Here is a 60,948-nt window from a genome sequence, read left to right as displayed (position 1 = left end):
TAATTTTACTTTTCGTTACATTTCCCAGCTTCATTGAAATTTTTATTTTTTTAATTGCAGATCAGCCTAAAATATCTTTAAAACATCAGAAATATCATGATTTGATCGAAAATGAAAAAAAAAATTTTCACCAAATTTTTCAGGGTGGCCGTTGTGCCCCATCCTCCCTTACAGTGGAGTGTGAAATAAACAAAAGCGCTGATTTTATTCTACATGATTATCATGCATTTTGGACCGCTGGTTCTCGCTGCTGGAAGCAGGGAAAATCGTCTGCCAAGGTGAATTATATGTTTTTACAAAAAAAAAAAAAAAAAAAGAAACTAAGAGCTTGGTAATAAAAATTTGAAATAAATCAACGAATCTATTAATTTAATTAATTATAATTTTTTATTTTTATAGTAATTGAAAGAATTGTCTGCTGCTCTGGATATTTCTTAGCGTGGTAAGTGATTTTTTGCATGGGTATTTTTTGTTTGTAAATCAAATATTATTACTGTTATTGATTTTGCCTTCTGACTCAAGTCAAAAAAATGAGCTCACGTTTATCATTGACTATTTGCTTTTCCAATGAGTAGAACCATAGTGTCATTAAAAAATGGCTTCTCGGAGTATTAAATTACTACTTTATAAAATTTAATTTTTTCGTACTTTTATCTTTATCAGCAAATAATTATTTAGTGCCTTATTAAGTCCGAATCACCCCCATAGGCTATATTTCTTTCATAAAATACTTCGCTCTGAAAACATACAAAAATCACAGAAAACTAATTTCTGTTTTTATTCAAAAAGGGGGACTATCATGCTTCCTTTTTTAGTTTCAAAGTTGTTGTGAATTTTTACTATGGCCATAGTAATTTTTCCATGCGGTTATTTCGATTTCCGTCAGGTGGCCACCATTGGCCGGCTCTACAGACATTATAGTATTTAAAACCAGAATTATTTCTCCGTGCTTTGAACTAAAAAAGTTCAATAATATTGAAAAGTTCGAGCTTTAGGTCACTGGCTCACAGAACGTATATATACATATACATGTATATGTATGCCATACAAACAATTATATGGTATTTTTTACATAAAAAATTTGTAGATCACTATAGTACTCTCTAAAAACGAATTAGTGAAAATTATTTAACAATCACGATTTTGACAGTGAATAGTCACTTATTGTTAGTGAAAAGTATCACTATTTGAATTAGTGACATACTTTTCACTAACGAACAGTGAATAGTCACTATTTTCACTATTTCAAATTTAAAAGAGTTGTACAGAAGTTACAAGTGCATTGATTATACGAAATTATAATATTTTGAAAAATTTATGAAATGAATTCTAACTTATGAGTAGTAGAATGAACGGAAAAGCCGAATATTTCCGAACAAACTCGAATTTAAAAGATTTTTCATAAAATCACCATAGCGTAGTATAAATTATGAAAAAAATATAATTTTCAAATTTGAATTGAGCAATGTCTAGATCTAAGGTACCGGCGGGTAATAAGGCCTAGCTAAGGGAGATTTTGAATAGAATCGAAAACTTTGCATTTAATTATCGAAATGTATCATTAATCTTTATTTCAATTAGCCATGAAATGTAATGAAGTAATGGTAATTTTTACCTTAAACAAATAAAAAATTATACTTTTACAAAAACCATACGAATAGGCCTTATTTTATTACGGAAGGGTAATAAGGCCTACGAGTTAAACAAACTGGAATAGTTTAACTATACTTAATAAAATTGGTATTAGAGATGAATCATCACTTAAATTCAGCAACAATACTTTTTAAGAGTCAGAAGACTAGATTGTTTTTTATAATTTCTTCTGCGCTACGACAGCATATGAAGGATGACGAAATATAGATGACAGGGAACGTGGTATCGGGACTCTATTAATTTGTCGTAACATCTCTATGCAAGACCCTTCTACTAGAGTAGCCTTTAGCGGAGGCGGTTATTTTAAATATCATTTCTGTCACTTATAGGCCTTTTTCTTAAGAATATTAAGATGTCCCTCCGTTGTCTAAAATTTTAGGTAATTTTGACTCATGTGAAATTCTCACCATGTGTATAAAGTTTTTTATTTCTTTAGCCATATACTCATGATGAGGCCGTAGTTTACAAGAATACAATCTAATTATTTGTATTTCATAGATTTTCTGACTGGCCATCATTAATTAATTGCTGTTTAATTTTACCAAATGAGTTATTAATTATATTGTATATATTTTTGCTTTTTTAATGTATAACTTATAGAACGTAGACTAAGTAGGTTGAAAAGTGGTAGTGAGGTTGCGATACGCATCCTTTCTGGGGCACTACAAGCCGAGAGTTTCTCGCGGGCATACGAGGGGTATGCAGACAAGTGCGACTACATCAGCGAGGTGGTTGATTTCTAGAGAGACGATGTGAGTGAGAGCTTGAAAGGATAAGTGTAGGAAAGAGAATGAGAGAGACGAGCAATTCGTTTGGACGCCGACGCGCGCCTAGGCTGAGTGAGTTGCAGTGTCGCGACGCATCTCTCATTGATTACGTGAGAAAGAGAGAAAATTCCGAGTTTGAAAGCGCGTAACATAGAAAGATGGCGTAGGCGTGGCAACGTGTCGTTGTGGAGATGCCTTATTCGTTGAAAACTTTGCGCAAAATCCCGCCCTCGTTGCTGACGGTCTTTCTCTCTCTCTCTTTAAATGTGTTCTTCGCTCCCTGCGGGCTTCTACGACAACGTAACAAGCACACGGGTCTATACCAGCCTCATGTATCACCGGACGTGTGTGCGTTATCCAGAAAGGGCTGCATTACGTGTATGAGCTCATTCGTCCGTACTTGTACACTAATACATTTGGGGAAATCAAACCTCGAGGTGGTAGCCCGAGAAAGAGTTGAGAGTGTGTGCACGAGGATCCGCCATTATTCCCGTTGGAAAATTTTTTTACCAGTGTCACCTCTATTCCCAAGAGATTTCTATGAGGGCGAATAACCCTTCGCCGTCAGTTTCCCGAGAAGGGTTTGGTGAAGACAGAGGGTCGGATACGATCTTTACATATACAGGGGAAACCTAAGCAAAATGGGGACGTTAACAAAAATTAAATGTAGACTTTAAATATATATCTACATCTTATTACCAACATAAAAAATCATTGATTTGCCTGAAAATTAAGAGAAATTGGAAATTTTCGGGACAATAGTAAATTGATAATTTTTCAAGTCAACTTATCTGGTTGTATCTAATGTTGGCTTTTCCTCTCTTTAGTATTCTGCTCGTACATGAAAAAGTAGGTTTAGGTAAGGTAGACTCTTGATTCAAATTATCCAGTATTTTTTTCCATACCAGAGCCGAATTAGAATTTCTTTTGCGTTCCCAAGACTGAAATTTATAAGAGTACAAAATTGATGATTTTTATTATAATACATCTGAAAAGGTATTTGACAAATTGACTATAGAGTATATACTGATACCTTGTAATATAGGATACAGCATACAGCACATACGGGGTGAAAGTGGTGGCCCTCTCTACGTATGTGCTTCTCGGCCATCCCCAATACCTCCAGCCATCGATATCTCGATGCTTGAACACTTTATCGCAACAGGTGTCAATGTCAATATCCGATTCAAGGTCCATGCCGTCCTGACCTGGTTTCCCGGCATTCCATTCGCCCCTTGAAGGTCACCTATGCTATGTGACTATTATTGGATTCATGAAATAGTAACCTACTCACGTGTTCAATTAATTACCTAAATTCGATTAGTTTTTCTCTATCTATTGTCCAATGGCGGTAAATTTGAAATTTAAAATAGCGCGTTAAATTTGAAATTCAAAATGATTTTCAGCAAAGGAGTATAAGCGTACGAGTAGGCTGAGCATTCTCGAGGGGGTGTGTATGTGAACGAAATAAGAGCGGCTTGGGGTGACAAGAGTGAGCCAAAGGGGCTGGATATACGAGGCGGAAAAGCGTGCTGCGTAAATACAGCACATTGCTATGGGCTCCCAAGCACTCGCTAGTGCTTTTTACAAAGGGTGATTCCGAAAAGTATGGCCGGGAGGGGGTGGTGTGTGTTGCTCTCATGTAAAAAGGACTGGAATGAATAAATTAGTCTCTAGGCAAGGGAGAGTCTCTATAGAAAAAAAAAAAGGGTTACACGAGCCAGTCCAAGGGTGAGATAGCCATCGGGCGGCGAGGGTGCTTAAGGATGCAAGGGGATTGGTCGGTTTGCCATTTTGGTGAACCTTATATGCTCTGTCATGCTTAACTCCGACGAAAGCGACAGCCAGAAGAAATTTAATTCGTTGAAATATGTTTTTCAAAGAGGTAATTGGAATTTTAAGAGAAAATGAAGAGTACACAGTCACAGAGAACGCTGATTAGCCTAGGGAGAGTTTATTTATTTATCATTTAATGTTAAAGCTAAATAAAAATAATAATTACAGTCAAAAGGATGAAAAGCTAGCTTTGTGATTATGGGAAATTTAATTAGTACGAGTAGTCAAAACATATGTTACCGTCAACGTTTGTCAAAAAAATTTTATTGGTGACTTTCTTTTTATGTGAAAAACATTTCGACGTTTTTTTAAATTTAAATTCGTATCTTTAAAATGAAATTTTTGTTTACAAGTAAATATTAGATGAAAATTTTGTCAAATTAATTGGAATTATTGTTTAGATTTATTTCTTTCAGACAAATTACTATTTCAGAGGATCTTCTATCACGATTTACAGAAAATTTTGTTGAGAAATGCCGAAAAATACCTACAGTCCAAAGTTTATGTATGTATGTTACATAACGTGCCTTGTCCGAGTGATTATGGTTGCAATTCTTATCGATTTATTATGAAATTTGATAGGCTCTTTGGCCACTTGTTTTGATCAAGTTCGAGTATGAACAAAATCGGTCGATTAGTTTGCAAGTTGTGATGTTTGAAATTTTTTTTGGTTTTCATAAAAATGACCTTTTATTGCTTTATCCTTGAAAAAATTTTGAACCGAAAGTTCTAACACACTTTTGTACAATGGTTTTCAAAATTCGTGCAATTAGCAATATTTTCCGCTATATAACTTATTATTTCAACGATTTCTTCTGACCGTTCGATGGTTTTGAAAATTTGAAAAAAATCCTAGAAATTTACTTTCGCAGCTTTAACATCGAATTACTTCTGAATAATAAGACATAATTAAATTTAGTTAAATTCATGTTATAGATTATGAAATAGACATTAATTAACACTATTATAACTTTATTTTTAATTGATTAGTTTATTTTTCATGGCGTTTCAAAGGTCTAAAATCGATTTCGTAAGATTGCAATTAAGTCTATGATTTTTTCTAAAAATTTTTAAAGATAAAAATGTAATTTTACACAAGAATTTTCCCAGTTGAAGTGGCTTCACATAATAAAAAATATTTAAAAAAATGAACACTAATTAATTATTATTTTCATGATATTGCAAAATCAATTTGAAATTAAATTTCTGTATTAGAGTAAGGATCAAATATGTAGATTTTTTTATGAAGTTTTCTAAAAAATTAAATTTTTAAATTAATCGAAATAAGAAATATAACTTTCTACTCCGGGTATGGTTGGATGACACTTTTTCCTTCTAAATCTATATACAATGACATTATCCAATAACAATTTTTCATCGTCTTATTGATATCGATTTCAAAGTTATAACCATTCATGATTTAATAATTCTTATTCATTGGTAAATATTCAACAGTAGTCTACTCTTTTGTTTACAGTTCGATTGAATTTTAAATTAAACCTTTTTTCTTTTAATCCAAGCACAAATTTAAATCATAATATTCGATTTATACTGCGATTCATGATTATCGAATATTAGCACATTGATAGGGTCAAAGAATAAATTTTGTTTGAAAAGTAATTCATAAAATGTTACAGGTAGTAATTTAAATGATATTGTAAAATTGATTTATTTCATCGGTTTTAATTTCTGTATTTTTTTTTCTTAAAAAAATAGTTTTTATTATTTTTTTTTTTCTGTTGCGCGCTTTTAATCCATAAACATTCAATACTGTTTTACGATTAACACAATATGTGTGAAACACGTTTAATTTTACATTTGTTTTTTTTGGTCCAATTAATTATTCAGTTTAAACTCCGAATCATCAAAAAAGTGCTGAATAATAAAATATAATATTCGATAATGCGAAGAATTACTAGCCCTTTAATTAAAAATCCTAATGATGCTCAAGAACATTCGTAATCGATTGATATCACGAATTCCTTTTGGCTCTTCCTATTAATCCTCAAAAAATAAACAATTCTATTGTTTTCTCTATTTTGAGTGTTATTTTTTATGTAGTGGCTTCCACTTGAATTCTTGGATTTTTATTTTTTTAACTCACACTCCAGCCGTTCGCCCTCCAGCGTTTGCCCTCAAACAAATTTGCGGGCATTTTTTTAGCCGCGAGTATTTGCCGTTGCTTGTTCCCGTATAACCCGGTGTCTAGAGACCGGGTACATAAAAGAGGATAGTAGTATAGTTTTGTAGATTCCCTCATTTATACTCATCGGCGTACTGGTGTGTGGGCGTGACACAATATAGAGGGTCTGCTGGAGTTTTTCGTTGGTACGAGACCAGTACGCTTGGTCATTTTTATTCCTCGAATTTAGCAAGGGAAATGATCTACGATATATTTCTAAGGGTTTTTTGCCGCGAGGACGAGTTTTCAGTCCACCGTAGCTACTATGGAGACGGTATTATCCGGTTGGGACTATACGACATCCGCCCCACAAACTCCATTTACATTTCTCGACCATTAATCAGACCTTTCTACCTAGTTCGTTTTTATCTTCATAAGGATTTAAGCAGCAACGAATTTCACAGTCATCACGTCAAGAATATTATTAATTGCTGGAATTAAATTAACGTCACATAAAATTAATTCACTTTAATTTTTTAAAAATTCATTCAGTTCTATAATATAGATTATTATCATATTTTATATCATTTTCGAGATAATCATAGAAAAAACTTTTCATCTCATTAAAAAGTATAAACTCTTCGAGCTTTCATATAAACTCACTCTTTCATCTACCCGCATTATAAGACTATATATATAGATCCGTGAGTGAAACGTGAAAGGATGAGGAACAAAAAAGAGAATAATTTAGTGTAGATCGGGGCAAAATGAAATAACCGAAATTTTCGGCTAGAATAAAAATTACGTCTAATTTTTTATTTTTTAAATTTTCATGAATTGAAAGTCATAAATTGCTGGCTAAAAACTAAAAACACACCTAATAAAATATTTTAGTAACTCACGAAATCATAATTTTATATAATGCATAGTAAAAGCATTTAATAATTCAATAGTTTTTATGGGAGTACTTTACATTTCGGTATAATATAAAATGTTATTTTGTGGTACGGTTGACGTAAGTGATATGACAGTTTGCGACTCAGTGAAATTATATTAATGACGGAAAATAAAAAATATAGAACAAGTGGCGCCACGCTCACTGAATCAGTGACGAAGAATTAATTTTCAAACAGTTGCCAGTCAGTTTTCATGATTTAATTCAAGTAGAAAAAAATAGTCATTTCGCATCACTAGTCCAAATGTAAAGTTGAATGATTTTTTATAAATGCAGGAGAAAAGCAAAATGGGTGTTGTCACGTGGCCTGATTAATCTTCCAGCAGTATAGTCAAAAAGTTATTACGTCACTTTATACACGGAAACAAAATCACAACGAAAGTAGTAAATTGGGTGGCGCCCACTTAGTGTTTGATATAACTTTATCGAGCAATAGAATTGTTGATTGTTAACACTTCAAATTTGAATGAGGACCACCGAGTTTGTTGAAGGTACTGCGTCAAAGCTTAGAATGATTCGGAGATAAAGAAACCCGATACCTTAAGCAATTCTGATAGAACATTGTTTTATAGTCTATCTATTGGTTAAGAACTGCTGCAGTTTCTACAGATTTTCGTAAGTCTAACAAAAATCTTAAGCCGACTTGATGAAATCTTTGGCAAGCATATGAAATACATCTTTTTCAAATTTTGTTCGAATCTTCCATAATGAATTTGTTGAAGGACATTCGTCCTTGCTCAAAACAATGTTATTAGAGATAGGTTATCAATCGTGTTTCACTGATCTTTCTTTGTGATACTTCAATATTGATTTAATTATACTACTTATTACGTCAGCATAAATATGTACGGAATCTCGTTCGCATTCATGATGTTGAAGGAGAAGTGAGAGAACTAACTGAATGCTGAAAATGTGGTGTATTGTACATATTACGAATATCGACAATCGAATAATGTAAATGATTACGAACTATCGTCTTGATAACAACAAAAACTTAATAATACTTCTTATTAATATATTTGTAGACATCAAAAGTGAAATAAAAAAAAAATATCAAAACGAAGTAACTTTTAGCTTTGTTATTATTGTGGGTTATTGGGTCGACCCAATTCGATCGAATGGTCACATTATGGTTTTTGAAATGTTTTCGCGTTACGGGTATAACCGAAATAGCGATTTCCTGAAAATATGATAGCAATTTGTAACCTCAGAATTCATGCAAAATGACTAAAAAAAATTATTTTTAGTTCAGAGGCAATCAATGAGAAATCTATTATTTTAGATGCAATATAGCCCTTTTACTATTAAAATTTTTTAACGAACATTGGCTTTAACAAATCTTTTAAAAATACGCTGTATAATCATAAAACTATCAGCTGATTTGATCTAATCTAGTCTGGTTGATATATGATGTCTGTGTGACGATCATCACACTCTAACTATACAATAGTATATTATTTCTTACTCCTAAATATGCAATCGATTTGCAACTTGTTGCTCGCGAATCTCAATACTTGGAAAAAAAAGGAACAAAAGTGAGTTTATTGATTCCAATCTGATTTAAAAAAGTATTTTTAACAAGCGTATACGGCTTTTGAAGTAACTTTATTCCGAGCTAATATGGTATTAACATCAAAGTTACAACCTGTTACATTTTGTGAATTACTTTTCAAACAAAATTTATTCTTTGACCCTATCAATGTGCTAATATTCGATAATCATGAATCGCAGTATAAATCGAATATTATGATTTAAATTTGTGCTTGGATTAAAAGAAAAAAGGTTTAATTTAAAATTCAATCGAACAGTAAACAAAGGAGTAGACTACTGTTAAATATTTACCAATGAATAAGAATTATTAAATCATGAATGGTTATAACTTTGAAATCGATATCAATAAGACGATGAAAAATTGTTTTTGGATAATGTCATTGTATATAGATTTAGAAGGAAAAAGTGTCATCCAGCCATACCCGGAGTAGAAAGTTATATTTCTTATTTCGATTAATTTAAAAATTTAATTTTTTAGAAAACTTCATAAAAAAATCTACATATTTGATTCTTACTCTAATATAGAAATTTAATTTCAAATTGATTTTGCAATATCATGAAAATAATAATTAATTAGTGTTCATATTGTTAAATATTTTTTATTATGTGAAGCCACTTCAACTGGGAAAATTCTTGTGTGAAATTACATTTTTATCTCTCAAAATTTTTAGAAAAAACCATAGACTTAATTGCAATCTTACAAAATCGATTTTAGACCTTTGAAACGCCATGAAAAATAAACTAATCAATTAAAAATAAAGTTATAATAGTGTTAATTAATGTCTATTTCATAATCTATAACATGAATTTAACTAAATTTAGTTATGTCTTATTATTCAGAAGTAATTCGATGTTAAAGCTGCGAAAGTAAATTTCTAGGATTTTTTTCAAATTTTCAAAACCATCGAACGGTCAAAAGAAATCGTTGAAATAATAAGTTCTATAGCGGAAAATATTGTTAATCGCACGAATTTTTGAATCCATTGTACAAAAGTGTGTTAGAACTTTCGGTTCAAAAGTTTTTCAAGGATAAAGCAATAAAAGGTCATTTTTACGAAAATCAAAAAAAATTTCAAACATCACAACTTGCAAACTAATCGACCGATTTTGCTCATACTCGAACTTGATCAAAACAAGTGGCCAAAGAGCCTATCAAATTTCATAATAATCCGGAAAGAATTGTAACCACAATCACTCGGATATAGTGCGTTTCGTCACATATAAGTATATATATATATCTATAAACTTTTGAACATCGTAGTTTTCAGCATTCCTTAATGCAATAAAATATTCCAACACAATTTTTCGAATTTCGCGACATGGAGGTTATCTTTAAAAGCTATATTTTCAAAGAAACTATACCTAAAAAGTAGAAAAAAACGACAAATCGGGAAAAACTCAAAAATCCCGACTGTCGTGAATATTCAAAAACTAATGAATAACTTTTTGCTCAACAATAATTTAAGGTGAACATATTAAACATATTCAACTCGGAGGATCTGGTAAAATCAAACTTTGACATTATCAAAATTGGATAAGTATATTAATGACGTCCCACGACTTGACAGATACATTTTCCGTGTTCATTTTAAAATATCGTAGAACAAAAATATTTTACTTTTCAAGTATTCTTAGCAGTCAAGGATTTCAAATAATGTATTTTTCCCATCATCAACTTTTTTCTTTTTTCCGATTTATGAAGTCTTCTATTTCATTAAAACTCATTTTTAAAATAATGCGAAATGAGCAATTATAAAAGTTTCTGCAAAGTAAAAAAATGAAACTATTTGATTTTAAAGTTGTCAAAATATAATTACGAAATATATGTTTATTTTGTGCATTAAAGTAGATTAAAAAAATTCCTAGTAAATCCACTTTGAGAATTTTAACAACCATACATATACATATATATTTAACTGTTAATAACTGCCTTGGTACTATTTTGCCATTAGCGCATTCTTTAATCCCACTACAACTCCATGGCATTACTCGCGCATATAAATATATAGATTTTTTTTCACCTTCTTTAGGATCCCCATTTTACCCCCACCCCTTTCCTATATACATATACATATATTTGCAAAACAACAGTATATTTATATGTTAACAATTTTAATTTCACAAACTATACAACTTGTTTTTGGTTTTGAAACATTTGTATCTGTAAACTTTATATATATATGTATATTAACAACATTTATAAACTTGTTCTTTTTGAATTACTTGTGAACGACTATGTGGTCGATAGGAATGAAAAGTGAGGCAAAAGGAAGAATGTGATCCAGGTGAATGCTCGTATATAAACGAAAAAGGTAATTTTCTCGTAAAAGGATACGAAACGTAAATCTGGCTTGCCACATTGAGAATTCCCTCCAGAGTGAACATTGTGAGAGTATAGAAAACTTTAAAGTATAAAAAAAAAAAAAAAAAAAAAAAAAAAAATAAACAAAATAAAACGTGAATGCCAGAGAAAGAGATATATTGGCGTGCGAAGGGAGATGCACTGGTAAGTTACACTTATATTCGTGGTACCTCGGACGAGAGTCCTGCGGGAGGAAACTCGTAGTCTCATTTGTTATCCTTAATGTCCTTTAGCTTTATTCCCTCCATGATACCTTCTGATGGTCGTGCTGCACTAGATCTTACTCAGAATATACATTATGGTGCTCATCAGAAATATCTTTTTTAAATTATTAAATTTATTCTATCAAAAGCGCAGCAGCTGTTTGCACACTCGCGTTTCATCGTGTCATGTTTCTAAAGTAATTATGGAAAATAAATTGCCGCGTTCTCATACGGGAACAGTCAGCCAACCATCGATTTTATCGTAGGTTATATATATACACACAGAATTTTACGTAGAAAAATTACTATAGGAACAGTATATAGTAGCATGATAATATATTATGGTAAAAATTACCGATGATGTAGAAATTTTTCAAATACGAGTAAAATTTACTGTGCGCATGGTAATTTTTACAAGGCAACAGGTTAAATTTTATTTTAGAAATTTTTACCACCCAGTAATTGACTATGCGACATTAGAGTATTTAGTATATTCGTAAAAAATATAATAAAAGTAATAATTAAAAAAAATTACGACTAAAAGAAAGTTGGAAAAATGGGTTGGATTGCATCCATTAGCTTACCATACATGCAATCACAACAACAAAATATAAGTATGGTAATTTCCTAGAATAAACTATAATTTATTTTTTCAAAAAAATCTCCAATAATAAAAATAGTCTATTTACTAAATTTATTCAAAATTTCATAAGTATTCTAATCTATGTCTAATTATAATACAAAAGAACATTTACAAGATTTTTTCCATACAAATGTTCGCTTACGCCTTAATACGTCACGTATTAAATTCTAACCTATCAGTACTAGAAAGAGTACAAAGAGCCGAACATTACCGAGCGAACACAAATTTCTAAAAATTTTTGGAAAACCATGCTGCAGTACGATTTTGTAAAAAAATGCAATTTTGAAATTTTAATTGATGGTTTTTATTGGACCCAGTTTTTTAGTTATTTTTTATCTTCGAGAATACAATAATAGATTTTTTGATGTCAGAAATTTTATCATGCGGTTTAGTAAAAATTTACGGAGAAATTATTTTTGTTTGAAATGCTATGGTGTCATGGTGGTCGGACAATGTCGGCTACCTCACGGAGATTGAAATAAACATGGAAAAATTACTTTGGCCATACAATTGACACTATATCACAAATTACGGCAACCAATAAAATTTTCCATGTGTTTATTTCGATTCCCGTCAGGTGGCTGACATGGTCCGGCTTTACATTGCGACCATAGCATTTCAAACAAGAATAATTTCTCCATGTAGTCATTGTTTAGGGTTTATTTCAATGAAATTTTCCTAAAAATTACTGAAACAGTATATTTTGCAAAAACATGGAGTTGTCTTTTCGTAACCTAAAATTTTCCCATAATTTTTGCTACTCTGCATGGAACTAAGAAATGAATTATAGCCTGATCCGAATTCATTCTGAATCAGATTTATATAAATTGCTAAAACTTTTAGATGCAAAAATATTGGATAAGTTAACAAAAAAATAAGAGACTAACAAGAGGTGGGGAAAAATATAGAGAAAGAAAAAGAGTGGGTGGAAATATGGTGGTTAATAAAATGAATGTCCTGTCAGTAGCAGCGGCTTCTTGCCAAGAACGTACCGCTTACTAATATGCCTGGTTGAAGGGAATATTTACGAGACCGGAAGAGGGTGAAAACATTTATGTGTATATAGTAACTTCGCGTGAGGGAGAAAACTCGTGTGGAACTCTATCGTTCGAGGTTGCAATTGATTTTCATCTTTCTCCGGTCCTTCCAATTTTAATTGGCTTTACTCTCGTTATTGTACTGAGCCTTCGACAAAGCTTCATTATCAAATCCTCCAATTCCTTTCTTGGAAGAGAAGGAACAATTAATCTCAAGAACCCTCGTCATTATAGAAAATTTGTCAATATAAAATTCTTTTAATCGTGGGCCAATGTCTATTGTGAGCTAACAAAAGCTCATATAAAAAATACTTAAATTCAATTAATTTTGTGACAGACATTTTTTAAAAACATAGAAAATTGAACTACTCGCGAAGAATTTCATAGTAAAAATTACTGAAAAATTTTTGGCGCCAACCCATCGATATTTTTGAAAATTGTACTATTTGTTTCAGTAATTTTTAATAAAATTTTATTGAAATATATTCGAAATTATGACTATTTTTACTATACCACAGCAAAATTTCTGACCGATCAAAAAATCTGTTACTTTATTTGAATATTTGCAATAAAACATAACTAAGAAACTGGCATGTGTAGAAAAATTTTTTCCAAAAAATTTCAAAAAAAGTTTGACATGTGAAACTCCGAATTTAACTTTAGTAATTTTAACTGTAAAAAAATGTTTTTCTAGAATTTTATATAACAGAATTTCGTGTAGAGAAAGGACATTTTTAAAAGATATCGAAACGTATTTTGCTTACATTTTACCCTCGATTCGAAAAAAAGTTCGTATTAGAAACCAATAGCCATAGGAATCGATAAATATTCAAAAAAAATTCCAAATTTGAGATTTTTTAACTTTTTTGAAACCAGAGTAAAATGCAGTAAAAATACGTTTGAAAATGACATTTTTAATAGGTTCTTTCATTTACTCAAATTTCGCTTATAAAATCCCAAATAAACTTATTTCTTTACTATCAAAATTACCAAAGTTCTAATCCGTCTCGTTTAGAAGTTCCACATGTTGAACTTTTTTGGAATCTTGGAACGAATTTTTTACACGGGGTCCAATAAAAAACTTATAATTTTAAATTTCAGCGTTCCATTTTTTGCAAATTTGTACTACGACATGGAAATTTGATGAAAAATCTTCTATCTTCGGGTTCTTTCGGAAATATTCGGCTTTTTTCGTTAATCTAGTACTGCCAGGTTAGAATTTCTTACGGGATGTACTGAGGCATCAGCGAGCGTCTGAGTAAAACATCTTTTAAATTTCCATTTGTTTTGTAAATTTTTGGATTTGAATGCCTATGAAATTTTGGATAAATTTAGCAGATGACTGTTTTTTTGGTGATTAATTTGAATAAATAGCTTATAGTTTATTCTGCAAAATTACCATGCTTGATGTTATTGAGTGAATGCATGTATATGTGAGCTGTTGAATGCATCCAAATCATTTCTTCAGCAGTAATTGTTATTTTTTTTTAATTATTGCTTTTTTTTATTTTTCACGAAAATTTTACCCAACGTTATAATTTCGCACGATCAATTACTGGCTGGTAAAAATTTCTAAAATAAAATTTAAACTGTTGCCTTGTGAAAATTACAATAGAAGAAAATTTTGTTCGATGAACTTGAAAAATTTCTGTTATCGATCATTTTTATCATAATTCCATACTGTCTTCATGCTACCATAACCCTAGTAATTTTTTAAAAAATTTTTTATGCAGAGTGTAATTACTATCATCAACTTACACTTTAAAAAATTATTTTTAATGATCTGATAAAAAATATTAACATATTTTTTATTGAATAGAATTAATATGAATCAAAATCAATTGAATAAAATTACATCATTTTTTTACTCTCACACTATCTGCGTTCGTTAAATTGACCTTGATCTCGGTTATCGGCAATTTTTTATGTCAGAATAAAATATAAGTTCGGGAAATTCAGTATGTTTATTCAGTATAGTGCGGTACCGTATTGAAAGATAGCTTGGCCTCTTGTTTCTCTTACTTTTTCTCTTTGGGTTGTTTTTTTTTTTTTGTGTAAGGGCGGTGGCAAAGCGTCGCGTTTGCGTCCGCCATTTTGCGCGCTTCGAAGGGTTGTCCACGCTCTCAGCCCAGGCAACCCCTGAATTCACTCTAATTACTTTTCCCCAGCATTGCGCGTCGAGAAAATGTTATTGGTAGCAACAAAGAGAACGAAATATAAAATTTCAAAGTATGTATGCTGTTTAAAAACTATCTATTTTAAAAAAACTTTAGATAATTACTCCTCTAAATGAGACTATTAATAATTTTATTAAATTTTTAATTGAAAATTTTCATCTTTCAATAAATTGTTTATTTTTTAATTGAAAATTTTTTTAGTCTGCTTTGATGGTTTTCAGAATCTTTAGCTCATGAAATCAATTTTAAAAAGGCTGGAGTCCGAAATGAAAGTAGACTTCTTGGTGTTTATTTTCAAGTCTTGAGATATGATCGAATGAAAAAGAATTTTTTTCAACACTTTTGATATATTTTGAGGTAAAAAACTTTCAAAGATATGATAAATGATATGAAATTAGTTATAACGTCTTGAATTGAGCTGTTGAGATTTAAAAAGTGTTACACGGCAATAGAATTAATTAAGCAGTTCCACAAATTTAGGAAAAATCAGGAAAATAAATGCAGCAGCTAAATTTCAATAGATAGGTTATTTTTTTCAAGAAAAAGCTATTCTAGTGAAAATTAAAGCTCGTTTGATAAGCTACAATATACAATCAACGAGATTCGACTATTATGTATTACTCGAAAGTCATTAAACGCTAAAGCGAAAAAAAATTTTCTGTTTTCGAAAAATTTTGAAATTCATCGAAATATTAGAAATAGTTATAAAAAAAATAAGTAATAAAGTAGAAATTAAAGTTAATTGAATGAACTATAAAATGCCATCTTCCGAAAAAGATTATCTTTTTAGGCTCAGAAGTTATTTGACGATAAATCAACAAAAGTCGATTCTTTCAAAAAATCAAAAAATTTCAAACGACCATAACTTGAAGACTTTCTGTCCGATTTGACTCATCTTCGATCTGAACCGAGCTTTTTATCTGAAGAATAATTGCACGGTTTCATCAAAATCGGTGTAGAGTTGTGGTCGCTACTGTGCAAAAATGGCGCGTTATATCGTTTATTCATAACCTTTTGAACCAATGGCATTTTTGGAACCTACTCGTCTAGCTGAGATAGAGAATGGTAAAATTTAGAATAGTCACGTCATCGGGACAAGCAATAGTTAGATTTCTATGAATTCTACTAAAAATGACAAAAGTCACCCGAAATTTTAATATTTCTTCTTTCAAATTTTTTTTTTTGATTAAAAATAATTTGTAATTTAATATGACAAATAAGTAAAGTTAGACATACATATCCATATATATTGATATACATATTACAAAAATAATCTACCATTCTTTTGTATTCAACGTCCCATATTGATAATTTCTATTTCCAAAATCGGCTATTAGTCATTTTTTTTTTTTTTTTTTTTTTTTTTTTTTGTACTAAAATAATAATATGAAATTTAAAATATACTTAGCAGATTCTATATTCATATATTTATATCGAAGGTTAAGTAAAAATATTAATAAAAATACGAAAGTAGAAAAATCGACGCTTCGTCTGCCGTCGGGCGCCATGACGAATTCATAATAATATAAATAGATTTTATATTTATACCGTCTATTTTAGGTAAATATCTTCCGTTTCAGTGTAAAAAGTGAATGATACCACAATTCAGCAACATTAAAAATTTAACATCGTATCCTTCTGGTTCATCAATAACACGAATATTAATGATCCACTTGTAGGCATCGTAAATTTTAAATGCAGGATTTCTGCTGCATTGTGGCATTAAAGATAAATTTTTTCATTCAATAATTAGTTGGTATCTATTTTAATGTGTCGGTGCATATTAACTGTCATAATATAGTACGCGATAAAATTTTGTGACTAATAAGTGAGACTTCCTGAGACATAGAAAAAAAGCAGGAAAAATTTATTGGTTATTTTTTTTTTTTTTTTATACGGAAATGGAAAAAAACTTGATCCGTTTTCTGCCTGAATCAGTTTTAAATCTCGAAAGCTCCGCTTCGTTGCCACCAGATCACACAAAATCAATGAATTAGAGTCTTCTATACACACACAGAATTGGAATTTTATTGGTTGGCGCCCAATTTAAAAAATAAGAAAGTAATTTAGACCTCCGTCCTATATGAGGGCAAGGAGGTTGAAAGTATCATTTCAAATTATCATTTAAAAATGAATCATTTTATTAAGGAAAAGAAAACATAGAATTTACTGTGATAAATCTTGCATAAATATTATGGATTCGCGAAATCCCAGTAGGGATTTTCATCAGAAGAACTTGTGTGAATACAGAAAATGTTTCTCTGTTTACATAGAAGGTTGTCCCATTTGGTCAGGACTCAATACCATTTCTGAGGGAGAAAAAGAAAAGCCAGATGCCAACAGAGACGTGGTTTTGTACGCGGGTGGGCAAATGTTAAAATGCTAAATGATCTGGGTTCGTTAGTGCTACAGCGACTGTTGATAGGTTGGCGCTTTAGAAGCCTTCGCAGAAAGATGGCGGGCCTCCCAGTTCAAGCCCTTTCCATTGTTCTTTGTCGACGTTGGGCACTTTGAAATATTATACGACCTATGGTATCGTTGAAGCTATGTCCAGCAAACAATGAGATATCATGCTGACTGCCTTTGTTGACGCTGAATTTTTCGGATAATTTTTAATTAATTCGTTTTCCCGGGTTTGCCAAGTAACGCGCTGCTGCCGCCTTTCCTTCCCTGCAGCCCCTTTATCAGAGTTAATGTTACCGCTCCTACTTTCGAGTATGTATGGGTAGATACGGCTTGCTCGAGTACGGTCTCCAATGGAATTTTGTAATTTTCATTAAATCTTTTTCCTGTTTCCGTAAGAGACATTTCCCAAAATTATTAATTGAAGGAAGGGGGGGGGCGTGGTTCTCAAGGGAGTAGTAAGTTTTCGGGAACCCGTTAAATTTTCAACTGCGGTTGAAAAAATAATTTTCTTTTTTTGCGGGCAAAATCGGGACTCGAAGGGTGAAAAAACAATTATACAATTTTGATTGAAATAAATTTTTTTATAAGTAATTTGCATAAAGAAAAATTGAATTTCACGGAAATCTCAACAAGAAAAAAGACTTTCATTAGTTTTTTTTGTAAAACAAGCCATTAAAATTTTTCAACTGACACTAGATTTTTGAATAAGTTCAACTACGCGGAAAGAAAATTATAAGAATGGTTCCTATAATTTTGTAAAATTTCATCCTATACCAGTATAGTAATGACGACCATAAATTATTGGAGCAGTTCCTATAATTATAGGAATGTTACCCATAATTATAGGAATAGTTTCTATAATTATGGAAATGATACCCATACCATTATGGGAATGGTTCCTATAATTTTATGGGAATGGTTCCCATACTATCATAGAAATATTAATTCAAAGAAAAGTGTGAAAATTACTTCTATACGGAAAGAAAATTATAGGAAGTATTTCTATGTTTTATGGGAATGGTTCCCATAATACATAGGAATACTTCCTATAATTTTTCTTTCGTGTACTGCTTTAAGTTTTTAATTATTATTTATTATTAACTTCAAAGCTAACGATTTAAGTTAAGTTTCGTAGTCTTAGAAAATCATTATTTTAGGACTGAATTTAAATTTCATGAAATTTAATGGAACTTTATAACGTTTGATAGAATTCTATAAATTTTATGGCGTAAAATTCTACAAGATTATAAAGACTATTACAGAATTTTAAACAATTTCCGCAAACTTCATAGAACGTTCTAAAATTTTCAAAAAAGATTGTTTTTTGGGTACTTCTATTGTTGCCGAATATTCAATCGAATTTAGGATAGTTGAATTCCACTAATAGTAAGAAAATTGAATTTCAGGAATACAATTTTCTTCACATCTCTAAATTTCAAAATTTTCGTTACAGAGACGAATTATAATTAATTAATTTTCTTAATCAATTAATAGCATTAGAATATGAAAGAACATTAGTTAAAATTACATAATTGAAAAATGTTTACTAATATATAAATTATATTTATGAGTGTTAAAATGAAGTGATATATTCAGTGCATCTCGCTTTAAAATCAATGCTAATATCGAAATTTAATTAAATTTCTGAAAAAATATCTACTGAATAAACTGGTCCACAAATTGAAGAATGAAGTCCAATCATAAAAAAAATCGATAAACTAATTCAAACAGAAATTTTATTGAGTCAAACTGTGATAGCGAGATGATCAGCCGACGGCAAGTACATTTTACAATTTCTCTGTATACTTTTTTACTCTTTTTTTTTTTTTTTTTTTGTTAAATTCACAAGCAGAAATTATATTGTATCAGATTGATATCAATTGAGGGGTAAAAAAAGACTTTTTAAAAATAGTTCACTTTTGCTAATTGGCAATAATCATTTATTAAGTACTTCATACTTTGAGATTTTTACTAAAGATGCTAAAAGTAAAAACAAAAGGAAATTTTATAATTTTGGTTCACTTTTCACGTGACAAATATCCATATTTAGGTTTGATCAAAAGTATTTTTGACTATTTTCGAGAAACGACGATTTCACTGTACTATAACTCGCAAATTAATCGATTGGTATTAATAATTCTGGCAGTATTCGAAGAAAGTTATTTCTTATGACAGCTAATTTTATCGCAAAAAAGATTGTTACTAAATTTTCAATCTAATGAAGAATCAAAATTTAATAAACTTTTTCATGTTCTTTTCCCGATATATAAAAAAAATATATATGCAGGCAAATCGCATATGTACTTTTTTTATACGGGTTATTTAAATTACTCTCGAATTTCGGTATCAATTATTTTCTAGATGTGATCGAAATAAAATTTTGATCATACCCTTAGATTTCTGAAGACAATATCTAACTATATTAATTTTTTTAGGATCATGTAAAAATTCTTCTTGAAGACCAGTTATTTTCTACTTGTTTTTATTTCCTCAAATTTTAACTTCGAAGAACAAGATCTTCCCACGAAGGAAAAGGCCAGAAAAGGCTAAATTTTGCCAAAATCATCCCGAAACCCTAGAATTTTATTAAAAGAGGCTTAAATTCGGTTGAAATCTCACTGAAGCCATAGAATTTTATTGGAAGAAGTCGAAAGTCAGCCAATAGCATGTTAAATTTTATTTTTCTCAATAAACAGGTCTAAACTTAACCGATAGATTGAATCAGAAAATTTTCGATTTTTTTTTCTAGCCTATCGGCCATTTTTCCGCGTAGTTAGTTTTCAACCTGGTGTTCACTAACTAGAATTTTTTTTGGCTAAGAAAAAATTTCATTTTTATTTTGGGTTAAAATTTTTTTTACCCGGGTTGCTATTTACGATTTTAGTTCTTATAAATTTTTACTAGAATATTATTAACCTCATTTGTAGTAAAATGTTTTGAATAAATTTTGCATTCATTCATGATCAAAATACATGTCTAATAATTATAATTACAGTTAATTAATCAAAATCAAAAATTTGAAACTAATAAAAAATTATAAATTTTTACATTATGGTTATTTTCGACAAAATGATGATTTTTGAACTCGATTGAAAGGAAAAAAACTATGAATACTAAATTTTTGAAACGGGATCATATTTTAAAAAAAAATGATCAGTAAAGTAATTACTGGATTAAAAATATGATTCGATTAAATTAAGTCATCTATTTTATAAATAATTAATCTGAGGGAATATTAAAATATCTGATGCATATGTTATACGATATAATTGGATGAATTATAATTTATAATGATAATTATTGATGGTGATATACGCAAATGAGAATGAGAGTGAATTACACTTTCGGTTTTCCATAGTATGCAGAAAAATGTATGGAGAGTCGGTATTGTTTTTTGGCAATAACGCGGGAGCACGAAACGATCACATTGTTGAGCACTATCACATGGATATTCCGGTATAATGAAAGTTTGCATTCAACCCGTTCGAAATTGAAAGTATGGATTTTAATGAAATCACGGTAAATGAACTGGCAAAAAATTAACTAATGATGATTTACTGATAGCCGTTTACTTTTGGAATACAAACACGAGAAATTATCGGCAATTTAATTTTTTAATGTAATTTTGATGCACTTTTAAGCCCAATTTCGTGGTTGATAACACTGTTAAAAAATTATATAGCACAGCTTGATAGCTTGTCAGGTATTTTATTTTTTGAGAATCATCACTTCTAAATAAATTTATATTTTTGAACTATGAATCGGTGTTAACACTTTAACGTCTAAGAATCGAATGCTCTGAGAGAACGAGTGCACTGCAAAATATGACATTCGGGTCAATCAGGGGGTCGTCGAGCAGGTTGAGAGGTCGAATCGTGGGACCCGAAGGGTACGACATACGAGACTGTGGGCCCATCCCTTTCGAGACCTCCTAGTATGGGAACCTGTTCATTTCTGCATACTAATGGGAAAGGATTCGTCAAAGGTGCGATCAGTATTTTAAATTCTAGATATCTAGTGTTTAGTTCAAACTTGAATACTAATTATTGTGTAAAAAGTTTATTTGGAATTCATACAACTGAAAAATAAATTAAGATCATGCAAAAAAAAACGGTGCAAGCCCATGCTACCCCGGCGTTAAGGTTATCGGTGTTAAATTTACCTCGAAAATGGTGTTAAAATCACACCGGTAGCGGTGTTAAAATTTTTCTCGGTGTTAAAAAGAGTAGTTTTATTTTCCAAGTATCAAAAGTTGAACTGTATTTCACATACAAAAAAAATTTTGTTGTTTCAAAAATTAATGATACGACAAATTTACCAATTTATAAAGAAATTCAAAAGGTTTTTGTCCATGATTAATTTATCATTTCAAATCAGTTATCACTTCATGAAAACCATCAGATTTATAATAAAAATAATAGTAATACTGTTCTTAAATATTTAATTTGATAAGTAAACAGAAATTTACGGAACTCGTTCAGTTTAATAAAAGTGACATTGCTTATTTTCTAGGCGATAAAATTGTTTTTTATCTCAATCGACGATAATTTCGTAACTTTAACAGAACATTTTTATCATTATTTTCTGTTATGTAGATTTTAAAACACTATACACCAAAAAAAAATGGATTTCTTGGCGCCAAAAATTTTTTCTAGTTCTGAGAAAGTTTTTGTGTTCAATTTATGATGCAAAATATTTCTTGAGCCAAAAAATCCTTTTTTTCTGTACGAATGCGAAATACAAAAAAAAAAATAGATCCTTTAATTTTGCATATTTAGGGGAAGGGCGAAAAATGGGCGCCAAAATTTAAGGGGCCTATTTCGCCCCAAAATCATTCGAGGCACTTAAATTTGAAGTGCCCCCCCCCCCTTTCCTTATTCGAGAAGAGTGGGGAAAAATGGACCCCAGGAGGCAAAATGGGCTGACATTTATATTGCATATAAGCCCTCATTTTTTAAGGGACCTATTTTGCCTCACCTCCCCCTACATAAATTATAAAACTGAATGATAATTATGAAAAAATTAAAATTTATAAAAACAGACAAATTTTGACAGTTATTTAATTATATCTTTCTGTGATAATCAACAACAAAATCCCAAAATGTTAAATCGTCGCACACGACAAGATTTCATCATTAATTTTTTCTGCATGGGCAATAATCCGAAAAGAAACAATAAAAATAAAAACATAAAGTAATTGTTACCTCTGTGATTCACATATGAAGCCCAGGGTAGAAATACTCATTCAGGTTGACCGGCTTCCCTATATCGGTGTCAATCCAATCAATGGTTTATTAACGGGCGTGTGAACGAGAGTCGGAGGCTCCCTTGATTGAATAGAGATGGCCGCAGAGTATCGCAGGATCTCTCGGTCTCGCTTCTACTGGAGGTAAATATCAGCACGAGTATGAAAAGAAAAAAGAAGTGAAAAAAGAAAATTTAAAATGAACAAGAGGGACAGGATAACATTGGAGACCAAGCGAAGTAAAAAGAAAAAATAATATCCGCAAGTACGTGGTGGTTTGTTTGGACAGAGAGACTTAAATATGTGGTCTCGATCAGTACACATGCATCAGTTGAACAAAAAATGAAAAAAGTATAACAGGAAAGTGATCGGCTCACACAGAGGGAGCCACAGAAAAAGAAAGAAAAGATGATCGCGCGACAAAGAGTGATTGAGGGATAGATAGAAGGTCAGAAGGGAGGACAAAAAGTGTAAAAAGAAAATAAATAAAGATCCTCTCGCGCATATCACATTGTTTTTGTATCCTATCCGAGGGAGACAGTCTATCGGTTATTGGAAATCTGTATTTTGTAGGGCATACGAGTTTAACCACCATCTCTCTTTTATTTTTTATACTTATTTTACTTTCTCTATCTATACATATTGCTCGATCAATGGGTAAATGTGTATTCATCCGGTCTTTTTTACTAAATTACACCAATGGATCACTACCTTCTGGGAAATTCAACAGGACTAAAAAGGCTACCAGTAGATAAAATTTAAATAAAACTTTACAGATAGTATTGTTGTTTAATTACAGTTCGACTCGTTATAAGCAACTTACCCCGTCGGCTTTTTATTATGTCTTGAAGCTCCCCCTTTCGGTCGCTCAAGCTCGTTATAAGCATCACTCATATTTTGATTAAAAAAATTTTTTTGATGGGTAGTATTATTAAATAGCATTAGTTCAGAGAAAAAAGGATTTTTTGGTTCAAGAAATACTTCGAATTATAAATTTTCATAATTATCGTTCAGTTTTATAATTTATGTAGGGGAAGGCGAGGCAAAATAGGTCCTTTAAGAAATGAGGGCTTATATGCAATATAAATGTCAGCCCATTTTGCCCCCTGGGGTCTATTTTTCCCCACTCTTCCCGAATAGGGAAAGGGCGGGGGGCACTTAAAATTTGAGTGCCTCGAATGATTTTGGGGCGAAATGGGCCCCTTAAATTTTGGCGCCCATTTTGCGCCCTTCCCTTAAATATGAAAAATTAGAGGATCTTTTTTTTTTTTTGTATTTCGCATTCGTACAGAGAAAAAAGGATTTTTTGGCTCAAGAAATATTTTGCATCATAAATTGAATACAAAAACTTTCTTAGAACTAGAAAAAATTTTTGGCGCCAAGAAATCCATTTTTTTTGTGTATAGTGTTTTAAAATTTACATAACAGAAAATAATGATAAAAATGTTCTGTTAAAGTTACGAAATTATCGTCGATTGAGATAAAAAACAATTTTATCGCTTAGAAAATAGACAATGTCACTTTTATTAAACTGAACGAGTTCCGTAAATTTTTTATTACTTATGAAATTAAATATTTAAGAACAGTATTACTATTATTTTTATTATAAATCTGATGGTTTTCATGAAGTGATAACTGATTTGAAATGATAAATTAATCATGGACAAAAACCTTTTGAATTTCTTTATAAATTGGTAAATTTGTCATATCATTAATTTTTGAAACAATGAAAATTTTTTTTGTATGTGAAATACAGTTCAACTTTTGATACTTGGAAAATAAAACTACTTTTTTTAACACCAAGAAAAATTTAAACACCGCTACTGGTGTGATTTTAACACCATTTTCGAGGTAAATTTAACACCGATAACCTTAACGCCGGGGTAGCATGAGCTTGCACCGTTTTTTTTGCATGATCTTAATTTATTTTTCAGTTGTATGAATTCCAAATAAACTTTTTACACAATAATCAGTATTCAAGTTTGAACTGAACACTAGATATCTAGAATTTAAAATACTGATCGCACCTTTGACGAATCCTTTCCCATTAGTATGCAGAAATGAACAGGTTCTCATACTAGGAGGTCTCGAAAGGGATGGGCCCACAGTCTCGCATGTCGTACCCTTCGGGTCCCACGATTCGACCTCTTGACCTGCTCGACGACCCCCTGATTAACCCGAATGTCATATTTTGCAGTGCACTCGTTCTCTCAGAGCATTCGATTCTTAGACGTTAAAGTGTTAACACCGATTCATAGTTCAAAAATATAAATTTATTTAGAAGTGATGATTCTCAAAAAATAAAATACCTGACAAGCTATCAAGCTGGGCTATATAATTTTTTTAGAGTTCATAACACTTTTTCTTAGAATTCTAACGAAATAAAAATTATTCTGTTGTATATTTTCTCAATTTGACTTTACAATCAATAGAAAAAAGTTTGAATTTTTGTATAATTTACAGGTACCCCAGTTTGCTCTGACGTTTTACTTCATTTCATGTCACCCCAAATACCCATTTAATTCGAAAATTTTTGAAATTGATTAACACTGTTGGTAAATAAAATAATGTATCACATATATATGTATGTATCCATAGGGTCGTGCATAATATCGGTCATTGTCAGCAATCATATTTCGAGAGTGGTTCAGAGGATGTTCGTTCAAGGTCGATCATATACATTTAACTTCCTATATACTATATACATATATATACGTGCATGCCATTATTCCCACATATGTATAACAAATATATACCAACATTTATGTGTTAACCTAGATATACATACATCGAACGTTAATTTTCACATAAAAGTACAACAACCGGGTCCTTTTAACTATGACAATTATTATGAATTCATTTTTGTATACTTTAATTATATTTTACAACAAAAGTAGATAAAAAATTCAGTGAAAAAAAAAAAAAAAATTCACTATTTTCTTTTTTGATTTTACTCGAAAATTATCTATACTACAGGAGCGGGGCTTCAAATAGGCCGCTGAAGTTAAAATGGGTTTCTCTCTCTACATTATGCATAAGCCCTCTTTTCTGAGGAGCCCATTTCGCCCGACTATTTTCTATCTTGCAAATGCACTGATTGAGGAATTTATTAAATATTAATCTAGAGAAAAATTTTTGGTCGAAATCTTGCCAAAATCACAGAATTTCATCGATCAAGGCTCGAATTCGATTTAAATCACAGAATTTTTTCCAAAAAGGCTTGAATTTGGTCAAAATCTCGCCGAAACCACAGAATTTTGTCGATAAGGCTTAAATTTGTCAGAAATCATGGAATTCCATTGAAAAAGGTTTAAATTTGGTCAAAATCTCGCCGAAACCACAGAATTTTGTCGATAAGGCTTAAATTTGTCAGAAATCACAGAATTCCATCGAAAAAGGCTTAAATTTGGCCAAATCACGCTGAAACCTTAGAATTTTATTGAAAAGGCTTAAATTTGTCAGAAATCAGCTGGAAACCATCGAATTGTTTCGAAAAAAGCTTAAAACTTGCCTAAATCACTGAATTTTATTGAAAAAGGCTTAAATTTAGCCGAAATTATATTCTCCTTAATAAAAAAACCGATAATTGGCCGATAAATAGAACCACCGTATTTTCGAATTTTTTCAGGCCTTATTATCAGCCATTTTACGGTCTAGATAGTTCTCAACCTTGTGGTCCCTACCTAGGCCTTTTTTCGGCCGAAAAAAAACTAGTAATATTTCGGCTTGAAATTTTTTCACTGGTCATTGTTGTAAATAGTTAATTAACAATCTATTTTATTTTAATATTCACATATGGAATTAAATTTCGACTTTGAATTGTATAATAATTTTTCATAATATTTTAAAATACGCGTTGTATTTGCCGAGCGGACTTGAATTATGCGAATGAATAAGTAGATAAAAATAAAAATTAGTTCTTGACATAGATGTGAAAAATGTGCGAGTAATATTAAACTTACTCTGGTAATGAATTATTTTAACTCGCGAGAACAATAAAGTTTTTTATTTGAAATTGTTGAGTCTGTGCGTCAGCCAGTTTATCCTGTTGCATCTACTCGATTCTTGATATATAGCAGCAACTGCAGGATAAGCTCCAGTATACATAGTGATCAATTTATCTCCGAGACGTACACACGGAGGCATTATTCTTGTTTGATATAATACGCCGTCACAGTAAAGCCGGGCCATATCAGCCACCTGACGGAAAGTAAAATAAGCACATGCGAAAATTACTATGGCCATAGTAAAACTTATAGTTGCAGTAATTTTTCGAAAATTAAAATTTTTTTTATGGCAGCTGAAAATTTACTACTTCCTTATATACCCATTTTGCCCCTGCCTCCCCCTCCCCTTGAATATATTTCCAAGTGTTAGTGGATGACATTTAATAGTAGCGTTACTTATATTAATGCTACTATACTACTGTACACACAATTACCACGTGGATTTGGGGGTTGTTGCGCGATAATTGGTCCAATGTCAAGGTCCAAGCTCACTGGCAGATAATTGAATTATCATCGGCTATTTGTGCATATTGCAATACCGCAATTCGACCTCATGATTATATTAATTATTCTTGTTATTGTTCATTCATTATTATATTTCATTAAAAATAATTGTCGAATCTGTACCGTATTTCGTTTTGATTTGTTATCACTACTCATCGATGATATAAATTTATTGATAACTTGTTACTGTTTGAAATTCCATATACTGAATAATATAAATAGAAATACTTCCATATTAGGAAAAAAAAGAAAAAAAATTTTTAATTATCAATATTTTTATAGATCTTTCGACTATAAATGAGAAAAAAAAAACATAATAGTATAGAATATATAATATAAGTGCAAAACATTTTTTTTGGACCGTGAGCCCACTGTAAAAAATTTTGGATCTGAGTGAACGTGGAGTAGATGATTTTTTATTAATTTATCCCCCTCGGAGTAAATTTTATCCCGAAGGGAAATTTTTTGAAAATAGTAATTATAAAAAAACCCCGCAGAGGGAAATCACAGTAAAAATTCGCGGAGTAAATTACTAATAACTCGTTCTACGGTAAAGACGAGGTAGTTTCTCGCCACACTCATAGATGTGTTTTAACGTTTACTTGGCGTGAGATACTACCTTGTTTTTTGATAGAAAGCGAGGTTAGGTCTTTTGTTTTTTGACATCGATATGAAATAAGAAAATAATTACGAGGTCCCTCTACATAAATTCGCGCGAAATAATTTTTAAAAATTCTAAGTAGCCGACAATGAAAATTTTCACACCTATGAGGTTAAAAACAGTTTTTACTAAGCTTTATAAACGGCGTAAATTTAAAAATGTACGTAAATTTTTTATTTTGAATGCAGTTTTATAGTACATTCAATTTAATAACATCTTACAAACAAATTGATTGATTTTATTAATGCGTCCAACAACAATTAGAAAATTTAGTTGAACACAATGTAAAAAAGCTGTGTTATATAAACTCAATTTCAACACCATTGAAAAGTTTAATAGCGTTTACTGAATAGTTTATCCGATGTCATAACAGGTTACGTCATATATTTACGTCTCATTAATAATAATTTGAAACGTTTGACTAACCGATCATTGCGTATCTAGGTAGGAAAGTAGGACGCTAACAAATTATGTGTGTTTGAATATCTGAGTTAAAGGCGAGATGAAAAACATTAGTTCGTTATACTAATACTATAATACCATAAGAATTATTACCATAATTTGCATGAGTGCCTTTCCTATAACCGATATTTCAAAAAAATCTGTTACTATGCAATAGGGCCTATTCTTACAGTAACAGTTATTGTCTAGAACGCACTGTTTTTCCCTGTAGCTAAAGGGTGGGAGGGGGGGGGGGGGGGGGAACAGCTACAATGAGCGCCCCAACAAAACTGTCGACAGTGGGTCTATTCTTCATGATTTCTACTTCTTTCAATCACTGAATAAGTATTTTCTTATCAATATGAGAAAAAAAAAAACTTTGTCTATGAATCGATACCGAACATATCTTAAATGTACTTGGCGCGAGACACTACTGTGTCTCCTGATTTTAAAAATCATTGTTCAGAACGAAATATTATTTTTCTTTGATTTGTGGGTATTCTTCAAATAAACAAACCGAATTCGACTAAATAATTTACCTATATTAAATTCATAATTTTAGACATGAGTAATGAAAGCAGTATATTGAAGTCAAATGTCTAGAGTCAATTCCACATTCGGTAAAAAACAAAAGGAAATTTTTGTTTAAGGAATATCAGATAAATTTAGATAATGTAGTAAAGTATACAAAAGGGGACAGTAGTCAAACTGTATAGTAGACAGACAATGACCAATCATGTGCAATTAACCTATGACAGCATAACACCCTAATAGTCTACTAGCTATAGGTGGTGGTTATGTTTCCATTATGTGGCCATATCGACATGTGTTTCGCTCGCGTGCCACACGTTCATTCACACATTCCGGCAGTGTCACACGTTCAACGTTATACATATGTACATAATATGTTTATATAAAATATATTATCCACGTTGTTGTTTTATTCAATAATATCATTGAATACAAAATTAAAAGATCTACAAATTTTAATCATCTTTGATCAGGAAAGATTTTCAAGTTTACTTTAGAGAAAATTATGGTGTGTCTATAAATGTCGAAAGATAAAAGACCTAACCTCACTTTATACTAGTATTTTACTCCACGAATTTTTACTACGATTTCACTCTGCGGAGTTTATTGATGATGAATATCTTCCAAAACTCCCTTTTCGAATCAGAACCGAAAAAACTTTGAGTCATATCACTATCTGTGAAAAGACATACCTGTGTGCGGGTCAAAGGTGGGGTCTTGACCCCTGACCTTTTTAACCAACTGGGGAACAACCTGCCGAGACTCGATGCAGTCACCCCATGTATATTTGAAACCAACCCTAGTATCCCCCTACTGTATTGCAAACTTGTATATCGTGAGCTCCGCAGAATCTGCAAAAACCGGTTTTTTGCAAGATACTGAATTTTTGATATGCAAGAGCTATAAGTTGCTTGGTTCGGTTTGATCTCTAAAGAGTCTAGCTTTATTCAATGTGATTTTTACTCAATGATAATTAAATTTGTGAAGAAAGGAGCATCTTTTATCGGTATACTGCAAGACCGTGAGACTATTTTGAAGAACATTTAAAATTTCTTAGCTTTATGCAACAGCTAACTTTCAATGGAATAAATTACGTTATTACTAACGCGATGTGCACATGAAGATTCATGAATAGAAGGGTTATATGCAAGATCTGTTTACAAAATTTTATTAGCTATCATTCACGGAAAAAAATGTTGCTCCTAAAGTGTCTAAAGTGCAGCTTCTTGTAGATCGTTACCACAACAATACCTTACTTATAGGGCTCATGGTAACCATATTGGATTGCTACTGCGATTAATCATCGTGTAGCTGTGAGAACTTAAGACTTTTTATAATTCTAACCTAACATTCATTTTCGCGCAAAATGTGATAAGCATTGTTTTAAGAGTGTTACGTGATCTTCCGTCAGCAGGTTTCTTAAGGAAGGTTTAAACAAGACTTGAAGAAGACGAATTTCATAAGTATGCTTGCTAAAAATTTCATCAAGTCTAGCTTCAGATTCTTCTTAGACTTACGGAAATCTGTAGAAAGTGTGGCAATTCTTAAGCAATAAACACACTACTTAACAATGTTTGATCAGCGTTGCTGTAGAATTGCTTAAGATATCGGGTTTCTTTATCATTGAGTTACTTCAAATTCAAACGCAGTGCCTTTGGCAAACCCAGTGTCCATTTAAATTTAAAGTGCTACAAGTTAATACTGTTATCACTCGATATAATTATATCGAACATTAAGTGGGCGCCACCCAATTTACTGTACTAATGCTGAATAGACGACTGGTGAGGCAACGAAGAGAGCAGCTGTACCCAGGTATTCTAAGCAAATTCGCAACAAATCTGAGTCAAAGGATCTTGCCAAGCAAGTATTGCTACAGATTTTCTGAACGTATCTTGCCTTAGATTTGTCTAAGACTGATGATGCAAATTTACGGAAGACTTCCTCAAGAATGATACTAGAGCTGATGCAGACTTGCTGAAGACTGAAGATTGAAGCATCTTTTTTGATCGTTTTATTTTATAATAACTTCTGTAAATTATTGAAAATAAAATATTCTTTGTCCATAATTATTTAAAAAATTGGTAAGTAAATATTCATAGAAATACTATTTCTATATAATACTCTCAGAGACAACTTAAGTGACCACCAATAATAACGTTTTTGGATACTTGGTGGAACACATACTATATATTCAAAGAAGTATTAATTACTAACAATTTCGAAAGTAACATTTATCAGTTTAGATAAAAATTCTAAATTCAATTAAAAATTGTTTAAAATAAGCATTTTATTTGTGTTCAATGAAATTTTCATTTGAAGTTGAGCAAGATAGACGTTTTTTTATTAACATTAAAAAAAACCTGTCTCTCAGTATATATATATACACATTTATATAAATATGTTAATGAATTTTTGCAAGACTCTGCAGCTTCTTTTGCAGAAAACGAAAGGGTGGAGGGGCGAGTTCGCTGCAACTCTGCTGGGGGTTACAACAATGAAGTATGAATTTTTTCAATAGAAACAGGAGCGGTTTTTCGAGCAATCTGTCCTGCCTCTTGTTGAGCTAGCTTTATGCAAATCATTTTCTAAAACGGGTACAACCGTCGTTCTCATGATTTTTCTGAAGTCCGTCAGTTATCTTCTGGTCATGACAGTGTCCAGGAGCACGGGCTCGTTTTCCGCAATTTCTTTTTAAATTTTTTTGGACTTTGATCGTTTGGATAAGTGACGGAATCTGTTGTACAAAATTGAAGGTAAAGAAGTAAGCGTCACGAGCGAACGATAACGGGCGAGAAAAACTCTTGGGATTCGTAGAATACAACTCTTCGCCCTCAGTCGGCAAAGTGGAAGGGAAGAGAGAAAAAATGGCGATAAAACCGAGAAGTGTAGTATGCGTAGGCGCAAGATCAATGAAGGCCACAAAATGGCGACTAGAGTAGTGAAAAAAAGAGTAACACCGCGAAAAGTGAAGGGAATGAGACAGCGCTATTCGGTAAACGCCCGAGTACGAGAAAGAAGGTAAGTCGGTTCGCATACAACGGGAAAAAATACATTGAAAAATATTCTTGTATTGTTTTTGCTCCTGGCATTTCTGGGTCAAGGGTGATGGACTAGTTGATATTTATTATTTTATTTTTTTTTTTTTTTTTATTTATTTTTTTTGTTTAATCTATATTTTGATATATTCACTAAAAGTGTGAAAATAGTTTGAACTTACAAATTATTCGATTCGAATTTCATGCCATGTAATTCAAATTTTCTAATGATTTGAATTTTTCGTAGTATTCATAAATTTTTGAATTATTCGTAACTTTTCGAAATATTCAAAAATTTAGAATAATTTGAAATATTTCTTTCAGACGACTCAAAAAAGTGACATTTTTTTCAATAATTAAAATTTTTGCAGAGGTAAATTTTTGGTTACTTGATAAAAAAATTAATAATTAAATATTTAAAAGCTGAGCATTCTCCGATTCGAAACGAATAATCCGAATTTACCGGATTTACGAAAATTCGAATCGTTCGATTCGCAGTCCTAATATTTACCGATTAAAAAAAATGGATACTAGTATATGAATTGGCTTCTATTTGATGTGTGGGCTGCTTCTTTATTTTTAAATGTGATGCAATCGAAATTTCAATGGCTCTTTATAACCCACAAATTCATAATTATAATGGATGATTCATTTTTAAAATGTCGCGCTCAATATGAGACTTGAAATCTTTACTCGCGCAACACGGAAATCTATAAAATTTCATTGCCATATGATCATAATAAATAGATTTTATCAATTCAGTGGTTTTGTTGTAGAAATCTGCATACATTTGATAAAGAATTCTCATGATTTAAATAAAATTAGCTTTGCATTGATAGTGAATAATGGGCGGAAGTATTTATAGCCTGCAGAGTAGAGTAGAATGGTATTAATATTCAAAGTCTTGTTTGTGTTGTGAAAAAATATTTGGTTAAGTAAAACACTAAATAAGAAATTTTAACAATGCTAAAAAATTTTGAAACCATATCCAAAATACTGATTTGAAAATACTCATGATTTTTGTTTCCGATAAAGTAAGAAACTAAAAAGTATTTTATACAATCTTTTATAGATAATGAGCCTCAATTAAGATCATTTTTCTCTTTAATGAATCATTATTTCTGAGGAACATATTAATTTTAATTACAGTCGACTATCCGTCATAAGCCTCTACTCTCAATCGGCAATTACTGAGGTTAAACAGCTTTCCCACTTAATCACTCTAAGGAATTACGTACTAGACCCCCTCCCTCCCTATAAGCTTCCGTCAAAATTGTCTAAATTATAAATTAATAATCTCAAAAATCAGACAAATTCTAAAAATTTTCTGTTTATCTTAGAAGGAAAATGAATCAATTATTGGTGTAAAAAGATAAGTATTTATTTTAGCGTCATAATCACCAAAGAAATTGGCCATGGCGTCTGTAACAACACGTCAAAATGACGTTCAAAATCATGGAAAATGAAACAGGCTTACAACGGGTCGTCGAAACAAAACTAAATGCGCAGAAATTCTAAGAAAAATTTCCCCAACCTAGATCAGGCTTATGACGGTTGACTGTTTATATTTCTATCTAAGAAAAGCGATAGTCAAAACCTAATTATCAATGACACAGTCGACTATTCGTCATAATTCAGATCTAATTCAAATATTAGTGTCCTCACTACTGCGCGTTTAGTTTTTTCCTTGACTACCCGTTTTAAGCCTATTGTATATAATTTAAACGTCATTTTTCTGGTGTTTATGGCGTCAAAATAAATACTTAATAAATGCTTCGAATGTAGTCAATGATTACAACTACGAACAATAGATTATGTTTTACTTACTATTCAATTATTCTCCACTAAGTATAGATGGCAAATTTTCATTTTGTCTACTTTTCCTGTTTTTGGTTTATAATTTGAAAATTTTAAGTAGAGGCTTCTATAGGGGGGGGGGGTATGTTATAAAACTCCTGAGAGACGTTGTGGAGAAACTGTTTGGCCTCAGTGACCGTCGATTGAAGACAGAGGCTTATTGCGAGTAGACTATTTTTAAAAATAATTTGGAAGTTCCTCAATCATCAGTTTTATATGTCCCTAAAAGTATAAATTCATTAATTTCCATGCTAACATTCATCTTCCAAAAATATTTATATTTTACGCGAAAATAATGCACCCTGACTAGATATTCTCGTCTCTGGCATTGAGTTAGATCCCTGTTTCACTAATGCCGAGGTAAATTCCGTCTCGCCACAGCTGAATCTCGACTTGTTTCCTAACTAAACGTCACATTCTCACAATTCTTCTTTGTCCAATGTCCGGAAGAAATAATTACTCTTTTTGGGTTTCATTTATCAAGTTTTAGAGCTGAAATACCATGTTCAATGACCTTTTGGAGACAAAGGAAAAATATAAACTGAGAGAGAGAAAGAGAGAGACGATTTCAACATTTACCACAATGTCTAGCGTCTGTCCTTGCGTAATGGTGAAGTTTACTTTGGCCATTTGTATCGCCAGAGGTAGCAAAGTAAGAGGAGTAGATGAAGAGGTCGCCACAGCGTTTTCAACGAAGGTTCTCTCTGGCAGTGTCTGCGGCTAGAACCCGCGAGGGACCCAGGGAAACGTATGCTCGAGACTTTCAGCAATAGAAGTGGCAAGAGAGAGTTGGCTATAATAACTCACGATATAAAGCTAAACTACCTCGATGGTGAAACTTTTTAGTCTAAGGGGTGTGGGCGTCGTCGATAAATTAGCTTACATTTTTCTCTGCGTCTCGGGTACGCAGATGAGGTCTCTCTTGGGCTCTGGGTTTTCGCCTTCTGCAAATGTCCGCGATATATATTTATTCCGTCACAGCATAATAAACAGCAGTCTCTTCTCTTCCGTAGCTGGAACATTAATATAACTGTATCTATATCTATCCTATCAAGTTGGCTCTCTCTCGCTCATTCTGGTTCCTCGGGTCAAATTAATTCTGGTATTAAAATTTGGCTTGCAAATACCTCGGCCCGCGGCCACTGCTAACAAATACTGGACTATAGTCACGTGCTGGTATACGTGAAGAGGTCTCTCTCATTCGTTTCCTCTTGGTTTCTCTGCTCTACGTATGAGTTGCATGGATACCGGCCATGTTACGCAAATATTCGAGACGCAGGTGCGTGTGGGTGCGTCTATTCGCTCATGTACGTGCATCAAGCACGCACGTAATTTACATCTGTTATTACGGCAGTAAAGAGAGACAGAAAATTTTGTTTCGTCTCTCCATAGTGCAAAAACCATTCTCGCTTGCTTTAGCTTCGTTGGCTTATGCGCAAAAACTACCCTCCTATGTAATGTTATCGTCATTCCAACGAGTCTCCAGGCAATGTGTCCAACGTTTTGTTGAATTTCATTTTATGTCGAATCCTCATAACCTATGAATACACTCGTGTATTTTAAATATTCTCTAAATTCATTACTGAGGAAATTTTTTACTTCTTTTTAGTTTCAATGCACTTACGAAATAATTTTCGTTGAGGGTAATTTCGATGCGAGATAAAACGAACCCTAACAATCGAGGACATGAATCGCACGTCCATGAGATTCTATAAAATAAAAGATGGCATTATCTTGTCACGCTTGTGTAGCATCGATTCCGATGTTCAATGACTTTCGGATATGTGTACACTATAGGTACTATACATATATATCTGCTTATGCATGCTCATGCAAAAGAGCGACAGCAATTTTCATATTCATAGATTCATTGTTAATCGCACATCCTATGTTCAGGTGATATTCAAGACTCGATGATCATTAATGTCAGTTTGATCGGAAGTGTATTAATTAACATTGATATAATCAAAAATGTTATAAAAATATGAATAGTTATTAGAGTTGATGGAAGTTGCTTAATTATTGAGAAACTGTAATCAAAATTCATTTATAATGTCATTTGAATATTGGTCGAGTATTACCGAGACAAAGTGTATACTTAGTAATTAGAGTGACTTTTGACATCACTTTCAATGTAAAGTATAATTTAACAGTAATACTATGTTTTACATTGATATTCGATATTAGAATATTCAATTTTTTTTTAAAAAGCCAACTGGCTATATCCGAAATGAAATGTATATTTCTTGGAAAATTTTATAAATGAATCTACATATTGTATTTCTTATACAGAAATTAAATTTCAAATTGATTTTACAATATCATGAAAATAATAATTAATGAGTGTTAATTTTTTTTAAATATTTTCCATTAAGTGAAGCCACTTCAACTGGGAAAGTTCTTGTGTAAAATTACATTTTTATCTTTCAAAATTTTTAGAAAGAACCATAGACTTAATGTGTTCTTATGAAATCGATTATTATACCCTTGAAACGCCATAAAAAATAAACTTATCAATTAAAAATAAAGTTATAGTAGTGTTAATTAATGCCTATTTCATAATCTACAACATGAATTTAACTAAATTTAGTTATGTCTCATCATTCAGAAGTAATTCGATGATAAAGCTGCGAAAGTAAATTTCTTTGATTTTTTCCAAATTTTCAAAACCATGGTTGGAAGAAATCGTTGAAATAATAAGTTTTATAGCGGGTTATTACTAATCGCCGGACTTTTAAATCCATTTTACAAAAGTGAGTTATAACCCGGTTCAAAAGTTTTTCAGGGATAAAACAATAAAAGGTCATTTTCCGGAAAATCAAAAAAAATTTCACACCATAACTTCCAAACTAATCGACCGATTTTACTCATCTTCAAACTCGATCAAAACAATTGGTCAAAAATTTTTTTGAAAATTGTGACATGAGACCCCCTAAACTAGGTATATGCCTAAAAAAATCTTCTCAGACAAAAACTAAAAAAAAATCACTATTATTATTTTATTTTACATTCAGACGCGCATACTTTTATAACAGGCAGATTCTGTCTACAAACATATTATTGTATAACATCAAACATTTACTGCAGTATGACTAAATATCACCTATAGTCAGTTACGTGAATACAAAAATTTTTTACAAGCTGATCAATAAAAATTCTTATGAAATGAAAAATTTTTTTTGTGGAATTCGGGGTATTTAATAAAAAGTAATAAAATCCAAATGTCACATGAGCCTTAATTTAATCAACCAAAAATTTTTCTATCGAACTGTTAATTAATGAGAAATATTCGTAATTGGTGCAGGTAATATTTTTGATAAATTTCGAGTAAAAATTGAGTGCAGATACCATGATTTAAAATTAAAAAACACATTTGACAGATATTTATATTTGAGAGTAAAAATATTAATAAAATGTATGATCGATTTCGGTGGTTTCGTCATTAAAAATTTTAAGCGAAATCAAAAAGGAAGCCAAAAAAATTAATAACTGATATGGCATCAAATAGTTTAAATGGAGACAGTTTTTTCACGGTGATATTTATATTTAGAGAAACAACACGGGAGGAAAAAATGGTAGTTCAAACAGAACTGTATGCACTGGGATGTATTTGAAGTTGTGTCACCCTTTTTTTGGCAATCCTCGATAACCCTCATGATATGGAGCTTTGTCGGCTCTTTGGATAGATGGCTCTTAACTCATCCTCTGTATTTTGTCTTTATTATAATTATTATTTCGGCCAAGCAAAGGCCGCCCGCATATTTTTGAGACTCGCCTAAACAAAGTCAAAGTCGTCTAGGGAATAGTTTAATTTTTCGCTCAGTGCTTCTGATGGCTGATGTATTTTTGGTCCCTCAAATCTCAAGAATAATCAGCCCTTCCTTTGAAAAGGAAATTTTGAATTTTAAAAAAAATTAACCAAATTCCAAGGGGTCGAAAAAAAAGGACTGAAAGGAAATGAGGGTGAAAAACTGACGGTAGACTAATGTCCGTTCACATTTTATGTTTAATACGAATAAGCATTGCGTAAAGAAAGAAACTTTGCCTTGGTCGATCTCGTGAAAATAAAGCCTGCTATTCTATAATTTCTCTTCCCTGGTGTTCCTCTCTCTTTTTAACTACCCTCGGAAAATGACCTTTTGTCTCCGTCTGTATTACCTACCCTCACTATTGTCTTTCTCTCTCACCCGTATACTGAACGAATTTACTTCTCCTGTTATTTTCTATTTCGGGGCGTGTGTTTTTCGTGGCTCACAAAATGGCCGCTACCTCCCACCTTGAATCCTCTCATGTGAGAATGTGAAAGTGCGAGTTTTGGCATTAGGATATAATCGCACACATGTACGGTTGAGCTATCGTGGCCTCGAATTTTCTCCGACTCCCGTTCTCTTTCTAGAGCTATCCTATTCGTTCATTCGTTCATTCGTTGGTTCTACCAACTGAGAGTGATTTTCCAACACCCCGTTGCCCAAGCCCCTCCACTTTTCATACTCTTGCTCTGCTTCTGATTCCCAGCGTTTTCCGCCCCTTATCCACCACCACGTATTTACCTATCTGCTGGCTCCCCTTCACCCTCTTCTCCTACCCTTCTCACCAATTTGAACCCCTCGGAAAACCACTGGGATTCCTGTTTGCCTCTTTCCCTTTGTCCTGGCGCCCACAGAAACCGTTCTCTCTACTTTCTATGACCGTTACCAACGAGTCCGATGGAATATTATTACGTTGAGAACGCAAATGAAATTTATAACTAATTACGGACAAAAGTTTAGATGACCATCGGGTACCCTTTCGGCCAGTGAGAAACGACACAACGGCTGCTGCTTGTGTTCATTTCTAATAGGAAGAATTTTTTAAAAACTAGAGTATACTAGTACTGCTGCTACTTGCAAATTGTCTGTGTATATTTAGAATTACCAAAACACGGAGAACATGGCGTTTATGATACCGAGTTGCCGCAAGCACAACTGCCGACCGTCCATCGACAAAATTACGTTAATGAAGGGACGGAACGAAACTGAAGGAAAAAAAAAAAATATTTGTCCATCCGAAAAATTAAAGAGGCATTAATTGAATCATTTTTCATGAAATGATTTTCTTCACTTGAAATAGTCGAACTAGAAATTTTTTAAATCATATTTTCTAAATTTTGGTGATAATGTAAATTGATAGTCATTACATTTTTTCTGCAGAGTTCATGTTTCAGTACGTCATGTAAAAAATTTTTCAGTGTAAGGAATGATTATTTTGGTAAAAAAATGTTTTGGAAGACAACCGTTTTCCAAAGTCAAGTCAAGATTTTCGGGCCAAGAAAATTGGCTTTGGTTAAAAAAAAATTTGTTCGGTCAGAGGAAATTTCTGTACAAAAGTAAAAGATTTCTTGGCGTAAAATATATTTTGCATTATGAATTGAAGATAAATTTTCTTAAAACCATAAAAACTTTCTTAGCATTTCGGGAAAATCTTCTCGCCCTCGAAAATTGAAGTTTTCAAAAAAATTTTCTCGAATCACAAATATCTACTTTTAGTCGAAATTTTTTGTTTTATTTGAGTCTAATTAGCATATACTTTTTTTCACATTAACATATTTCGAAGAGTATATTTATTATGCTTAATATATATGGGTATAAATATTTTATTTTTACGCGCCTAGGGATTGTGAAATTAAAAAATTTTTAATTAATTTAATAGATTAATTAATTAAATTGACGCAAATCCCGTTTTTTTAATAATATGTATTTTTTTTGTTCTCCCACTTTTAAAATGATCGATTTTAAAGCTCGTTTCGAGGCGTATTTCGTAGATAAATGATATTTAGTAAATATCAAGTACTATTCAAGTTAGAATACTACTAAGTACCAGTAATTGTAAATAATAAAAATACTTAAGGAAAATTTCCTCATGTAAAAATATGATATTTATAAGAACTAAAAATAAATTCAATAATTAAAATGTCAAAATCAAGTAATTAACTGATTAATAAGAGAAATGAGAGCTTTTGAGTGTCTCTAACTAATTTTGATGCTAAATAAAATTTAATCAGTTTAATTTATTATTTATCATTGTAGTTACCCATTTCGCCCCTCCCCCCCCTTCCTTGCATTCAGTTTTCAAAATGAATAAATGAATTTTTTCACACGTTTATAGTAAGTCGTTTTCACATATATATAAAATTTGAAAATTTTTATAATTGAAAAAGAAAAATTTAGCTTAATAATGTACAAAAGAGAACAAACAATTATGTGCATATGGCAACGCAAAGTCGACGGTAAAAAAAGTATTTAAGTGAAGGAATTTATTTGAACGGAAATCAATCGGTTTAGATAAAAGTTTTTATCCATTTAAAGTTCGGTGATAAAATACGCTCAGGTGTAGCAAGAACGCGTTAATAAACAGAAGCTATTCCGGTACAGACGTTTTTGTAAAATACTTTGTAAATTCTTGGAAGCTCTCTTTCTAATGCACGCAAGTTGAACCCTCGAAATCCAAAGGCCTGATAGATTTTTATCTTTCCCCTCATCGTTTATTTTTTTCTGCGTTACCCTTTCCGTCGACTGGAGACCGTATTCTGTAGCGAAGGCTCCGCCCAACAGATCGATTTTTTTTTCGGATGATTCCCCACCAGAAACTTTATCCGCATTGTTTTTTAATTCCTTTTTCTGTGTTGCTGTCTAGCGCGAGCTCTCTCATTTCAATTCATATCCATACCAGTTCGCTATCCTTCCCTATTAATTTTTTTCTCCTATAAACGACGTTTGAAAAATTACCCTCCCTAGTATTTTATCCCTCTTGCAGATTGTTTCGTGTCGAAGCAACACTCGAAAAGATGAGGACAGTAAGGGGAAACTCATTTTCTCCCTATGACATTACGCAAAATCACTCGGAGATCGGCAGACAGCAGTGGGAGTCCAATAAAACGAGTTATCAAAAAAGATAATACGAGGGAAAAATTTTTAAGAAGTTGGAAATTACTAAAATTATGAATACTGGGAAAATTATTTTTTTTTTTTTAGTATTCTCTGTTTTTTTGTAGTTTTTGGTGATTTCATTTTTTAAATTCCGCCATTTTCTAAGGTAATGATTAGCCTCTTATTTTTTTAAATATTGTATTATCAAGAGGTTTTCGTTATCACACTGAATAATTCTGTTTCTGCAGATTATCAGTCTACTAAAAATGATAAATCAAAAGAAAAAAATATTTGAAAAAATTGTATCTGTAGTTTTTTAAATTGCCTACATGTGCATTTTTTTATTTTTTTTTTTTTTTTTAATTTCATTGTTGAAAAAAAAATCGGAAACTTTACTTGTCTGCTAACTTCAGGATCATGGTCATTTTAAACATTCAAAAATCACTTTTGTGAATATAATTGAGTATTATTTTGATGATTTTTTTGACTTTTCAAAAAATTTTGTTTTTGTAAAAACTTAAATCTCTAACTTTGAAGTTAATTATAAATAAAAAATTACCAATTTAAAATCAGTAATTAAATTTTTAAAAAATCACGTCAGTCAAACAATGAAAAAATTTTTTTTTCATCTTTCTAGGAGGTCCCTATTTTACCCGCGAAAATTCAAATTTTTTTTTTAAGGCAACTAAAAATTTTTTCTATTACCTTTGAATATAAAACAAAAAAAGATTTAATGGATTTGAGTTCCCGAAAAATTATTTTTTTTTTTTTAGTACCCTATTTTACCTCTTCTTATATGTGTACGTAATTATTATACTTAGAACATAGTTTAAATTTAAATTTTAGATAAACTCCCACAGTATCGACTTTCAAATCAAATATTTCGAATTTTTCGAACTGTTGTAAATTTTCGAATCATGAAAATTTAAAAATTTATTTCTGAACACCCTTAATATATGAACATGCATATATACATGTAAGCATAATTTATTAATATTTCTGTAACTCCCATTTGTTATTTTTTTGTTATTCTTTTATTCTTATAGAGAAAAATGCTCAGTTGAATCACGCAGTGAATTCCTTTCTCTGACTCGTTTTCTATGTGCATTTGCATTAAAAGCGCCGAGGCATGAGTAACCGTGTATAAATTAATATTTAATTCAGCTCTTATTGCATCCAAAGGCAACCCAAATAATTATATACATTTATATACTATATATTGTTGTGATAAAACTCATTCTCATTTATTTTTAGAAAAATTATAAAAGATAGTTGTCATGTGCAACTAATGTCACAACTTGGAGATAACATATCAAAGGAAGACAGCAGTCGACGTCTTTTTCGATGATATATTTTTCTAATTATATAACTTAAGGACAAGTGATAATTAAAATAGTTTCAGAACGGAAGCTGTCATCCGTGACAAGTAAACGATAAGCAATGAGCACATGTCAGTTGCATAAAATTCTTCCGTAGGTAGTCATCATAAACTCATCATTAGAGTATATACACATATATATACATATATATGATGGCAACTGAGTAAAAAAATTTTAACGATTATTGTTATTATTAATATAATAATAATTCAAACTAATATAAACATGATCTAATGGTCGAGTTACTATCAATTGAACTGCTTAAGAATTTAAATTTTTTTGGTGTTAGATGCATATTGAAATTACTGATATTTTGAATACTGTTTATTTGAAATTTATTTGATTTTATTGTATCAAGAGCTCACTTTACTGTATACACGGTAAAAAATTTTGAGTCCATGTTGTGGTGTAAATTATTTGGTGTTATAATTTTTAACAATACTGGTGTAAAAGTGTAAATTAGAACGTTCACACCACTAATGGTGAAATATATGAGTTATTTATTCAAAACTTTCGATCACTTTGACATTACACCAAAATATTTTTGGTGTAAAAATGGTAGCTGAAGACTCTACACGGTTTGCTCGGAGTGAATTAATGGTGTTAAAGATCAACAGTAGTAATGCTGCCTTCACACCATTTTGTGTTATTAGTTTAAATACACTGTAAAAAAATTTGAGTCCACGATATGGTGTCGATAATTTGGTGTTGAAATTTTTAACACTACTGGTGTACAAATGTAAATTAGAATGTTCACACCACCAATGGTGTAAATGTATGAGTTATTTATTAAAAAACTCTCGATTACTTTGACACTACACCAAAAAATTTTTGGTGTAAAAATGGTAGCTGAGGAATCTACACGGTTTGTTTGGTGTGAAGTATCAGTAGTGAAAATTTTAACACCAATTAATTGACACCATACTGTGAACTTGAAATTTTTGACACTGTATTTGAACTAATAACACCAAATGGTGTGAACAGCAACATTCATACTGTGTCGATATTTCACACCATAATTTTTTCAGAGGTGTTGAAGTAATCAGAATCATCGAATAAATTACACATTTACACCATTGGTGGTGTGAACGTTCTATCTTACACAGTCCGACTTAAATATCGAACATCGAGTAACTTTCACACCAGCAGTACTGAAAATTTTAACACCAAATCATTTACACCATGTACTCAATGCATAAAATGTATTCGCCTATATTGAGCGCACTGTTTATTAGCTGATAATATTACGAAATCTAATAAAAGGCGAAGAAAAATAACAAAGTGTGAGAGACAAGCGCCATCTATTTTGCAAAATAGTCAGTTTGTAATTTATATTTTTAAGTATACTTATAAGCAAAATAATTTTCATTTACTAAAGCAAAACTTTTGTTCAATATCATAAATATATGATGTATTATAAAAAATGTATTTTATTTGATTAAAATTGAGAGCATGTATGTGTTTTAATTCGGGATATAATTAAAATCTCTTAATGAAAACATAATCATAATTTTTCGTTACTTTGATGTCCATAAACGTATTAAATTTTTTTTCTGTGACATTGTGGTGTTTTAATGCTATAATGCAAATAATGGCTCAATATCCGTCCATTGGAAAAATTTCTAACGCTTTTAAAAATTATAAACTTTGTTTCGACAATTTACGATGACTGTTTTGTCAATATGTGTTAAACAATGACAAAGCATCACTTTTAAGAAAGTGATCAGTTTCAACCCTATTTTAGATGATCATTTTTTAATTATTTTCTGTATTTTTTGGTCTAATGATGAATCACTTCGCAAGTACGCTTTTTACTATTAAACAAACTAAATTGAATATTCATTTGCAAGAATAGAGTTTTATGCTGCGTTTTTTTCATACGTAATTTTTTAAAGTGATCCTTATCAAGGGAAGGTATTTATTTATTTATTAATAACACGATAACTGAATAATTTAGTATCAGTGATTAAATAAAACGTTCTTTCTTCAGCATTTTAGCAATTGAAATAATGAAACTTATTGTTTACTGTAATGTATATAAAATAGTGCTTGATTTTTTTATTCCTCCTCTATAAAGGGATATATTTAAGGTCTCTACTCAGTTTTAGCTGAATCTCTTCGGATAATTTCGGTGAGGAAGGAAGGAAGGGAAGAGGGTGAATTTTCAGTGGGGTGGCGCCCAACGTCAGAGAGAAAGAGAGAGAAAGAGGTTGAAATTGAAGTATACGAGGGTGGAGGTTGTGATGAGAGGACGCAGGGGCTGAAGGGAGCAAAGTCGAGGTTTCTACCCCACCCTGGTACGACGTACGCGCCAATCCGAACTCTCACGTACTTTTTTACCCCCTTTCGTTCGTTCGTTTGTACACTCACTAGTGCTCACTGACGTATTTTTCCCCTCTGAGGACGTTGGGGTGGTCCACCCTCGGTAACGGCTCTAGGGGGTTTGTCAAGGGGGCTCAGGAGAGAGCAGCTCATGGACCCAAGCGAGAAAGAAAACCCGATGTGCGCAGTACGCAACTTTTAGGCAGACCATGGCGTCGAATACGGAGAGATCAATTTCGGAGTAACATCCCTGAGACTTCAAGAGTCCTTAAAAATCGATATGTACACTCTCTACGCTTAGCATTCGCTTCCAGACACTGCTGATTTTTTTTTATTTTAATTCCATCGAAATCATGTCGAAATTTAAATTTCAATTAATATTTCATTAATTCATAGCATCTTCCACAAATACAATACTAAAGGACGCGTTTTGAAAACTAATGAGTCAGTACATTTTTTTACCATCGATGAAAACATGGAAAGACGTCCAAGGTAAATATTTAGATCCCAAATATTAATTGAATAGATTGCGCTTGTTAGCAAACATTTGGCATCCAACTTCCCTTAGAAAGTAATGCTTCGATACCGGAAGTACAGCTTACTCATGTTAGAATCGAGTTATGTTGAACACAAGTGGAAATCAATGATCGCAGAACGCGGTTACGGGGCTGCGTTGTTCTCCTTTGACGCCTAACTCACCCCCTTTCATTCATCTCTCTTCCCTAGAATGCCGGTTATCGGATTCTGCCACTTTCAATACCCGTCATATATTGAATCTTCATCGGTGTATCAGAACAGGATAATCGGCTTTTTTTTTTAACTTGCTTTTGCTGTTCAACTGATTATCAAAACGTAGGGACATTTTTAACCCGCTATAAAAATTGAAAATTTTCAAAAAAAGGACTTATTGGTTTCAGTCCATTTTCCAAAATAAGATTTTATCAGATCTCGACGTTTTTGGGTCCTAGGAAGTCATTTTTCCTTTTTTCAGAGTGATCTTCATGTGCGTGGGTGTGTAGACTAATTTTTGTCGTACGATAACTTTGCAACGAAACAACCGATTTTGACGTTCTTGGCGGCAATCGAAAGGGATCATCAAAACTTAGATCTCAATAGACTTTGGAGTCGATCGATCGATTATTTTACAAGTTATGCCTGAAATAAAAATTAAAAAATTTGTTTTTTTTTCAGGTTTTTTCAAATAACTCATAAACTACTTGCTCGATTTGTCTCAAAGTGTATCCAGTTTTAAGTCTAGCTAAGTTCTTTCGATTGCCGCCAAGAACATCAAAAACGGTTGATTCGTTCCGAAGATATCGTACGACAAGAATCAATTTTTTTGGTTGAACGATGAAATAAAAATTTTTTGACTTCGAAGAGCTCAAACATTAGCAAATACTAGTGTTTTCAAGCTTTTTGAGCTCGAGTTTTGGAGTCGGTACAGAGCCAACTGTTTTTCATATATTTTTTCCTGCCTTTTCTATCACCATAATTCGTGTTTTTCACTAAAAAATTTTAAACACTTTTTTAGTGTGGATGTATCAGGCACTTCGACCGGCAGGTTCTCCACTCTATTCCACCCGGTTCTGCGTCTCGGCCCCTTGATGTTAGCTCTCTTCTGGCGACGACCCCACATTTCGTCTCGTTCCCCTCACCAGCATCCTCACCCATCGGTTCTCTTCTGCGTCCTCCACCCCCTTTTCTGCCTCGGGCACCTCACCCTTTCCATTCTATCGTGGTACTCGGCATGCTTTCGCGAAAATCCTCGCGATAAATTATGCCGGGCGAAGGGGGGAAATAAATGACCGAGCCTCCCTGCCCCTTGGTTTTCTCACGAGCCCTGAGCCACACCGAACATCAACCCCTATGTATGCAAGCTCACTGTGTGCTCCCGTTGCTGGTTACCTCCGTTGCCACCCTCATTTTCTCTCTTTCTTTTCCTCTCTGTCGTTGGTACTTGTTCTTCCTCTCATGCCCCTTGTCCCCCAGGGCTGACCAACGATGCGGCGTTGCCGTACTGAGCGTACTGAGGACCGAGGAAAGCCGGCTTTAAAATTATAATGGTACGCGTAATTTTGATAACCGTCGTCCGGGAACCCCCTTTTGATATTTCACTCCTGCCTTCGGCGACTACCAACGACATCCCATTTTTCTCTTTCTCTACTCTACTGTTATAACCATCCTACTTTTTAGCACACTCTTTACTTCTCTCTGCCTCTATAGTACCGGTACGGTTGCATGTTCCGTGCAACGAGGTGACCTTTCCGGCGGGTGCACTAGTCACGCTCGCTAAAATTACGTGACTTTGGTATGCGCATTTTGAAACTCTCTTCTCCTCTTTTACATCAAGTATTTTTCTATTCAGTGACATTTTGAAATGAAACATTATTTTCCAAAAAAAGAAAAAATTATAATAATACTACGGTAGTTTTACATCCAGAAAATTCACAATGTGCCAGATATTATGGTATGACATGAAAGGATATATTGAAATGATACTAAAATGCCATTTTCACATAATACTCTAAAGTCAGGTAATTTCATTCCAGTGGGTATAAAAAGATTATGTTATAATTTATTATTCAGATAAATTATTTTTAATGCTGCTTTAAATTATTTCGTTTTCGACAAATATACAGCTTTTATATAATTTTTTTTTTTTTTTGGGATTTAAGATGCAAATTTATAACTCGCCAGTATTGAGCACGATATATCTACTACATGAATCTTATTTTGTAAAATATTATTTTCTCGCTTTTAATTTTTTTCATTAACCTCATGTCAAGTTTGTTATGGATGAACCTATGATCGATTTATATTCTGAAACTCATGGAGATAGCTCCGATTACATACGAGAATATTTTAATGAATTTAGTGGTTATAATTATTCTTTACGCTCGATGTATTGATGGATTTATAAAATAAATACAATAGATTCAGTTAATAAAATAAAGGCTATTCAGCATCCAAAATAGAATTAAATATAGAATTTTAAGGGATTGAAATTTTTTATATATTTCGAGATGAAAAACTTTCAAAGATATCATAAATTAAACGTAATTAGGTATAACCTCTAAAGTTGAGATGTTGAGACTTTAAAAGTGTTACGTGGCAATAAACTTAATTACGCAGTCCCACAAATTTAGGAAAAATCAGGAAAATAAATGCAGCAGCTAAATTTCAATAAATAGGTTATTTTTTTCAAGAAATGGCTATTCTAGTGAAAATTAACAAATTTATGTATAAGTTCAAAAGGAAAAACTTATTTAATTATTATTTTCAGATACCGTAGTCTGGAGCTATGGAAATTATAATACTGTATTATTTACTATAGAAGAGCCTTCTGAGGTAAAGTTATTTCAGCTTTTGCACCGCATTGGTTTCTAAACTGTGAGTACAATAGCTCGATTCATTTCACACAACAAAGTATGTACTGAAAAAATAATTTATTGAAACCTGACTTATTTACTTATTTTTCATTTGTAGATATGCAATCTTTCAAGTACTGTCAGCGCAAATGATCCCTTAATGAACGGAGATTGAAAGAAATTAAAGGGATTGTAATTATCATTTTTCGAAAGCAAGATACAGATGTGACTGCGAGTTGTCGGCTCAACATTTTTGTGGTGAGATGAAAAGGAGAAAAATAAAAGTTCTGGGAGGGATATTAAAAAATTTTTATATTGCCGCTAGTATCTTTATATTTTTTCCCCACGAGCAAATGATATCTCATCGAAAAGTCCCTCGGCACAGTCCAAATTACAGTGGAATATGAATGCGAATATTCATCCAGACTAGCGTGTCGTTTATGCTGTACATTGAATATTTATTGCTGGATAACTTTGGCTCTCCATATAGACTATATATATCAAGATATGTGTACATTTTTTTTTTGGAGTCAACTAGAATTTTTTTTCCATTGATTAAAAGGATAATTAAAATGTACTATTTTAATTACAGGGAATAATAAAAATGGGGGCTCCCTAGACTCTAGTACCGTGGAGAAAATAATCCGAGTCCCAAATTTTGTCGGTTGACCGTCATAAGTCCGCCTTCTTTAAGCTTCTTCTGCTTAACGACTTTAAGGCATTTCGTAACAGACCCCCCTTTCTATGCCTTAAGATAATTAAAATATACCATTTTAATTACAGGAAATAATAAAAATAAGGTCTTCCTAGAATTGCTCTAGTACCGTGGAGAAAATAATCCGAGTCCCAAATTTTATCGGCTGACCGTCATAAGCCTGCTCTCTAAAACTTCTTCTGCTTAACGACTTTAAGGCATTTCGTAACAGACCCCCCTTTCTATGCCTTAAGATAATTAAAATATACCATTTTAATTACAGGAAATAATGAAAATGAGGTCTCCCTAGAATTACTCTAGTATCGTGGAAAAAATAATCCGAGTCCCAAATTTTGTCGGCTGACCGTCATGAGCCTGCCCTCTAAAGCTTTTTCTGCTTAACGACTTTAAGGCATTTCGTAACAGACCCCCCTTTCTAAGCCTTAAGATAATTAAAATATACCATTTTAATTACAGGAAATAATAAAAATGAGGTCTCCCTAGAATTACTCTAGTATCGTGGAAAAAATAATCCGAGTCCCAAATTTTGTCGGCTGACCGTCATAAGCCTGCCCTCTAAAGCTTTTTCTGCTTGACGACTTTAAGGCATTTCGTAACAGACCCCCCTTTCTAAGCCTTAAGATAATTAAAGTATACCATTTTAATTACAGGAAATAATAAAAATGAGGTCTCCCTAGAATTACTCTAGTATCGTGGAAAAAATAATCCGAGTCCCAAATTTTGTCGGCTGACCGTCATAAGCCTGCCCTCTAAAGCTTTTTCTGCTTAACGACTTTAAGGCAATTCGTAACAGACCCCCCTTTCTAAGCCTTAAGATAATTAAAATATACCATTTTAATTACAGGAAATAATGAAAATGAGGTCTCCCTAGAATTACTCTAGTATCGTGGAAAAAATAATCCGAGTCCCAAATTTTGTCGGCTGACCGTCATAAGCCTGCCCTCTAAAGCTTTTTCTGCTTAACGACTTTAAGGCGATTCGTAACAGACCCCCCCGTTCTAAGCATCCTTAAAAATGATCGAATTATAAACATATAATAAGACAAAATAGACAAAGAAATGATGAAAATTTACTCTTTATCGAAGTAGGAGAATAATTCAATCAATATTAAGTAAAATATAATTCATACGAGTGAGATACACACGAGTGACTTGCGCTATTTAACGTCCTTCTCCGATTGTATGTTTTTAAAAAATATTTTTAAGGTTTTTGTTCCCTATATTACTCACTCTTCCACTGGCCTTCTGTCTGAGCTTTTTTCTCATACTTTTTTCCCGCTTCTTCCCTCTTCTCTCACACCCTCTCGACCCCGGCGTTAGAGGTTTTGCTAGAAGGATAGAGACAGAGGGATAATAAAAGAGAATGGTAGACTTACGCGCACGGCGCGAACCCTCTATCCAACCCCGCCAGGATTGACGCTTTTTCATCAAAGCGTGAAAACACTGACAGGTCCGTAGCAACGGCGTGACATTCCCGGTTATACTTTAATGTTATGCTATTTTTTTACAGCTACTTTATTTATGGGATCCTCTACACATAAGCAAAATATTTATAAATTTTTATACTAATCTATTCTTTTTGCATCATGTTTTATTGACCAGTCACATAGTTTTTACTTAAAAGATATAAATGCATTTATATTTTTCACTATATCATGAACTGCACATGATTTTTGCAAAAATATTAGTTTTTTAAATTTAGGTATATTCAATAATTTTCATTATTTCTTTGCCATTTTTATCCTATTCTACTTAGAGCATAATAGTTTCTAAATGTGAATATCAATATCATAGATTATGTCAAAAAAAAGCCATTTTGTATCTGTTTTTATAGTGCGCTTATGTAATGTCAACTTATATGATTATCGTAATAATTACTTGGAACCATAAGGTACACGCCCATAATTTCTGGTGAAAGTCTTCATAACTATGGAAATAATTGCTGTAATGATGGTAATAATTACCATACTCATGGTTGACAAGTCCCATAACGTGTTACTATAATTATCATTTCCATACAATATGGTAAATTTTACTGTATATTTTGGTATTGATTCCTAGTATATGAAATTTCTGAAAGTTAGAGTCACACTTACAGAGTAATTATTACCGTGTTATTATGGCAATCATTACTATAATGATACGGTAGTTATCACCACAATATTACGGTAATTATTACCAAGGCATGATGATTACTTGTACGAAATATGGTAACGTCTACCATAGTATATTGTAATAATTACTATGATAGTATGGTAACCATTACCATAATATTATAGTTGTGATTCCTATAGTATGAAGGATTTTTCAATGTCATGGTTATCGTTACCATAAATTTATGGTAAACTTTACAAGGTAATTATTACCATGTAATTATAGTAATCGTTACCGTAATATTATAGTAATCATTATCATAATATCATAGTAATTATTGCTAAAAAATTAAGATAACTAATTACTATAAATGGTTACGTTTACTAGAGTGTATGGTAACGATTACTATAAATGTATGGTAATTATTACTAAATATTACAATAATTTCAATAGTATAAGGACGTTTATAATGTTATGGTTATCGTTACCATAACTTTATGGTAATCATGATAAGGTAATTATTATCATGTCATCTTGGTAATCATTACCAAACTATCATGGTAATTATTACCGACACATTATAATAACTCTCACTCTAATACATGACAACATTCTTTATGGTGTATAGTGATGGATTCTGGGATAGCATGGTAAAAATTACTATAATATCATAATAATGTTTCCCATAATAAGAGGGATTTTTAAATATTATGGTTAATTTATCCTTTTAGTAAATGGAAAAAAATACCACCATTTCTCGTTTTGAAATTAAGTTATGAGGATTTTGAAGCTGAAAAACATTGAGAAGTAGATTTCTTGTTCATTTTTGCCTTGCAAGATATTTTTATTTTGTTATGATGTTTATAAAATGAATTTTCATGGACCGATTGTGTTACTCAAATTAATTTCAATAAAAAAAGTCTGAAAAAGATAATTTTTAGCAAATGCAAGTGTAAGAAATAAATAAAAAACTAGCCTCAGGGTGGTACTACCCTTTTGCACATGAACTCTGGTGACCTGCGGGCGGAGCTTATTTCAGTTTCACATTTTTTATGACTTACTAAAAATTAGAGATTAAGAATCATTATCAGTTCGATAAATGAAATTTTTTATAAAAAAAATCAATCAATTTCTATAAAAGATTTTCCCACTTATTTTTGTGCAAGTAACCATTTTTCTGCAAAACCAATAGATGAATGTTTTCTTTCATGGTTATATTGAACTTAAATTCCACTTCTTCAGTGCCCTGCAAATCACCGGTTTAGACAAGTGTGTTACTTGCCATTTAAAAACATTGTGTCACTTTTTACACGCTTTAACACGTGGTAATTTTGTCACCAGGATATATCGAAAATTAAAACTCTAGTGGGTAAAAAGTGACTAAAATAATGTTATTACACGGAAAGCATAACACTCATTGATTTGCAGTCTATAATCCGTTTCATTACTTTTTTTATGACCTCAAAATTAAAAAACAGGAATATTGTCTCTTGGTCTCTTTTTAAGCACTCAAACTGGTTCACGTGTTAGAATATGAAGAATAAAAATTTCGTCACTTATGCATGCAGTTCACTGCATAGAACTCATTTAAAATTTTTTAATTACTCAACAAAGTTTGCAAAGATATTCGGATAAAAAAATTTTGAAAGAATTCGAGTCTACACCTCCGCTCATTTTATTTTTAATCAAAATTTTTTTTGAATTTCCCGCCTTTTTGTCTTAGATGTCGCTTAGATGATTTCTCGGACTAAAATACTTTATTTTAATTTAGTGGAATGATATGTCGACTCAATACTGGGAGCTTCGCGCTGGAGGTGTGTAGACTAATGTGAGCTTCCTGTATATACATTGTAATTTTTAGGAACATGTTTAACGTGATTAAGGATTGAATGAAGGCTTCGTAAAGATAAATGCTTATTACCATTAATATGAATCAATATTCAACAGAACAATTGTACAACTACGACGAATAGCATGAACCTGTATAGCAGAGTTTACCTTCTACTTTGTGTTATATTTCAATGTTCTCTGTCTAGATCTATTTGTATATGCAATGTTTCATCTCTATCTTTTGAATTTACTTCAGCTTTCGTTGCTATTTCACTCCTCACGGGGCTTTGAGGTTCGCATGTGTACAAAGGAATCCCCGGGACACTGACAGCCATGCGCTGCTCTGCATCTTTTGAGCAAGATGAATTATTAATGAGACTACAACCGACATTCAAACTTGTCTCTCATCTCTAATTGTAGAAACGCTATTGTAATTGCTATGGATCAGTATAATGTTAGGAAAATTATAAGCTTAATTTTATAATTTTCGACCTGCTCATCATCATATATAATGATATCTAATGCCATTTTTGTTTCATTTGCAGCTGAAAAATTTTTAACCAATACATATCAATTTTTAGATCTAAAAAAAGCGTCATCGACTTTTAAAAAATAAGACTTCATAATTCAGAATAATTTACTACAGCTTGGAGGAAAAAAATGATTTACAACAAGGCCTGTCAGCACAATATTGGGCTGTCAAGTTTTACTTGATCAAGTTTGCCGAGCCTTAATTTAGTAGCTTTGGCCAAAGATCCAGCCACCATTCACCTGAAAAACCTTGGTTTATCAGATTTGGCCAAAGATCCAGCAAATATTCATCTTTTAAGCCATGATTTACTAGCTTCGGCCAAAGATCCTGCCAGAGTTCACCTGCAAAACCTTGGTTTATCAGATTTGGCCAAAGATCCAGCAAATATTCATCTTTTAAGCCATGATTTACTAGCTTCGGCCAAAGATCCTGCCAGAGTTCACCTGCAAAACCTTGGTTTATCAGATTTGGCCAAAGATCCAGCAAATATTCATCTTTTAAGCCATGATTTACTAGCTTTGGCCAAAGATCCTGTCAGCGTTCACCTGAAAAACCTTGGTTTATCAGATTTGGCCAAAGATCCAGCAAATATTCATCTTTTAAGCCATGATTTACTAGCTTTGGCCAAAGATCCTGTCAGCGTTCACCTGAAAAACCTTGGTTTATCAGATTCGGCCAAAGATCCAGCAAAAATTCACCTTTTAAGTCATAATTTACTAGCTTTGGCCAAAGATCCAGCAAGTATTCACCTGCAAAACCTTGATTTATCATATTTGGCCAACGATCCAGCAAACATTCACCTTTTAAGCCTTGATTTATTAGCCTTGACCAAAGATCCTGCTAATATTCAACTACAAAGCCTCGGTTCGTCAGTCTGGGCCCAAGAATCAGCCAATATCCGACTACCACGCCTTAATTTATTCGCTTTGGCCAAAGATCCAGTCAATAATCAACTCCCAAGCCTCGTCAATTTTGGTCCAGGAATCAGCCAATATCCAATTACCAAGCCTTGGTTGATGAGTCTGTGCCCGAGATCCAGCGAATATTCACCTGCCAAGCCTTGATATATCAGCTTTGGCCAAAGATCCAGTCAATATTCAACTACAAAGCCTCGGTTCGTCAGTCTGGGCCCAAGAATCAGCCAATATCCGACTACCACGCCTTAATTTATTCGCTTTGGCCAAAGATCCAGTCAATAATCAACTCCCAAGCCTCGTCAATTTTGGTCCAGGAATCAGCCAATATCCAATTACCAAGCCTTGGTTGATGAGTCTGTGCCCGAGATCCAGCGAATATTCACCTGCCAAGCCTTGATATATCAGCTTTGGCCAAAGATCCAGTCTATATTCAACTACTAAACCTTGAGTTCATGAGCCTTCGCCTAATAGTCAGTTTTCGAATAAATTTGTTCATTTTTTGAAAAAAAATTTTAAGGTACACTTGGCAGTTTTTCAAAATTGCAGAATAACGACAAAATATAAAAAACTTTAGACTCTAATGATCGATTCTTTTAGGCATCCCCTTGTACTTTACTAAAATGTATAGCTACTCTAAAAAAAAAAAAAAAAACAATTTTGTTTTGAAACAGCATATACATGATTCCTCTTTTGCTTTATAAATATATATTTTAACAGCACTCTATCATCAATCCGAGAGTATATAGACAGGTCAGGTTACCAAATGTTTAGTAAATTTTACAAAAGTAGGATCAATTGACCACGTATACATGTATATATGTATACTATAGTAGTGAATACATCTAGGCGTATAAAATATACGCATATAAGTTAATGTTTAATGTATATTAGTGTAATATATATTAGACTCGGTATACGTATTTACATTTCCAAATGGCTTTTGCATACTTTTCGTTCAATAGATAAAGCTGTATATATAGCTAATGTGCGTACATTGTAGAGGTATATTTTATACGTAAAGCACCCGGGGTCTTGTAGAGCTCTTTTAAAATACATCCCTGGGAAAGCGGGTGTGTGCGAAGAGCCTCGAAATGAGAGGAAAAAAAACTTTTCGCAAGCGGCGGCTCGAGGTAGAGTGAGAGAATGTTACGGGAGATTGTGAGCACGATAAAGTGCCGGATTGCCGGGGGTGATAGCGCGATGCTGAGGGAAATAAAGAGGGGGAAAAACGCGTCTGGCAACGTTGGAGAAAAAGACGCAGGTTCAAGAGGAAAGGTTGCCGCCCCCGCGACGAATTTTCACTGCCGCCATTGCATATATGGGCGTGGCTGCGCAGACGCTGAGATAGAAAAATTTGATGATGTGAACAAAAGAGCGCGGGTACAACCATCAGAATAAAGAAGACCAGTGGAAAAAATGCATTTAAAAACAAAGTTGGACAAAAATACGCCGAATACACGCATTTTTGTTGCTGTAGATCCTCCTAGAGAACGATTATGCAAAAATTTACTTTTTTTATTTCCTTACTTTACATACTTGCAATTGGTCTTACTTTTTGTTCATTTCACATTTTTTCTGTAATTATACGTTATGACGTAGTTCATTTTAAGTGTAATGATTTGTTACCGTTTACGAATAATATATTTAATAAATTATTTGTTATTTTCCAAATGAAAATTATTATTTCGGCGAAGGAAACTTGAAACCGTCTGAAAATACAGAAATTTTCCTTTGAATAAGTATAAATAACCGCTTAATCTTACAAATTCCTAAACCATGTACCTGAAGATCGGAACGTTTTTCGCGCAACGAGACGAGAAAAATTTGTGATTTAGCTGCTGAAAGGTGACTTAAGAAATAATTGGGGGTGGCTACAATTTTTGGCTGACATGCGAAAAATTTTCAAAATTTAGATCTACATTTATTTATTTTTCATTTTTGCATTTTCGTTTTTGCAAAAACATGCAATGCAGCAAATACATGTATTTTTGTTTCGTGAAAAAATTTATTTTAGACTGAAATTTTCACTGAGACTGCTATCGAATTTTCACTAATCCAGATTGTAAGAATCGTCTCCTTGTGCGTAATAATAATAAATTTATTTTTCAATCATTTATCTATCAGAGGTCAATTTAATGACACGATTATTTTTTCGACCATGGCGAAATTCGAATTTAGGCCTTGACAGTATTCCATTTCGGAAGCAAGCATAATGAGATGCTAAACAAAAATGTACAACATCACAGGAAAATAATACAAAATAAAAAGATTTATGGCACTTTTGTAAGAGCCAAGCAGATCGAATGTCTGTACAGTAAAATGAGAAGACGTTTCAAAGTAGTGGATTCAGATATGTTTAAATAATTTAAACAATGCACTCGATATTATATCTCACGTATTAAAAATTACAATAGCAAAAATGGTAATTTTTATTTGCTAAGTATCAATTTACATTATCGATGTTTCGAAACTGCAACCTCAACCTTTTGATGTTATACTTTTTATAACACTCGAGTTCTTTTTACAATGTTTTCAGTAATAATCCTAAAATATTATAAAGTAAAATTTATAATCTTACAATTTTGGTGACATTTATAATTATATGTATAAAAATTTTAGTCCTATCATTTTTGTTGTTGTTATTATACAGACGATGACTTTAGATGTTAATTGTATAATTTTATTGTAGAGGTTTATAAAATTGTATCTTGACCCATGGACTACTGTTGGTTAAGTTTGTATCTATATGGTTGAAATAAAATAAAAGAACTGCCAATTTTTATATTTATTTTTAATAAAGTTTGATTTGATTTTTGATGTTATTGACTTTATTTAAATTGTTGATATAAAATCGACGATTTTCGAAAAATTCGAGGTTATTATCACCCCGATTTTCGAAAATCGAGTTTTTAACCGATGTCAACGTTATGAGAACCTCAGAAGCTATTCTGATTATTTTCAGAGTGATTTAGAAATTCTGTAGTGTCGATTCAAAAATGGTAAAATTGACTTCCGAAACGTACATTTTTATAATGAGAAAGATTCTCATCACATCGCGTTCAATAGGTAAAGAAACAAAAGGGAAAACAGGGCCATTAATAAAAATTGGGCGCCATGATCAAAGAAAATTTGAATGATATGCCTTGGAGGGTTAAAACATCATTTGAAAATAATGTTTTATTCCTTCATATGCGATTTTTAGGGCATTGAGGGCTTATGTAACATATTACATTTAGCAGCAAGTCCGACATCAAAGAATTGAGGCTTTTGAAGCTTAAACTATTCTTTAATTTTGACTCGGTCACCCTCGATTAGTTTTTCAAGTATGCCATCTACTAAGTGCAAAATTAAATCGTCTTAGAAGATCTAGCGGGAATTTCGTAAATATTTCAACATGGATTCAATTTAATTCATCATATGTGACTTCTTGGTATGACTAATATTTCATACTCTCTAAGCCCCAATAAGATATACAACATTCGATGGTTAACCGTAAGTTCTATCTCTATGTTTTTTAGGGCGGTGAGACTAAAACGTTTTTACCCGCAAGCAATTTTTTAAAGTTAAACCCGTTGAACTTAATCCCTACATGGATACGGGGGAGTCGTCAGGGTTGATAAAAACTCTGGCTTGTCCAGTTTCTACATTTACCGTTATGTTCGTGATTTCCCATATAAATCGTTCTTTCCCTTATTTTTAGTGAAAAAATGCTTGAGATATTCTGAAAGTGGTTATGATTTAGATAAAAAAAAGGTCAATGTTTATTTTGTGTTTCGTAATGTAGGCTTCCTTCGAAGGAAGAATTTTTTAAATTTCATCTCTTCAGAAAAAAATGACTTCGTCGCTAAAAATTTTTATTTTCAATAATGCGAAAAATTTTTTAGGGCAAGTAGAAATTTTCTGGAGGTGAATCTCAAGTCATTAATTTTTGAAACAATATATCTTTTTTTTTATATTTGAAATTCTATTGAACTTTGGATACTTGAAAAATAAAAGTATTTTTTGTTCTAACACCGGAAAAAATTTGAATATTGCTACAGGTCTTACTTTACTAACGTTTTTGGGGATTAACTTTTACACAAAGGTAGTGTGGACTTACACCACTTTTTTACAGGGTACATACACGCATATTTGTAGTTGGCGCGAGATTCTATTATCTTCGGATAATCAACTAGCGCCACGTAGTGACGAGAAATGATTTGAAAAGAGTGTTGCGGGTAGAGTTTTCAAGTGATATAGTCGGCAATGAAGATCGCATCCTTCCCTATGACTACTTACCGACATCATCGACATGGTTTGCCAGCCATCTTTAAAAACTAAAACCTCGAGTACCTCAAGCAAAGAGAAGAGAAAAAACAAAATGAAGGCGCTTGCGCCACGTCGGGCATTATTGAGCGAAGTTTCCGAATCTCAATAGCAGCTTTTTCTACTTTATGCCTGTTTGCTCTGCGCGCGCAATATCAACGTCTTTTTACTTCTCACTATCCCTTTTCATCCCTTGTCGTCATGCGTCCTTTTTCATCTTTGCTTCTTGCTATAGCGACCCCATGTTCTTTTTTTATTTTATTCTGATAATTACACCTCCAAGTACAAAAAAAGTGATGAAATGTACGTGGCTCAAAATTTGACAATTTGACGCACGATAATTATACAAAAACATGGCTTTGAAAAATGTTGCAAAAAAATTACAAAATAATATTTGATGATCAAAAGTAAGTTTCCTTTGCTAAATATGTGATGTATTGTAGAATACATGAAAAAATTAAAAATTTCTTTACCTTGTACATTTTGATTGCATACTATAAGAAAAACATATTTTTCTGAGGGGTTTGACAGAATCCGGTTTATCTCAAGACCAGTTTTAGAGCATAACGTCTGTACTAAAATTTAAATATATAAGACGTATAAAACGTGAATCGTAACAGAACGTCTGTAGTTCAAATCAACTTTCTAACCAGATAATTAAAATTTTTTAAGAATTTGAATTTTTATAAATTTTTGAATAATTCAAAAATTCGCGGGTCATTCAAATTGTTTAAACCGATTAGAAGACGATTCGCATACACCAGTAGTATTTTGTGTTTTATCTATTAAACAGAATATAACATGAAAGAATCAGATAAAATCAATACTAATTATGTTAAACTGTTATGAATTATTGATTTTACTCATAATTTATTAACAAGATATTAACCGTTTTTTATCCCTTCCACTTTAATTTGCTTTTAAGTTGGGATCCCCCAAGCGTTTTGATGGCGTATTTATTAAGGGTTGGTGTACTCCCACCAGAGCTATATGCATTTTCGTTCGTTAACGAGAATGTGTAGAACTATATCTCCCCCTTCGTTATTCGTGGTCCCCACTTACGTCGTTTCTAGCCCTTTCATAGAAATTAGGAATAGTGGGAGAAGTGCGATTAGATGAAAATAGGGGAGGTTAGATGAGGGTCTAGATGAAATCTAAGCTGACTCAGCTCGTCGCCAGATAATTGCTCTTCTCTCTTCCTTTTCCTTTCTGACCTTCTATTTACTTCTAATGGCAACTACAGTCTCCGATAGTGTAATAAACATGTCTATAATTTTTTAATTTTTAATAATTAAACAGTCTTAGAATCATTCAATTATTACCAAGTTGATTTGAAAACTTACCAATTATTTGATCCGAAGGTTGAATCGATTAGTTCGATTTAATTCAGTATAAATAATCCGTAAAAAATATATAAACACTCGAATATCTATTATATGAACTCGATTGTCACAATTCAGTCTTCAATTAATATTTTTCTTTTTTAAAAGCATTTTAATTTCCATAGCGAGAAGTTAAAAATTGATTTCATATTTCCCGCTGAAGATTATCTGCATAATATCATGAAGTGTCATTTGACATAAATGTCAAAAGATACTTCAGTTTATTGTTCTCTCTTTACTAATAAACGACAGATTAGTTGTATAAGTCAGCACCGGATAAAATTTTAATACAATATACTCTTAACTACTTCAATTTACCTTCTGCAGTTTATTTCTGTAAATCAAGTAATTTTTTTCATCGTTTTTTCCGCTTATTTGTTATCCTCGTCCGATTTAAATCTGAAGTCATGTCCACTCGCCAGAGGAGGTTTCCCTCCCTTTCGAGAGTATGATTCCATACCATTATATTTTACCTCAGTAAACGTCTGTGGAAAGAAAACGTATAACACCCCCACCCCCGCGATAAATATTTATTGCCTCAGTTCTGCTTGGATTTGATGTTAATCCTACTCTCGTGTGATGCGGATATTGTTCGATGAATCGAGAACTGAAAACAATTTTACGCGACAACCCACCCCTCTTCCCTTAATTACTATAAGAAGTTTCGTACCCCCCCCCCCCCCCTCGTTACAGTGATCGAATTATAAACTGATGATAAGAAAAAGTAGACGAATTGATGAAAATTTACTATCTATCCTAACCCCTGACAGACACGCAAGGTAAAAAGTACCCCCCCCCCCTCCAAATTCTTTTTTTTGATGCAAGGCATTGTATATATTAGATCAAGAGCTCTTTTCTCTGCTGATAGTTTTTGAAAACTGAGAAAGTGCGCACAGTAATCGTAGCTGAGGTTCAGTTGTTACAACGCAGTAATTCGAATTTATGCAAAAAGCTCTATTCCACATATTTTTTAGAATACGCCACTTTAACACGTTGAAATTGCAAAATACTTTCTTTTAAGCGAATCAAAAAATGAATACCATTGTAATATAGAGAATTTTTTGGGATTTCCAAAGCACTAATTTTTTATGTTATAGTCTATTAAAACTGAAAATACAGCATTTTTAATGGGTGATTAATATTTTCTCTTGGTTCAAAATTTTTGAAAGCATCCTAGTTTACCCAATCATTATATTTCTGTCCCTCT

At 32.2% G+C, this 60,948-nt stretch overlaps 1 long non-coding RNA gene across 1 annotated transcript; it reads left to right on the top strand.

Annotated features, from left to right (window-relative positions):
* Positions 1–431: 431 nt before the first annotated feature.
* Positions 432–48,370, top strand: LOC128668382 (uncharacterized). The gene is made up of 3 exons (XR_008404116.1): positions 432–442; positions 47,883–47,989; positions 48,086–48,370. It is a non-coding gene; the product is annotated as an uncharacterized LOC128668382 (long non-coding RNA).
* Positions 48,371–60,948: the final 12,578 nt, after the last annotated feature.

This window comes from Microplitis demolitor, chromosome 8 (genome assembly GCF_026212275.2).
Source record: "Microplitis demolitor isolate Queensland-Clemson2020A chromosome 8, iyMicDemo2.1a, whole genome shotgun sequence".
In the NCBI taxonomy this organism is placed as follows: Eukaryota; Metazoa; Arthropoda; class Insecta; order Hymenoptera; family Braconidae; genus Microplitis; species Microplitis demolitor.
The sequence above is the reverse complement of the archived record's forward strand: the minus strand, read 5'-3'. Positions and strand labels throughout refer to the sequence as shown.